The sequence below is a fragment of the Coregonus lavaretus genome (genome assembly GCF_964263955.1).
Source record: "Coregonus lavaretus genome assembly, contig: HAP1_SCAFFOLD_1766, whole genome shotgun sequence".
NCBI lineage: Eukaryota > Metazoa > Chordata > Actinopteri > Salmoniformes > Salmonidae > Coregonus > Coregonus lavaretus.
Genome location: NW_028165125.1, coordinates 1 through 72,089, shown reverse-complemented (window position 1 = coordinate 72,089; position 72,089 = coordinate 1). Strand labels below are relative to the sequence as shown.

The following is a 72,089-nucleotide window of genomic DNA, read 5'->3' as shown; positions in this document are numbered from 1 at the left end:
TCCACGGCCTCCTCCCTACCCTGATCTGTCTCACCCTCTGGCCCCTGTGGAGCCTGCTGATGCCCGCCCTCTGCCACCCTCACCACAGCCCCTGCAGACTGGTAAGAGCTAAACTTCTTGAACAAGTTATTAGAGTGTAGAGGAAGCAAATATACACTCTAAAAAGAAAATGTTCCTGGAGGCACCTTCAGGGGTTCCTCAGATTGCAACACCAGCGAAACCCATAAAGGTGCCTCCAGGAACCTTTTCCCTGAGGAACCTTTTAGGGTTTTAAGGATACTGTAGGAACCGTTTATGTCCCGGCATTCTATTATGAATAATATAAATAATAATACTATTAACAATAGTAATAATACAAATAACATTGAGTGGCACACTTGTAAAGTCACAAATTAATTTGATTGACCTTGAAATTCACAGAAATCCAAATATGCAATCAATAAAGTACAATGCCAAACGTTGACAAACATTCATATTTAATGTGATCTACAGCAAGATAGGAGCCTATACTAATCTGAATCTTGTGAGAAAATACAATAATTATTGTCATCAACTATACAAATCAAAATACCTAATTTTACTGATAGAAATGATATGTTTAGACACATGGAGAATATTTCACAGGTCAATAATAAAACTGATAGGCATGTAGAGACACTAACCAAGCATTAGCACATTGAATAACAGCTTTTCTAAGTGGTTTCTAAATTGTATACAGTGGGGGTCTGAAATTATTGACACCCTTGATAAAGATGTGCAAAAATGACTATAAAATAAATAATTCAAATACTAAGCTACATTGTATGCTCAAAAAAAGGGGAAATTATATATTATTTTATACTAATACAATTGCTCAGAGAAAGAGATTGTTTAAAATGATTGACACCCCTGTTTTCAATACCTTTCAATACTTCACCTTGCGAGGATAAGGGCACTGAGCCTTTTTCTAAAATGTTTTATGAGTTGGAGAACACATTGGGAGGGATCTTAGACCATTCCTGTGATGAGTGTGATAGAAGGAGTCAGGCGCAGGAGGGTAAATCACCAAATACAGAGTTTATTCTGTCGTACACAATTGCGCTGGATAGCGACAAACGAAAACAGGCACAGGGGAAACTATCTACCCTGGCAATACACGGTACGGGATACTCCAACAATATACAGGCACAGGGGAAATATCTACCCTGGCAATACACGGTACGGGATACTCCAACAATATACAGGCACAGGGGAAATATCTACCCCGGCAATACAAGGTGCGAGTAGCTCCACCGAGCTACACTACTCTCACAATAAACAATCACCCACAAGGACAAGGGGGCAGAGGGAACACTTATACACGGACTAATGAGGGGATAAGAACCAGGTGTGTGTAATTGACAAGACAAGACAAATGGAATGATGATATATGGAGCGGCAGTGGCTAGTAAGCCGGTGACGACGAACGCCGAAGCCTGCCTGAACAAGGAAGGGAGGCAGCCTCGGCGGAAGTCGTAACAATTCCTCCATACAGAATCTTTCTAGATCCTTGATATAATTCGATCTGCGCTTATGGACTGCCTTCTTCAATTCAAACCACAGGTTTTCAATGGGTTTCAGGTCTTTGCAAAAATTTAAATGTTGTGGCCAATTACATTTTTTTGTGTGCTTGGGGTTATTGTCTTGCTGGAAGAGCCACTCCTGGCAGAGGCAACCAGGTTTTTGGCTAAAATATCCTGGTACTGGGTATAGTTCATGATGTCGTTGACCTTAACAAGGGCCCAAGGACCAGTGGAAGCAAAAATACCACCACCATATTTTACAGTAGGTATGGGGTTATTTTCTGCTCATGCATGCTCATCTCGACACCAAACCCACAACTGCTGTGAGTGGCCAAAGAGTTCTATTTTCATGTCATCCAACAAATGTAAACTCCTGGAGTTTGCTAAACAGCGTTGGCACTTGGATTGGAAGTGATGCTTTGGTCAGATGACATGAAAATAGAGCTCTTTGGCCAAGCACATCAGTCGTGGGTTTGACGTCGAAATGAGAATACATCCGAAAAAAAACCCACAACAATAAAACATGTAGGTACCTACACAGGAACACCGGCGACCCTGGGACCCCCCATCATACGTTAGCAAAAATATCACAATCCAAGTCTCAAATGTCTCAAGGCTTAAAAATAATTTTTTAACCTGTCTCCTCTCCTTCATCTACACTGATTGAAGTGGATTTAACAGGTGACATCAATAAGGGATCATAGCTTTCACCTGGATTCACCTGGTCAGTCTAGTTATGGAAAGAGCAGCTGTTCCTAATGTTTTGTACATTCAGTGTATATTTCCACACTATGAGGTTGGAATAATACTGTGAAATTGTGAAAATTATGATAATGCGCTTTCAGTGTAAGAGCTGTTTGAAAAGACCGCCTGAAATTTCTGCCTGTTTTGATGGGAGTGAATGCGGTGAATTCGTTCATAGACTATTAAGAAAGAGTTCCAAACCTCTCTGCCAATAACAGCACATTTTCAGTTTTCCCCTCCCCACTCAAACCACTCCCAGACATTCCTAGCAAAATTATTGCTTTAGAAATTGCTCTTGCTAAGAAGAAATGTTTGTTTATTTTTTACCATTTTAATTTCAAACAATCACAGCAAGGTACTTAATTGTGACCCAGAAATGATTTGATATTGATATGGATTGAATTAAATTTAAATTTAATTAAATTATGGTTTGGTTAAATGAACCAGTTTGATTAATTCAGTCCATATTTAAAGCCAAAGTTCAGTATTCTATGAGCCAGGTGAAACTGTAATCCACAGCCACTACAAACTTCAGCTAACTTTAGCCACAGCTAGCTAACAATCAATGGAAGTGATAGCTGCAACCGGTTGATTTCAGTGAATATAAAAAAATCCTCATCATGCTCCTAGCCTACATTGGAAAGTACATAGACTTTTTGTTTATAAAAAAAAAAAAAACCTGGGGCCTCCCGAGTGGTGCAGCGGTCTAAGGCACTGCATCACAGTGCTTGAGGTGTCACTACAGACCCGGGTTCGTTCCTAGGCTATGTCACAACCGGCCGTGACCGGGAGTCCCATAGGGCGGTGCACAATTGGCCCAGCGTCATCCGGGTTAGGGGAGGGTTTGGCCGTGGGGGCTTTACTTGGCTCATTGCGCTCCAGCGACTCTTTATGGTGGGCCGGGTGCCTGCAGGCTGACTTCGGTCATCAGTTGAACGGTGTTTCCTCCGACACATTGGTGCAGCTGGCTTCCGGGTTATGCTGGCGGGTGTTAAGGAGCGCAGTTTGGCGGGTCATGTTTCGGAGGACGCATGACTCGACCTTCGCCTCTCCCGAGCCCGTTGGGGAGTTGCAGCGATAAAACAAGATCGCAATTGGATATCACGAAAAAGGGGGTAAAAAAATAGTATTTTTTATTCTTGTTTTTACTACCTGCCATGTAGACAGTAGACACACATATAATGAAATAGAAATGCAGAATCCAGCAGAGGGGAAACCCATTTTCACAAAATACTTTTATGATGAGACCACTTAACCTTTACAGAAAGCCAGCAAAAGTCTAAATAAACATAGCAGATTTTACCCATTAGGCCTACTGTACAGGCAGCAGTTTTTCAAAATGGCCACCAACCAGCTCAATGGGACCAAATTAGGCCTAGGTCTACTAAGAGTGGTTTAAATGGCAACAACTATTAAATGGCTTAAATAGCTTGAGACCAAAGACCAAATAAAATTAAACAGAAATCAGAACAGTGAATTACAGTCAAATAGCGAATTCATCCATTAGACAGCTGAATCAACACACGTTTTCTGAAAATGTTTTACTTCACCAAAAAAGCCTCTAAAGTAGTTAAAACAGAAAATGTCCTATTATTATGTTTCTTAATCACTGCACCACACAGACCTTAGGCCTAGCTACTTAAAACAAAGTTACAGAATGAAAACCTTGGCAAAAAACCTGAAACCTATAGATCTAGGGGAGACTGGGGCACAAAGTAACACGGGCACAAAGTAACAACTAAATAGTGTATCTGGGTGATTCTGCAACTTCGGGCACTTTGGCCCTGCAAGATTTCAGAAATTAAAGCATATTGAAACACACTTTTACCAGTATTATAATTGTCTTTGATTTGTCTAGAAACAATATCTGATAATGGCTGCGATCGTGCTATTCAAGAATGTATATATTTTTGTCATTTTTCCAAGACAGCCATAGACAAATGTCATTTCCATCATGTCATTAAACATCAATTTTATTTGAAAATGAAATATCATACAATTTATTTATAACACGTTTCTTATACATTTGTACATTAACTTGTATTGATTTTTAAGGTTTTCCTAATATTAATAATTCAACACGACCCCTGAATGTATAAACTTGCCTTTGTGACAGCTGAAAACATTTATTTATCATGAAAAATTAAAATGTCCACCCAACCGTTTTGTGAGATTATGATAACAACCATATGATTTCCCTATCTACAACAAATCAATCAATGTAAATTATACATAGTATACTCATTTACCTCAAAAATATGGGTGTGGTGGAAAAGACAAGGTGTGGTGGAAATAAAATAAAAAACGTATGAAAACAATATTTTATTGCAAACATTTTGAACTAAAACCATTGTTCAACATATAATTAATATAAGACAAAGTAAGATTCCAAAAGTAGCCGATGGGCAGAGCTCAAGCATTTGTGGTATATCCAAAACAGGTGTGGAGGGTCACCTGCTTGTGAGAATCACCAAAGTGAACTGCCTGGATTTCTCTGGTGTATTTACACAGGTAGTTCTCTGCAAAGTCAATATGCACGATGATCTCCTCTTTCCGCAGATTCTCTTTTAATTCTCTCAGTTTGGAGTATTGGTGTTGAATGTTGTACACGTGTTTTCCCAACTTCTCTTTCAATCCTTTGGAGAAGTCCTCCAGTAGAATCTGCAGTGTGCCACACACCTTTTCTTTTACTGTCAAATGTACAGTGAACTTCTCCATGTTTCTCTCTCTCTTCAGCTTTGTTTTTCCACTCAAACCACCATGTCTGCTCACCAGCATCAAAGTCAGATGTTTAAGCTCTTTTGCTTGGCAAAGGGAGCACTCTCTGTACATGCACTCTTTCTTCAGGTTTTGAAAAATGTATGCACTCACTAACTGTAAGTCGCTATGGATAAGAGCGTCTGCTAAATGACTAAAATGTAAAATGTTCTCACAGCACAAAGACTCAATAAGGTTCTCAATGTAGTTTTTCCACCATGAACTGGAGGTTGGCGTGGGTTTTGCAGAGGCATGTGTCCCTATCCTGGACTGTTGGCTTGACAACCCAAAAAGGATGTCTTTTGCAGAATTCATAGTAGGAAATTTGAATATCTGAATATTCCATCTTAAACTTCAGATAAAGGAGTATGAAAAATGAATGCACTCACTAACTGTAAGTAGTTCTGGATAAGAGCGTCTGCTAAATGACTAAAATGTAAATGTAAAATGAATTGTTCCATTCAAGAAGCGCTTCTGCTTTTTCTTCTTGTTCCTCGTTAGTGTCCCTTTTCCCTGTTGTTGCTCTACTGTTGTCATCATGTTCATAGAATCTAGTGATTTTCTCTTCTGTGGCTGTGCTAATTCTGTTACACTGCTTTTTCCTGGAGTATTGAAGACTTGTTGGCCTGTTTTCATTTGCCCTCATTGCTTTTGCTGAAAATCAAAATTCTCTGTTTGCGGCTTTGACTAGGCCATACTTTCTCAGGATGTTGCCTCTGAGCATTTTTGAAGCCACTTGTTTGTCCTTGGCACTGCGCATGTTTTGATACTTTTGCTTTAACTCTGCAATGATGGCATTTTGAAACAATAAAATCCTTCTCAAGTGATTTGATATTGAGATAAAAATGGCTGCATTGGTACTTTAAGAAATAAGTTGACATAATTAGAAATAAGATATTCTCCTCTTTTCTACTGTAGGTACTGTATGTAATTCAAAATTAGTTTATTCTGTTATGCTAGCGATATTCCTTTTTTTTATGCTCTCTCACAATGTGTTCTCCAACTCATAAAACATTTCAGAAAAAGGCTCAGTGCCGTTATCCTTGCAAGGTAAGCTATTGAAAGGTACTAAACAAATGATTACTTGTTAAACAAAATCTCTTTCTCTGAGCAATTGTATTAGTATAAAATAATATAATTTCTACTTTTTCAGGGCATACAACATAGCACAGTATTTGAAATATTTATTTTATACATTTTTGCTAATCTTTATCAAGGGTGTCAATAATTTCAGGCCCCACAGTAACTCTCAATACAAAAATACAAAAAACATACAATAAAATACCATGTAAAAAAGTTCCTTTGAATTATGAACTTCAGAGCTTGTGGTTCTCACTGAAAGCTGTGAAAAAGTGCCTGATGACATCTTCATAAGAAATGCAGCATACACTCTGGTTTCTGAAGGGAAGAGAGAGCATAAGTTACCACAATAGATATAAGAAAAGGTAATTCTATCATGGAAACAGCTACTACTGCTGGTTCTCAGGGTTTCCGTTCATGCATACATTAAATACTTTTATCCGTCGTATACTCTCTGGTCTGATTTGTGGTATAATACCTTTTTTCTTTGCTGTTTAAAGTATTTTAACATATAAAATGAAGTATTTGAAATTGTATTGATCTCGCATACACTTAATTTCTCTCCCTTTCTTTTTACAGACCCAAAAGACTGCTCTCTGTAGTAAAAGTGAGATCTCATCTGTGCCGAGGGACCTACCGGACAACATAGAGGAACTCCACCTGACACATAACCACATTCAGACGCTACAAGATGACTCCCTCTCCCGCTACATCTTCCTTCGCACTCTGAGCTGTGCAGAAAACCGCTTGGAGACAGTGGGGTCAAAGTTCTTTCACAACTCACCTCATCTAGAGAGCCTCAATCTAGCTGCCAATAAACTTCACGTTGGATACCAGCAAACTAGCATGGCGCTGCTCACCCTGTCTGGACTCAGAGTTCTGGATCTGTCAGAAAACCAGCTTACGGATGACATGGCCTCCGTCCTCCTCCAGAATATGACGTCCCTGGAGTACCTCAACCTTTCCAGGAACCTCCTGCAAAGGCTGGACGAAAGCTCCTTCAGCGACCTCCACCAGCTCAGAGAGCTGGACCTGCAGAGGAACATGCTGTTTGAGATCGTTGGGGCCTTCGATCACCTGCACAAGCTCCAGAAACTAAACCTGGCCTTCAACTACCTGCCCTGCCTTGTGGACTTCAACATGACCCAGCTGGTTGTGCTCAACGCCAGTCACAACGTCATTGAGTGGTTCATAGCCAACCAGGACCTCCAGGAAACCTTCCAGCTGGAGACCCTGGATCTCACCGACAACAACCTCCTTTTCTTCCCCTTCCTGCCCACCCAGAGCCGCCTGAGGAACCTCTATCTGTCCCAGAACATGTTGAGCTTCTACGAACACCTGGCAGACACAGCTGGCTACCTAAACTGGACCACCAGTGTCCAGTTCTACAACCTGAGGGGCAACGTGAGCAATGTCACGGCCCAGCTGTGGGACGAGAGCCTGCACGGCGACATCTCCTCTCTAGACCTGCTGGATCTCAGTGGAAATCAGGTGGGCTACTTCCCCCAAGGGTTTATCAGCAAAATGCCTAGCCTGGCCAGACTCAGGATGCAGACAAACTGTCTCAAGGTTTTAAATCTAACACTGGAAAAACTTCCGGGGACGTTGTACGAGTTGGATTTGAGCAACAATAGATTAACGGAGCTCCATGCTGACCAAGGTAGTTTAAGTGAGTTAGGCAACCTGAGCTATCTCAACCTGAGCCAGAATGGCCTGCAGAGTCTACCTCCTAGACTGTTCTCCTCACTCACCAGCATCAGCTCTGTGGATATCAGCTTTAACAGAGTTGGCATATGCTCCCTTGAGAAAGGGGGCGGGAACATGGGTGGGGGTAACCAATCAGACTGTGTCGTTTGGAGAAACATCATCTCTCTGAGACAGCTCCACCTATCAGGGTGCAACCTGGGGAGGCTGCCGTCGTCAGCGTTCGCAGGGACACCTCTAACACACCTGGAGCTGTCTAATAACCCAGAACTCATCATCGGGCACAGCTCGATAGTAGGCCTCAGCAGAACTTTACACCATCTAGGATTGGGAAACACAGGCCTGAGAGACTTTGACTTCTCTCCTTTCCACTACTTGAAGTCTTTGAACATTTCCAGAAACTCTCTTACTCAGCTCCCTGCTTCACTGCTACACCTGGAGCTGAGGCTGCTGGACCTGAGGGACAACAAACTGAACACTCTCCCCTTAGATCAGGCTAACACATTAGCCTTGAAACTACACACTGTTTTTCTCAATGGAAACACTTTCAACTGCTGCCAGTTGGACTGGTACAGGACATTTGAGAGGGCGAAAACAGTCAATATCATTGACCTCTCAGACATTTCATGTCAGGATCTGACAAAAAGGACACACAGAGTGGTGCTTTTAGACCCTGTAATATGTGGTGGGAGTGAGGAGGAGTCTGTGTACTGGTACATCCTGTTGTTTATCGTACCTGTCCTCTGCCTGGTTGGGATTTCTGTCATCTTCCTGCTCACTTTCAGGCCCAGACTGCTTCCCAAGGCCATTAAAAAGAAATGCTGGAGGCCCACGTCATACTGACATTTCAGTCACCTTCCCTGTGTTGTGGAAGAAAGGTCAAATAATTAAGACAATGTGGTACATTCTGTCCAAGTGTGATGTTTTGCACATGGGTCGTTCCATGTCATTTCAGCAAGCCATGACACCCACCATCTCAGATTGTTCTGAAATCGTTTCTGTAGATAGAAACAGATAAGATAAGCATTCCGGAAACATTATTTTGTTGAAATATAATTTGATCTCTGAGAAATTGAGCTAATTGTTGGCACCCAAATTGGCCACTTTAATTTATAGGATTCATTATAATATTCAATAATTATAGTACCAAAGTATTTTCTAACAATGAGTAAGACATGAGAAATCCTCACATCAATCCCACCCCAACAATGAGTATATAGTATCAGTTCTCAATGTTTGACAGGTAGTATGGAGCTGCGGCGCCGAGTATTGTTTCTTCATCCTATGTAATTTGGTGATGTTTTTTGTTTTCCTGTTCAGATAAATTAGTCAATGAAGTTAATTTTGCAGAGATCAAATAATATTTAAACAACATAAAGTTGCAGGAATGCTAATGTTATCTGTTTCTAACAACAGAAACAATTTCAGAACAACCTGAGATTTTGAATTTATTGTGTTAGAGGTTTCATGATGCTTGTATCTAAACCAAAGTAGATAATTTTAAGATTGTTCTATATATCAGTTTTGGTCTCTATAAGCTTCAAAATTATTAGGTCCAAAACCTAGCATGAAAGTGCATCCCTGTAGCTGTGTGGGATAATATAGTCAAAATGTTTGCCTTGGGGTAAGTTGAGCCAATGGCCATGGGGTAAGTTGAGTAAATGGTTGAGCCAATGGCAAGTTGACCAAATTAAAAGTGTTTTCTTCCCAGGCGCAGTGGTGATCCGTCATTCAGGGCAGAGCCCCACCAGTTTTGAGCCCCATCTGTTTTCAATTTTTTTTTTTTTTTAATAAAGAAATATATTTTCTTTGTTGCTGCCTGTTTTGCATGTCATTTTGGCATTAATACGTGTCACATATCAGTTTGCGTGTCACATATAAAGCTGCATACAAACATGGTCTCCTTTTTGCTTTCCAAAATGCAGGTGTTTTAGCCTAGCTCAGTGCTTTCTGTGGTGGAGGGGCAGCCAGCTGAAAATACAGAGCGTAGGGGTTGGTAATCTTCTGTAGTTGCGCCATGATTGGCTCAGTGTTCTGTCACTCACGGGGACACTACGTCACCGCAAAATCTACAGGGAGAGCTAGAAAGTTCAAGCCCCCTTGGGTGCTGTCACGCGTGCTGTAGGTGGGTGCAGTGGTGGAATCAAACGCAGGACACCGAAGTATAGTCCAACAGACTTTAGTAAATCTCCAACAAGGAAATACGACAACTCTTGCCCGAAGGCGAAATTACGCACGAAGGCGAACAAAAACAAAAGCGCACTAAACAGGTGCGTAACACTCCAACGCAGTGGAGGGAAGCTCAACCGAGCGAAAATACTAATTAAGCCCTACACACGACAGACCAAAATCAATAACACACAACACTAGACAAACACAACGAGAAACTTATAGGACACTAATTACGCTAAACGAGAACAGGTGTGACAACAAACAGACAAAAGCAAACGAACATGAAACATACAACGGTGGCAGCTAGTATTCCGGAGACAACGAACGCCGAAGCCTGCCCGAACAAGGGAGAGAGGCAGCCTCGGCCGAAACCGTGACAGGTGCTGCCATAGATTTACATTAGAAGTGCACATCCAAGAAGGCTCAAGGTCATTGGCCACAGATAAAAGGACGTCAAATCACGTTATATCTACCGTAGCTTTGATTGGACTGATCATGTCAACATCATACTTAAAAAATTGTAGCTAGCAAGCTAGACAAGCAGTCATCATCATGAATCACATCAACAATCTACTGGCAAATCATTTTCAATCCTTGTCATATGAAGAGAAATTATAGATAAAACGTATCGGTGCTCATCAGCCATTGGACATACACATTAGACAACAAGTTGGAAATCGCAAATTCAACAATGAGTGGTTTGGAAGGAATCAGTGGCTAACTGCAAGCGTTGCAAAGCAATCACTATTTTGCTTCCCCTGCTATTTGGTGGAGAGGGTGTGTGGTCCAAGTCTGGGTTTAAGGGTCTCTTTTCCAAGCTTAAAAGGATAAACATTCACACGCAACACCATGGGCCAGAAAAGGTTGAATATATTGGCCATGCTGTCAATCCAGCATGACTTCTGCCGCGTTCAAAACAACTGGAAACTCAGAACTGGGAAATCGCAGACTTCAGTGAGTTCAAGACAACTGGAAACTCTGAAAAAAACTAGCTCAGACTGGGAAAACACGTTTTGAACGGTCATCCAACTCGGAATTCCAAGTCAGGAACTCAAGCCTCTTTCTAGAGCTCCGACCTGAAGATCACTGAAGTCATGATTCAACCTTTTTTTTTCAGAGTTCCCATATCTTGATGACAAAGTTTAATGAAAACATTTGCCCACAAGAAGAACAGGAAGGTGGCGCGGCGGTCCAAGTGAGCACAGCACAACGGTGAGTCCAAAAATGTCTTGTATGCTGCTGCATAAATTATGTAATATGCCAGGGAGATATGTATACTGTAGCTAAGAAAGTAATACTAAGTGTATGTTGTGTAGTAAACTGTTAGTAGCCCATGTGCCTCACCCAAATAAGTTGGTCCCTTTCCCCCTCATAACTTAGCCTACTGTTCTGACTTGGTGGACACATGTAGTCTATAGCCTGTTTTAGAGAAATGTCATCAACAAATATTGTAAGAGCTTTCATTGTCTGCTTATATGCCCCCTTATTTATCCTACAGTTCTGACTTGATGTACAGGGAGAATACTGTAAGAACGGCCCACGTTCTGAATTCTGTCGCTGTAAATTTCCAAAGTGCTGAACAAATAGTTATATTGACTACGTCTGTCTTAGCTCGCTCATTAATGTCTTAATCGAAATTACGGATTGCCTCTTATCCGCTCATCGTTCCCTTATGCCATAGTTTGTACATCTCAATTGTCAGTAGAAAGCACATTTGTTTAAGCAAGTCAGTCATGTCAGCCATGTTTTTTAAAGGCAGTAAATGAGGCTGAATTAACTGTTTCGCTGCCAGACAAGGCTCCGCTGATAGCCAGGTGTAGCAGTGGTAAGGATTCACTCCATGGTGCTGAAAAGAAAGCTCTGCTGTTGGGACAGCTTTATGTAGGCCCTAACAGTTTGTGGGCACCGTTTGTCACCATTATAGTGCAATTAATGTATTGTTTAGTGTTGTGTTCTTTTGTGTAGTGGCTTTGCTGGCATGCATTAAAAAAAACATGCTAAAATCGCCACTGCCCAGGCATAATGCAAGGCATTATCGCTGGGCTATGAGGTAACAACAGGGCCTATGTTATAGTGTAAAAAAAAGTACAAAATGTTTGTTAGATGTTAAGCCTGTGTTAAAAGATGCTTAAAATGATTAAAAGACAAAAAAGCAATTGTGATTGTGTTGAATTGTGTTTGGGAAATAAAGATAGACATGTTTTAAAAAGGTAGTGGTAATATTTTGTTCGGTACTGTGACGAGTACTGAGGATACGAAAGGCAGGATGCAGAAGCAGGAATTAACAAGGTAAAGGTTTACTTAACAATGACAACGAGCATACCAACGCGTACATAAACGACACGACTCTAACAATTACACACAACAATGAACAAACAGTCCAGGGCTAAATAGGGGTGGTGATGAGATGATGAGGTGCAGGTGCGCTGGAGGTGATTAGGGTGCGTTGGGTTTCCATTCCTGTGTTTGCCGAAGTGATGCGCTCAGACCGGTGGCTCAGTAGACCGGCGAATCAGAGCGCCGGAGGGGAGCAATGGGAGGAGACGTGACAGGTACAGACATTTGTAGGTGGCTTAACTTACCCTGTCCAGCGGCTCAACTTACCCACATTTTTTTGGACAAGCTATGTTTTCAAAGCTGTGATGTTAACATGAGTTCTGATTAAGTTACCCCTCTCTCCCCTACATGTGGTGATTTCTCACATTGACAAAACATAAAACAAACATACTGTATCCTGTTAAAATAAACCAGATGTGATAAATAACTCTGTTTATTATCTATGCATAGTCACTTTAACTCTACCTACATGTACATATTACCTCAATTACCTCAACTAACCTGTGCCCCCGCACAACGACTCTATACCGCTACCCCCTGTATATAGCCTCACTACTGTTATTTTGCTGCTGCTCTTTAATTATTTGTTATTTCTTTTTATTTCTTTTATTTTTTACTTAACACATATTTTTCTTAAAACTGCATTGTTGGTTAAGGGCTTGTAAGTAAGCATTTCACTGTAAGGTCTACATCTGTTGTATTTGGCGCATGTGACAAATACAATTTTATTTTATTTGATAACTGCGTGCTATACATTTTTCGGAAGCCAGTCAAGATTTCCCATAAATGTGCTGGACCTTTTTGCATCATTATAATCTGATGGTGCTATGTGTACTTGGTTTACACCATCCCTGCCTCTAGGGGCCTGTTGTGTGCGCTTATTGTGTTTGTATGTGTGTGCAGATGCAAACTGTCTTGTGATGCAAACTGTTGCTAAAAGCAGCTGAGGAAACATGACATTTCCTGTTTTGTTGAGATGTGCAGCAACTGCCCAGTTGTGTCTCAGAAAGGAGTTGGCCTCGAGTCGGATTTGTGAGGCACAGCTACAACTTTGGCCACGGGGACCGCATTTAAGTTGATTTCCAGTATTCCACCAATATGGCTTTGAAAGGTAAAATGTTAGTATGAAAGTGTGTTGGACTACGGCACAACTTTATCCTTCACATTTTCTATGTTGTCAGGTCAGTCCTATGTACTGAACTATTAGCAGCTAAAGGTTATAGATTTCCAAAAAGTATTGTGCTTTCACCGTGTTTAAAAATGACAATCACTATTTTCCATACAAATCAACTCTGCCTAAAGTGAAGCACCAATCAACATACAACACCTGACGGGCCACATTTCACGATTGGAACACGGGCCAAAATAATAATAAAAAACACTTCTAAGTAAGAAACAGCACCTTTATCTTCATGTTCTTCACTTCAGCTCTAGTCTACTGTGTGCTAGTGTACCTGTAGCTCTCTTCACGACAACAGACACAGGTTGGTTCCTTGAAACGGGCGTTTATTGCCTTGCACGTCTTTTTCTTCGATGCATCCACGTCACACCGTGAGAACTATATATTTGATGAACACAGTAACGTTGATAAATTATACAGTACTGAAACAAAATAATACAAATGGCGCTCGGCGCGACAATACAAATGGCGCTTGGCGCGACAATACAAATGGCACTTACATTTTAGTCATTTAGCAGACGCTCTTATCCAGAGCGACTTACAGTTAGTGAATACATATATTTTTTTTTTCATACTGCCCCCCCGTGGGAAATGAACCCACAACCCTGGCGTTGCAAACGCCATGCGATATCAACTGAGCTACATCCCTGCCGGCCATTCCCTCCCCTACCCTGGACGACGCTGGGCCAATTGTGCGTCGCCCATGAGTCTCCCGGTCGCGGCCGGCTGCGACAGAGCCTGGATTCGAACCAGGATCTCTAGTGGCACAGTTAGCACTGCAATGCAGTGCCTTAGACCACTGTGCCACCCAGGAGACACTTGGCGCCAATATAAACAAAGTTCTACAGGTTGAACAAAATACCTCGTTGGCTGCTTGTCCTGAAAAGAGGTTCTTGAATCCTTAAAGTCCCTTTACTGTCTTTCTTGGCCTCTGCCATCAACAATTATAACTCAGACTAAGATCTGCTTAAGTTAGATTGCACACAGTCAATTAAAAAATTCCGTAGCAGGATGGAACATAAACACACAAACAATGGCCTAACGTTAATTTTACCTGTTACATCACATTTAAATTCTTACCTATACATCAATAAATCATTTAATTTTTTACTACATCAAATAAACCATGAATTATGTATTAATCATGCATCGTGAACACAGCATCTATGTAACACCACTTACAGTACCTTTAACCTCATCTGGGCATGATGTGATGCAAAGTGGGTCTTCCATAGCTCTAGGTTGAAAATGACAAAGGTTAAGACAACGGGATACTAATATCCCATAGCTCTTTGCAACAATGGGACCAGCTATGCTAGTTAGCAACAGTTAGCAATGGTTAGTAGTTAGCAATGGCGCTGGTCCCAGATTTGTGACGACGTTGATTTAACCTGTATGTTAAATCGATTTAGCTGCTGCCTGTCCTCCATTGCAGATGGAATCTACTCCTCCAGTCCAGTGTCCCTCCTGTGCTGGTCCTCATAAGTGAATCTATGAGTGTGGAAATAACAGATTACAAATGGATTGAATTAAATGTAAATTGAATTAAATTATGGTTTGGTTAAATGAACCAGTTTGATTAATTCAGTCCAAATTTAAAGCCAAAGTTCAGTATTCTATGAGCCAGGTGAAACTGTAATCCACAGCCACTACAAACTTTAGCCACAGCTAGCTAACAATCAATGGAAGTGATAGCTGCAACCGGTTGATTTCAGTGAATATAAAAAAATAATCCTCATGCTCCTAGCCTACATTGAAAAGTACATAGACTTTTTGTTTATAAAACAATTAACAACCTGAGGCCTCCCGAGTGGCGCAGCGGTCTAAGGCACTGCATCACAGTGCTTGAGGCGTCACTACAGACCCGGGTTCGTTCCTAGGCTATGACCGGGAGTCCCATAGGGCGGCGCACAATTGGCCCATCATTGGCACAATTTACTTGGCTCATCGCACTCCAGCAACTCCTTGTGGCGGGCCGGGGGCCTACAGATGGTTTGGCGAGTCATGTTTCGGATGACTTGACCTTCACCTCTCCCAAGCCCGTTTGGGAGTTGCAGCGAAAAGACAAGATCGCAATTGGATATCATGAAAAAGGGGGTACAAAAATAGTATTTTTTATTCTTATTTTTACTACCTGCCATGTAGACAGTAGACACCCATATAATGATATATAAATGCAGAATCCAGCAGAGGGGAAACTAATTTTCACAAAATACTTTTATGATGAGACCACTTAACCTTTACAGAAAGCCAGCAAAAGTCTAAATAAACATAGCAGATTTTACCCATTAGGCCTACTGTACAGGCAGCAGTTTTTCAAAATGGCCACCAACCAGCTCAATGGGACCAAATTAGGCCTAGGTCTACTAAGAGTGGTTTAAATGGCAACAACTATTAAATGGCTTAAATAGCTTGAGACCAAAGACCAAATAAAATTAAACAGAAATCAGAACAGTGAATTACAGTCAAATAGCGAATTCATCCTTTAGACAGCTGAATCAACACACGTTTTCTGAAAATGCTTTACTTCACCAAAAAACCCTCTAAAGTAGTTAAAACAGAAAATGTCCTATTATTATGTTTCTTAATCACTGCACCACACAGACCTTAGGCCTAGCTACTTAAAACAAAGTTACAGAATGAAAACCTTGGCAAAAAACCTGAAACCTATAGATCTAGGGGAGACTGGGGCACAAAGTAACACGGGCACAAAGTAACAACTAAATAGTGTATCTGGGTGATTCTGCAACTTCGGGCACTTTGGCCCTGCAAGATTTCAGAAATTAAAGCATATTGAAACACACTTTTACCAGTATTATAATTGTCTTTGATTTGTCTAGAAACAATATCTGATAATGGCTGCGATCGTGCTATTCAAGAATGTATATATTTTTGTCATTTTTCCAAGACAGCCATAGACAAATGTCATTTCCATCATGTCATTAAACATCAATTTTATTTGAAAATGAAATATCATACAATTTATTTATAACACATTTCTTATACATTTGTACATGAACTTGTATTGATTTTTAAGGTTTTCCTAATATTAATAATTCAACACGACCCCTGAATGTATAAACTTGCCTTTGTGACAGCTGAAAACATTTATTTATCATGAAAAATAAAAATGTCCACCCAACCGTTTTGTGAGATTATGATAACAACCATATGATTTCCCTGTCTACAACAAATCAATCAATGTAAATTATACATAGTATACTCATTTACCTCAAAAATATGGGTGTGATGGAAAAGACAAGGTGTGGTGGAAATAAAATAAAAAACGTATGAAAACAATATTTTATTGCAAACATTTTTGAACAACAACCATTGTTCAACATTTAATTAATATAAGACAAAGTAAGATTCCAAAAGTAGCCGATGGGCAGAGCTCAAGGAAGTAGGCCAGTGTTTTTGAGAGATGGGCCCAGATAGCAGAGGGGTCAAGCCATGAGAGATGGGCCCAGATAGCAGAGGGGTCAAGCCATGAGAGATGGGCCCAAATAGCAGAGGGGTCAAGCCATGAGAGATGGGCCCAGATAGCAGAGGGGTCATGCCATGAGAGATGGGCCCAGATAGCAGAGGGGTCATGCCATGAGAGATGGGCCCAAATAGCAGAGGGGTCAAGCCATGAGAGATGGGCCCAGATAGCAGAGGGGTCATGCCATGAGAGATGGGCCCAGATAGCAGAGGGGTCATGCCATGAGAGATGGGCCCAGATAGCAGAGGGGTCATGCCATGAGAGATGGGCCCAGATAGCAGAGGGGTCATGCCATGAGAGATGGGCCCAGATAGCAGAGGGGTCATGCCATGAGAGATGGGCCCAAATAGCAGAGGGGTCAAGCCATGAGAGATGGGCCCAAATAGCAGAGGGGTCAAGCCACATAGAAGAGCTCAGTGAGCAAAGTCAAACTGTATCATTTGTGGTATATCCAACACCGGTGTGGAGGGTCACCTGCTTGTGAGAATCACCAAAGTGAACTGCCTGGATTTCACTGGTGTATTTACACAGGTAGTTCTCTGCAAAGTCAAAATGCACGATGATCTCCTCTTTCCGCAGACTCTCTTTTAATTCTCTCAGTTTGGAGTATTGGTGTCGAATGTTGTACACGTGTTTCCCCAACTTCTCTTTCAATCCTTTGGAGAAGTCCTCCAGTAGAATCTGCAGTGTGCCACCCACCTTTTCTTTTACTGTCAAATGTACAGTGAACTTCTCCATGTTTCTCTCTCTCTTCAGCTTTGTTTTTCCACTCAAACCACCATGTCTGCTCACCAGCATCAAAGTCAGATGTTTAAGCTCTTTTGCCTGGCAAAGGGAGCACTCTCTGTACATGCACTCTTTCTTCAGGTTTTGAAAAATGTATGCACTCACTAACTGTAAGTCGCTATGGATAAGAGCGTCTGCTAAATGGCTAAAATGTAAAATGTTCTCACAGCACAAAGACTCAATAAGGTTCTCAATGTAGTTTGTCCACCATGAACTGGAGGTTGGCGTGGGTTTTGCAGAGGCATGTGTCCCTATCCTGGACTGTTGGCTTGACAACCCAAAAAGGACGTCTTTTGCAGAATTCATAGTAGGACATTTGAATATCTGAATATTCCCTCTTAAACTTTAGATAAAGGTTCTGAATTGTTCCTTTTAAGAAGCGCTTCTGCTTTTTCTTCTTGTTCCTCGTTAGTGTCCTTTTTCCCTGTTGTTGCTCTACTGTTGTCATCATGTTCATAGAATCTAGTGATTTTTTCTTCTGTGGTACTTTTGCTTTAACTCTGCAATGATGGCATTTTGAAACAATAAAATCCTTCTCAAGTTCTTAAGAGTTCCCTTCATTTGCTGTTTTGTCTTTGTCTTTGGGGAATCTTAATGCTCTTCTCTGTGTCACGGAGGCTCTCCGCACTGCTAAAGCTAACTCTCTCTCCTCTGCTCTTGTCCTTCAACTGAGACTGCTCTTCTCTGTGTCACGGAGGCTCTCCGCACTGCTAAAGCTAACTCTCTCTCCTCTGCTCTTGTCCTTCTAGACCTGTCTGCTGCCTTTGATACTGTGAACCATCAGATCCTCCTCTCCACCCTCTCCGAGCTGGGCATCTCCGGCGCGGCTCACTCCTGGATTGCGTCCTACCTGACCGGTCGCTCCTACCAAGTGGCGTGGCGAGAAGCTGTCTCCGCACCACGTGCTCTCACCACTGGTGTCCCCCAGGGCTCAGTTCTAGGCCCTCTCCTTTTCTCCCTATACACCAAGTCACTTGGCTCTGTCATATCCTCACATGGCCTCTCCTATCATTGCTACGCTGACGATACACAACTAATCTTCTCCTTTCCCCCTTCTGATAACCAGGTGGCGAATCGCATCTCTGCATGTCTGGCAGACATATCAGTATGGATGACGGATCACCACCTCAAGCTGAACCCTGGCAAGACGGAGCTGCTCTTCCTCCCGGGGAAGGACTGCCCGTTCCATGATCTCGCCATCACGGTTGACAACTCCGCTGTGTCCTCCTCCCAGAGTGCGAAGAGCCTAGGCGTGACCCTGGACAACACCCTGTCGTTCTCCGCCAACATCAAGGCGGTGACCCGCTCCTGCAGGTTCATGCTCTACAACATTCGGAGAGTACGACCCTGCCTTACACAGGAAGCGGCACAGGTCCTAATCCAGGCACTTGTCATCTCCCGTCTGGACTACTGCAACTCGCTGTTGGCTGGCCTCCCTGCCTGTGCCATTAAACCCCTACAACTCATCCAGAATGCCGTAGCCCGTCTGGTGTTCAACCTTCCCAAGTTCTCTCACGTCACCCCCCTCCTCCGCACACTCCACTGGCTTCCAGTTGAAGCTCGCATCCGCTACAAGACCATGGTGCTTGCCTATGGAGCAGTGAGGGGAACGGCACCTCTGTACCTTCGGGCTCTGATCAGTCCCTACACCCAAACGAGGGCATTGCGTTCATCCACCTCTGGCCTGCTGGCTCCCCTTCCTCTGCGGAAGCATAGTTCCCGCTCAGCCCAGTCAAAACTGTTCGCTGCTCTGGCACCCCAATGGTGGAACAAGCTCCCTCACGACGCCAGGACAGCGGAGTCACTCACCACCTTCCGGAGACATTTGAAACCCCACCTCTTTAAGGAATACCTGGGATAGGATAAAGTAATCCTTCTACCGCCCCCCCCCCAAAAAAAAAATTTGTAAAGTGATTATCCCACTGGCTATAGGGTGAACGCACCAATTGGTGAGTCGCTCTGGATAAGAGCGTCTGCTAAATGACGTAAATGTGCCCTTGAGCAAGGCACTTAACCCTAATTGCTCCTGTAAGTCGCTCTGGATAAGAGCGTCTGCTAAATGACTAAAATGTAAAAAAATGTAATAAAACAGGGAGGCCCTCGGATCAATTTCCCAAAAAGGAAGTCGAGGTCTCAACTTACTGTTGCGAGTTAGAATAGTAGAATATACAAGGTGCAATTTTGAAATTTGGTTGTGCATCAGCAGTTTTTATTTTGTTATGTCAGTCACTGATAATCAGTCAATTAGCCCATGTCAGCTAAAATTGTTTAGATTGCTAAATTAGTTTAGAGGCCAGCTATCTAAACTTGTTATCATGGTCAATTACTGGCCAGGGGGACCCCATTGATTTTGTCAGTCTCACTCAGATATCATATAAAAAATGGCAAACATTTCCATAGTCGCGGGAAGTAGGGGTGCTGAGGGAGCTAAAAGTATCTTATATAAAATGTCTTAATTTTGGCTACGCATGAAAAAAGACACGACCGGGCTGATGGAAACAGGAAATGACGGTACAATTTTATAAATGTAGACAGACAATTTGTTCGTTTGACATGATGGGATCTTTTTGTGTCAGTGGTTGTATTTGATTAACATTTCATTAAAAAGTATGAATTTCAGCAAACAAAGTAAGGCACACAACTACAGAGGACAAACATAGGTACAAGGCAGGTGTTTCATAAATTACATTTTTTAAAGTATTGACCTTGGGCGAATCGATGTAGGTGGATCTGAATTCCACAAAGCCTGGTCTCTGCTCAACTCCGTTGGTGGAGTTAATCAGAAACTCCCTTCACCATGGAGTTGAGTTTAGTCAGCTACCTTAGCTCTGGTATTTAAAGAGTGTTTGTGTGTGTGTGTATCAATGCAGGACCCTCAGGGTTACTGGCAGGCAGGCAGTACTGGGTGCCGGTCAGGATGGCTGTTTGGAGCTGTAGAGTGCAGAGCAACCGTGATGTGGAGTACAGGCTTAACCAGAGCGTAACCAGATTACCACTGTGGTTATGCTGTGGCTGTAGGTCATGGTGGTTGGAACCATAGAGATAGATAGAGGACTCTAGTGCCCAAAATCATATTTTAGCATGGGCAGTGCCATTGAGAACTTTCACCATTTAGTCAACTGTGTGGTACTTCTTATGGGTTAGGGAAGGATCACATAATTCCATTCAGGTCACCAAGAGGGATTAGCCAATTAATTATATTTGTGAGCAAATATTCCACAAATGCAGGTGGTAGTAAATCTCCAACCTGGACTTTATACCTGTTAAAAAAACACACTCTATGTGGCGGTATGCACCCTTTCAGTTTGTTTGCCAACTCATAGAAGTAGTAAAAAAAGAAAATGGACTACTTCAAAATGGAGATGGCCTCAATGGCGCTGCCTCAAGGCCCCAGGGTTCTGGTCTGGAAGCATGCTTTCCACTGTGCCCAGAGGACAGCATCGGTATTGCAGTACGGCCCAGAAAGACAATTCCCATAGACAACCTCATAAAGAAGTCAAATTTGAAAATTCCTAATTAGACCTTTGTTTATAAAACATCCATTGAATTATTCAAATAATGGCGCTGAGGCCGATTTCTTTTCCATCACTTACAGCCGAAGATATTAAAATGTTGTATTCATGCTGTGACGTCATGAGCTCAGCTGGCCAGGGGCCAAGTGCTGGTTTGTTTGTTTAACTGTCCATGTGCTTGGCACGCTCTGGCAGAGTTCATGGAGCATGTTCGTGCGATACTGCTGTCCAGTTCTGTCCTGCTAGTGTTGCGGCGTATTAATCCCAGTAAAAGCAGATATAGAAAGATGTCAGCAACCATGAAACGGCGTATGTGAACATGAGTAGATTATGTTGAAAACAACGGGCGTCCATATTGGATGCTGTCTGTAGTTCATATATACCTCAGTGTGCTGCCCCTGCTCACACAGACACAATAATGGGACAGATACAATAATGCAATGTCTATCTAAGTCTATGGTTGGAACAGAGAGAGTAAGAGAAACCCAGCTGGCAGGGAGGGAAGGCCTTTGAGAAGCCTGGAGCACACTCTCTCTGCACACTTTGGGCTGCTCTCCACTCCGGGGGGTTATCTACTGAGCTGACTGAGCATAGGTTTGTTCATTAAAAAGAAATATAAAATGGCCATCTCCTGATGAAAGAGGAAGTGTGCTTTCACAACTCACAGGGTGAATTCCAAAGTAATCTATGATGTAGTCTCTACGTATACTCTACTGCACTCAGTCTCATTGTAAACAAGTATTGATGTAAGTCGCTCTGGATAAGAGCGTCTGCTAAATGACGTAAATGTAAATGTAAATGATGCAATGCCACGGAAATCAAACTCAAAACAACAGAAGGCCTATGTGGAAGCTTAGACATTCCTCAATGCCACTTTATTCAATCAAATTGTGAAAAGTAGCAGGCCTAATACAGATACTGGGTAACAGCCCAGCCACAAGGGGCCCTTGCCCTTAGACCAGGGGTGTCAAACGTCCGGCCCGCGGGCCGGATCAGGCCCGCAAACGGGTTTAATCCGGCCCGCGAGATGATTAAAAAATAATAATATTAAAAATATATATAAAAATGTTTTGGTAAAGCATAAAAATGCGCTGCAATTTTTCAATAAAATAAACTGCTGTTCCAATTGCGTCCACTGGATGGCGCAATAGCAATTGTGTTAAGCAAGCAAACTGTTTATACCGGGGCAGAGCAAGTAGGTCAAGCACGTGCAGCCAATGAGATACTTTGTTTTGCCCGCGATATTTATTACGGCTTCTACTTTTAACATTATGTGCTTTGGCACCCTCTTTGCCCCAATATGTCTCTGTCAAAAAAGAGAAAAGTGGACGCAGAGTGCAGAGTGTTCCAAGAAAAATGGTCATCCTATTTATTCACGGAATTGAATGGGAAAGCTGTATGTTTGGTGTGTTCAGAGCATGTTGCAGTGCTGAAAGAATATAACCTTCGTCGCCACTATGTGAGTCTTCATGCCGACAAATATGACAACTTTCAAGGACAGCGGAGATGAGAGAAGGTGAATGAACTGTTGGCGGGTCTGAAGAAACAGCAGTCTGTGTTTACTCACAGCCGAGACATCAGTGACGCTGCAGTGAAAGCTAGCTACCTCATTGCTAATGAAATCGCAGTGGCTTCAAAACCATTTAGTGAGGGTGAATTTGTAAAAACATGCATGATGAAGGCAGCGGAGATTGTGTGCCCTGAAAAGCGGCAGGCTTTTGCAAATATCAGCCTGACAAGAAACACAGTTGCAGACAGGATTTCCGATCTTTCAGTGGATTTGGACAGCCAGTTGAAGCAAAAAGTAAAGTCATTTATTGCGTTTTCGGTTGCAATTGATGAAAGCACGGACATTACATTTCTGCCTGAGAAATGACACCCTGATATAGTTCTGTGATCTGTGATATACTTACATTTACATTTTAGTCATTTAGCAGACGCTCTTATCCAGAGCGACTTACAGTCAGTGAATACATATTTTTTTATACTGGCCCCCCGTGGGAATCGAACCCACAACCCTGGCATTGCAAATGCCATGCTCTATCAACTGAGCTACATCCCTGCCGGCCATTCCCTCCCCTACCCTGGACGACGCTGGGCCAATTGTGCGCCGCCCATGAGTCTCCCGGTCACGGCCGGCTGCGACAGAGCCTGGATTCGAACCAGGATCTCTAGTGGCACAGTTTACACTGCGATGCAGTGCCTTAGACCACTGCGCCACTCAGGAGACATGTGTGAATCACATACTTATGTGAATCACTGAGGCATTGTGTGTTTGTGTGTTCTTTGTCCTCAGAACTTTCAAATAACTTGAGGTGTTTTATGATTAATAGTGATGTTGTGCTTTTGGACACTGTCCTCAGGCTCCAGCTTAATGTTTATATGTTTTTATGTTGATGTGCTATTGTTTTTAATTGTTTTTATTTTATTTGTATATTTAACCTATTCTTGACTCTGTGGTTCTTGCACTTGTTTGGGGAACAGGATTTCATTATTTTTATCTACATTTCTGCCTGAGAAATGACACCCTGATATAGTTCTGTGATCTGTGAAACAGTTCTGTTAATCACTGAGGCATTGTGTGTTTGTGTGTTCTTTGTCCTCAGAACTTTCAAATAACTTGAGGTGTTTTATGATTAATAGTGATGTTGTGCTTTTGGACACTGTCCTCAGGCTCCAGCTTTATGTTTATATGTTTTTATGTTGATGTGCTATTGTTTTTAATTGATTTTATTTTATTTGTATATTTAACCTATTCTTGACTCTGTGGTTCTTGCACTTGTTTGGGGAACAGGATTTCATTATTTGTATCTACATTTCTGCCTGAGAAATGACACCCTGATATAGTTCTGTGATCTGTGAAACAGTTCTGTTAATCACTGAGGCATTGTGTGTTTGTGTGTTCTTTGTCCTCAGAACTTTCAAATAACTTGAGGTGTTTTATGATTAATAGTGATGTTGTGCTTTTGGACACTGTCCTCAGGCTCCAGCTTTATGTTTATATGTTTTTATGTTGATGTGCTATTGTTTTTAATTGTTTTTATTTTATTTGTATATTTAACATATTCTTGACTCTGTGGTTCTTGCACTTGTTTGGGGAACAGGATTTCATTATTTTTATCTACATTTCTGCCTGAGAAATGACACCCTGATATAGTTCTGTGATCTGTGAAACAGTTCTGTTAATCACTGAGGCATTGTGTGTTTGTGTGTTCTTTTTCTTTAGAATTTTCAAATAAACTTGACGTGTTTTATGATTAATAGTAATGTTGTGCTTGTACTATTTTGGACACACTGTCCTCAGGCTCCAGCTTTATGTTGTATGTTGATCGTATTAAAACAAAGAAAACAATCTGAAGTTGTTGTTTTTAAGTTATATATATACCATGATTTTTCCGGTCCGGCCCACTTGGGAATAGATTTTCCTCCATGTGGCCCCTGAGCTAAAATGAGTTTGACACCCCTGCCTTAGACCAACAAAGCTACAGTACAAGTACACTATATATACAGAAGTATGTGAACAACCCTTCAAATGAGTGGATTCGGCTATTTCAGGTGTATAAAATCGAGCACACAGCCATGCAATCTCCATTGACAAACATTGGTAGTAGAATGGCCTTACTGAAGAGCTCAGTGACTTTCAATGTGGCACCGTCATAGGATGCCACCTTTCCAACAAGTCAGTTCCTCACATTTCTGCCCTGCTAGAGCTTCCCTGGTTAACTGTAAGTGCTGTTATTGTGAAGTGGAAACATCTAGGAACAACAACGGCTCATCCGTGAAGTGGTAGTCCACACATGCTCTCAGAACGGGACTGCCGAGTGCAGAAGCGCGTAGCGCTTAAAACTTGTCTGTCCTCGGTTTCAACACTCACTACCGAGTTCCAAACTTCCTCTGGAAGCAATGTCAGCACAATAACTGTTTGTCGGGAGCTTCATAAAATGGGTTTCCATGGCCGAGCAGCCAACAATAAGCCTAAGATCACCATGCACAATTTTATTTATTTTATTTTATTTCACCTTTATTTAACCAGGTAAACCAGTTGAGAACAAGTTCTCATTTACAACTGCGACCTGGCCAAGATAAAGCAAAGCTTTAAAAAAAACAACAACACAGAGTTACATATGGGGTAAAACAAAACAAAGTCAAAAATCCAACAGAAATATATATATATACAGTGTGTGCAAATGTAGCAAGTTATGGAGGTAAGGCAATAAATAGGCTATAGTGCAAAATAATTACAATTAGTATTAACACTGGAATGATAGATGTGCAAGAGATGATGTGCAAATAGAGATACTGGGGTACAAATGAGCAAAATAAATAACAATATAGGGATGAGGTAGTTGGGCGGGCTAATTTCAGATGGGCTGTGTACAGGTGCAGTGATCGGTAAGGTGCTCTGACAACTGATGCTTAAAGTTAGTGAGGGAGATAAGTGTCTCCAGCTTCAGAGATTTTTGCAATTTGTTCCAGTCATTGGCAGCAGAGAACTGGAAGGAATTGCGGCCAAAGGAGGTGTTGGCTTTGGGGATGACCAGTGAGATATACCTGCTGGAGCGCAGACTACGGGTGGGTGTTGCTATGGTGACCAATGAGCTAAGATAAGGCGGGGATTTGCCTAGCAGTGATTTATAGATGGCCTGGAGCCAGTGGGTTTGGCGACGAATATGTAGTGAGGACCAGCCAACAAGAGCGTACAGGTCACAGTGGTGGGTATTATATGGGGCTTTGGAGACAAAACGGATGGCACTGTGATAGACTACATCCAATTTGCTGAGTAGAGTGTTGGAGGCTATTTTGTAAATGACATCGCCGAAGTCAAGGATCGGTAGGATAGTCAGTTTTACGAGGGCATGTTTGGCAGCATGAGTGAAGGAGGCTTTGTTGTGAAATAGGAAACCGATTCTAGATTTAACTTTGGATTGGAGATTCTTAATGTGAGTCTGGAAGGAGAGTTTACAGTCTAACCAGACACCTAGATATTTGTAGTTGTCCACATACTCTAGGTCAGACCCGTCGAGAGTAGTGATTCTTGTCGGGTGGGCGGGTGCAAGCAGCGTTCGGTTGAAGAGCATGCATTTAGTTTTACTAGTGTTTAAGAGCAGTAGGAGGCTATTGAAGGAGTGTTGTATGGCATTGAAGCTCGTTTGGAGGTTTGTTAACACAGTGTCCAATGAAGGGCCAGATGTATACAAAATGGTGTTGTCTGCGTAGAGGTGGATCTGAGAGTCACCAGCAGCAAGAGTGACGTCATTGATATACACAGAGAAAAGAGTCGGCCCAAGAATTGAACCCTGTGGCACCCCCATAGAGACTGCCATAGGTCCAGACAACAGGCCCTCCGATTTGACACATTGAACTCTATCTGAGAAGTAGTTGGTGAACCAGGCGAGGCAGTCATTTGAGAAACCAAGGCTATTTAGTCTGCCAATAAGAATGCGGTGGTTGACAGAGTCGAAAGCCTTGGCCAGGTCAATGAAAACGGCTGCACAGTACTGTCTATTATCGATCGCGGTTATAATATCGTTTAGGACCTTGAGCATGGCTGAAGTGCACCCATGACCAGCTCGGAAACCGGATTGCATAGCGGAGAAGGTACGGTGGGATTCGAAATGGTCGGTGATCTGTTTGTTGACTTGGCTTTCAAAAACTTTTGAAAGGCAGGGCAGGATGGATATGGGTCTGTAACAGTTTGGATCTAGAGTGTCACCCCCTTTGAAGAGGGGGATGACCGCGGCAGCTTTCCAATCTCTGGGGATCTCAGACATTACGAAAGAGAGGTTGAACAGGGGGGGGGGGGGGGGGGGGGGGGCATGGGCAAGTTGCAGCGGAGGGTGCAGAGCTGGTGGCCAGGGTAGTGGTAGCCAGGTGGAACGCATGGCCAGCCGTAGCAAAATGCTTGTTGAAATTCTCGATTATTGTAGATTTATCGGTGGTGATAGTGTTTCCTAGCCTCAGTGCAGTGGGCAGCTGGGAGGAAGTGCTCTTATTTTCCATGGACTTTACAGTGTCCCAAAACTTTTTGGAGTTAGTGCTACAGGAAGCAAATTTCTGTTTGAAAAAGTTAGCCTTTGCTTTCCTAACTGCTTGTGTATATTGGTTCCTAACTTCCCTGAAAAGTTGCATATCGCGGGGGCTATTTGATGCTAATGCAGTACGCCACAGGATGTTTTTGTGCTGGTCAAGGGCAGTCAAGTCTGAGGAGAACCAGGGGCTATATATGTTCTTAGTTCTGTATTTTTTGAATGGGGCATGTTTATTTAAGATTGAGAGGAAATTACTTTTAAAGAACAACCAGGCATCCTCTACTGACGGAATGAGATCTATATCCATCCAGGATACCTGGGCCAGGTCAATTAGGGAAGGCCTGCTCGCTGAAGTGTTTTTGGGAGCGTTTGACAGTGATGAGGGGTGGTCGTTTGACCGCGGACCCGTTACGGACGCAGGCAATAAGGCAGTGATCGCTGAGATCCTGGTTGAAGACAGCGGAGGTGTATTTAGAGGGTAAGTTAGTCAGGATGATATCTATGAGGGTACCCATGTTTACGGATTTAGGGTTGTACCTGGTAGGTTCGTTGATAATTTGTGTGAGATTGAGGGCATCTAGTTTAGATTGTAGGATGGCCGGGGTGTTAAGCATATCCCAGTTTAGGTCACCAAGCAGTACGAACTCTGAGGATAGATGGGGGGCAATTAATTCACATATGGTGTCCAGGGCACAGCTGGGGGCTGAGGGGGGTCTGTAGCAAGCGGCAACAGTGAGAGATTTATTTCTGGAAAGGTGAATTTTTAGAAGTAGAAGCTCAAACTGTTTGGGCACAGACCTGGATAGTATGATAGAGCTCTGCAGGCTATCTCTACAGTAGATTGCAACTCCACCCCCTTTGGCAGTTCTATCTAGACGGAAAATGTTATAGTTGGGGATGGACATTTCAGAATTTTTGGTGGCCTTCCTAAGCCAGGATTCAGACACTGCTAGAACATCAGGGTTGGCGGAGTGTGCTAACGCAGTGAATAACTCAAACTTAGGAAGGAGGCTTCTGATATTTACGTGCAGAAAACCAAGACTTTTACGGTTACAGAAGTCAACAAATGATAGCTCCTGGGGAGTAGGAGTGATACTGGGGGCTGCAGGGCCTGGGTTAGCCTCTACATCACCAGAGGAGGACTAGAATAAGGATACGACTAAAGGTTTTAAGAACTGGTCTTCTAGTGCGTTGGGTACATAGAATAAAGGAGGCAGTTCTCCGGGCGTTGTAGAAAAGATTCAGGGCATTATGTACAGAAAATGATATGGAAGGATATGAGTACAGTTCAGGTAACCCTAAGCGTTGGGTAACAATGAAAGAGATAGCGTCACTGGAGGCACCGATTGAGCCGGTCTCGGCGTGTATGGGGGGTGGAACAAAGGAACTATTTGAGGCAGTTTGAGAGGGACTAGGGGTTCTACAGTGAAATTGTATAATAAGAACTAACCCAAACAGCAATAGGCAAGGCATAATTGACATGGGAGAGAGGCATAAAGCAGTCACAGGTGTTAATAGAGAGAGCTAAGACAACAACTGGAAATAGCGATAACGTTTGGGCTAAGGCTAAACAGAATAAACAGGACAGGGTACCGTGTAAAGGAACAGTCCAGCAGGCATCAGCTGTGCAGCTGAGTGATCATAAGGTCCAGTGAACAGCAATATGTGAGTCCGAGAGCAGTTCAAATTGGTGCTTCAGCACAGCTAGCAGGGAGCACAGTTGTAGTTTGCGTGTGCTAGCGGGCCGGGGCTGGCAGATGGATCTTCGTGGTCGTCGCAACGGGAAGCCTGTTGAAACCACATCAGACTATTTCGTCGGCAGACCAGTCGTGTTGGATCGGCGGGGCTCAGTGTCAACACTAGGAGGTCCCGTCCGGTTGACAGAGAGGTAGATAGCCGGGAGATGGGCCTGAGGCTAGCTCAAGGCTAACTGGTGCTTGCTATAGGGCAATGGTAATCAGCCAACAACAGGTTGCAGCTAGCTAGCTGGTTGCGATGATCCGGCGCTAGGGTCCAGTGATTCCGGCAGAAAGTCCAATAAGCTCTGGGTCGATAGCACGCTGGGTCGATAGCACGCTGTGCAGACTGGCCGACGAATTGTCCAGGCTAGAGCTAGAGCTGGCTGGTGGATAGTGTAGGCCACGGACAGTGGTGAAGACGCTAACGGTGACTAATAGTAAGTAGCCATTCAGTTGCAGCTACACTATTTTCAGCTTACGGTTCTTGATGAAAGTTATAAAGAAATAATAGAATCCTTTCCACGTTGGGTGAGGCGGGTTGCAGGAAAGTATATTTAGTTAAAGAATGAAAAGTAAAAATTTAGAAATATATACAAAATAGACAAAAAAACAAGAAACGGGATATTTACACAGGGACAATGAATAAAAGCGACCGCACTGCTACGCCATCTTGGGTACAATGCCAAGCGTCGGCTGGAGTGGGGTAAAGCTCGCCGCCATTGGACTCTGGAGCAGTTGAAATTAGTTCTCTGGAGTGATGAATCACGCTTCACCATCTGGCAGTCCGACGGACGGATCTGGGTTTGGCGGATGCCAGGAGAACGCTACCTGCCCCAATGCATAGTGCCAACTGTATAGTTTGGTGGAGGAGGAATAATTGTCTGGGGCTGTTTTTCATGGTTCGGGCTAGGCCCCTTAGTTCCAGTGAAGGGAAATCTTAACGCTACAGCATACACTGACATTCTGGACGATTCTGTTCTTCCAACTTTGTGGCAACTGTTTGGGGAAGGCCCTTTCCTGTTTCAGCATTACAATGCCCCTGTGCACAAAGCGAGGTCCATACAGAAATGGTTTGTCGAGATCGGTGTGGAAGAACTTGACTGGCCTGCACAGAGCCCTGACCTCAACCCCATCGAACACCTTTGGGATGAATTGGAACGCCGACTGCGAGCCAGGCCTAATCGCCCAACATCAGTGCCCAACCTCGCTAATGCTCTTGTGGCTGAATGGAAGCAAGTCCCAGCGGCAATGTTCCAACATCTAGTGGCTGTTATAGCAGCAAAGGGGGGACCAACTCCATATTAATGCAAATGATTTTGGAATGAGATGTTTGACGAGCAGGTGTCCACATACATTTGGTAATGTAGTGTACCATCTTTAATTTTGGAAATATGTTCCCAAGTATTCCCAAGCAGAATAGAGAGACACGTGAACGTGACGTACACGTCGATCCAGAGCATCCCAAACATGCTCAATGGGTGACGTCTGGTGAGTATGCAGGCCATGGAAGAACTGGGACATTTTCAGCTTCCAGGAATTGTGTACAGAGCCTTGCAACATGGGGCTGTGCATTATCAATTTGAAACGTGAGGTGATGGCAGCGGATGAATGGCACGACAATGGGCCTCAGGATCTCATCATGGTATCTCTGTGCATTCAAATTGCCATCGATAAAATGCAACTGTGTTCGTTGTCCGTACCTTATGCCTGCCCATACCATAACCCCACTGCCACCATGGGACACTCTGTTCACAACATTGACATCAGCAAACCGCTCGCCCACACAGCACTATACACACTGTCTGCCATCTGCCCGGTACAGTTGAAACCGGGATTCTCCAGCGTGTCAGTGGCCATCGAAGGTGAGCATCTGCCCACTGAAGTCGGTTACAACACCGAATTGCAGCCAGGTCAAGACCCTGATGAGGACGACGAGCATGCAGATGAGCTTCCCTGAGACGGTTCCTGAGTTTGTGCAGAAATTATTCGGTTGTGCAAACCCACAGTTTCATCAGCTGTCCAGGTGGCTGGTCTCAGACGATCCCGCAGGTGAAGAAGCCGGATGTGGAGGTCCTGGGTGGGCAATGTTACACGTGGTCTGCAGTTGTGATACCAGTTGGACAAAAACTGCAAATTTTAGAGTGGCCTTTTATTGTCCCCAGCACAAGGTGCACCTGTGTAATGATCATGCTGTTTATTCATCTTATTGATATGCCACATCTGTCAGGTGGATAGATTATCTTGGCAAATGAGAAATGCTCACTAACAGGGATGTAAACAAATTTGTGCACAACATTTGAGAGAAATAAGCTTTTTGTGCATATGGAAAATGTATGGGATCTTTTATTTCAGCTCATGAAATATGGGACCAACACTTTACATGATGCGTTTTTTTTTTGTTCAGTGTAGTTGATGATCCCTGATCTTAAAGCTGTGATGCTTTTGGGAAACCCAGCCCAGGAGGGTTGCTTTGTGGGTTTCTATCTGGCGGAAACTGTGTGCGTGGGGCCCTGGTTTGCGTACATGGTTACACATTCATAGTTTTGGGAAGGAACTGCACTGCTCTGGGCCTCTGCATGTGAGCATGAGTAATGGGCAGCAACACTGGAAGTGGAAAGGTTTCTGAGCTCCACTTCCTCTTAACCTTCTCCTCTCTGAACTCAATCACAGGCTGGTGGATTGCAACCAAAGAGAACAGTTCTACTAGTGTACAATAGTGTTTGCTTCAACCATGGGGTTTAATAGGCTGCATCCCAAATGGAACCCAATTCCATATTAGGTGAACTACTTTTGTCCAGGGCCCTAAGGGCTCTGGTCAAAAGTAGTGCACTCTATATGGGGTAGGGTACCATTTGAGACGCAAGCATTGTATTGGTGTAAGTGGACCTTAAAGTTAAACAAATTAAATGAATCCTGACAATATACCGGTATCTATATTTTTTGTTCATAATTAATCATGTGCCAAGGCCAAGCAGGATGAACCTTGATTATGTACTGACCTTTATATAGTGCCTAAAGATGCATATAATCTTAAATTAAGATAACTTCATTATCCCCATGGGGAAATGTAGGTTGCAGCTCTGTGCATACATAACACAATCGAAGATAGACTAAGGACATATACAGACAATAAATACAGGTAGAAAAAGTGCAATTCGTGAGCAATCAATGTTTCATCTGTACACAACATAACACTATATAAACTACAATGTTAGCTGTAGTCCTACATGTGGATTTAAACATTGAGAAAGCCTTACTGCCGCTGGGACAAAAGATCATTTGGCCCTATTTATTTTGTGCCCAGTTGGATGTGTTGTAATAAGTTGTGCAGAACGCTAATGAATATCCATGGAGAACAAGTTCTTGACAGCTTTGTTATGGTCTCATTTGAATTTCCTTGACTCCTCATGTCCTCTTTCCTCACTTCCTTCTCCAAACGCATTGGAGCAGAAGGCCCAAGGGGAGGAACCTCTAACCTTCCCCTCTAGTGCGTTTTGAGGAGGCGAGGAGAGGACATGGGGTATAATTGAGATTGACCCTTGGTCCTCACCATAGGGTCATCACAGAGCAGTCACAACAAGCTTGTCCTGTAGTGGTTACAAAAAGGACTAACTCCCTTAATGTGACATGTTAATATGAATAAAAACAAGAGACGGTCAAGCAAAATGTTATTACTTTAATACCATACTGCATATATTCTTTACAATTCTATGATTACAGTAAAAAAACAAAAAACAATAAGCAGCAATAAGCCATTATATAATTTAACCTCCCCAATGAACTAGTTTGTTTGTGTTTGTGTGTCACAGAAGGTTGGTGGCACCTTAATTGGGAAGAACAGGCTTGTGGTAATGACTGGAGCGGTATCAGTGGAATGGTATCAAATACATCAAACACATGGTTTCTATGTGTTTGAGGCCATTCCATTTGCTACCTTCCGTCCCTCATTATGAGCCGTTCTCCCCTCAGCAGCCTCCATTGGTGTGTGTGTGCGTGCGTGCATAGGAGTTGTGGGGGGGGGGGGGGGGGGGGGGGGGCATCTGGTTGGTTACACACTACATGTAAGTACTGAAAAAATGAAGACCACCTCTTGCTTTCCATTAAGGCACTGTTGCCCATCAAAGTAAACATAAAGCCTAGCCACATGCCGCAGAGCACTGAGGACAGCCCATATTAAACTGACTAATTAACCATATTGTATAATCAAATCAGAAGCAGTAAGAGAATACCTGAGGCTCCTTGAGAGTTGCTACTACTGAATGAATGAAATAAAAAGGCTTACCTAAAGTCGATGTGCTTTCCTAAAATAATGTTGCTGACAGTGAAAATGTTGGTCCCTAATTCTCAGATAATGTAAATAAAATATAGATTAGGGGTCAATATTAAGAAATAGGATTGTTTGAAATGGTTTCTTATTAACAAATACTTTACTGGATAGCTACAGTTATGGCATTTATAACAGGGTCTTACAGGGTTAACTGTACTGTTTAACCCACCCCTACATCAGAGAGCGATACATCTCTCCAGATACCTCAGTCAGATTGAGACAGTATCAGAGGCACATGCCTCTCCTAGCCGTGCCAGACAATCCTTAATGAAATTTAAGACCTTCCCCATTCTAACTGCACACTGTAATCTAATGGAATTTTCCTGGAACTTTATAGCCCTGATTCTGTCATGGTTAAGGTTCCACTGAGGAAGTCTGTCAGTTTCACATAAGGCACTGTGTAACTGTCAAAAGGCAACCAGTAGCTACAATTCAAGATGATCATATGATTATGATCTACAAAATAATACTTAAAAATAAAAGAATCTTAACTTTCAGTCGTCCTATGCAAATTAAGTGCTTTTCTGTCTTGTTAAAAATATTAAAAAAGACATGCCTAGCATTTCACCCATATTACAAACTGGACTATAATTGGCAGTGAGTAGAAAGAAATCACATCAAAAAGCACTTTAAGATCACCATCTGAATTGTATTGTAAACAAAAAGGTTTGGTTGTACATATGGAAGGTTGTGGAGAAAGTCTGGCACATATTGAATTAAGATTGCATTGAGAGAAAAACAGGCATCGAAGCGGCTTGTATAAACATAGTTAGTTGCATACTGTACATGGCACGGCAGGGATAGGGTCAGTTCCAATTCAATCCATCCAATTCCTTTGACGAACTGAAATTAAATTCACAATGTTTTTAACTGACTTACAATTCTCCTGATTAATTGAATTGACAGAATGAGCATGGAGCAGACCCCATCCCGTGGTCGACAGTATAAATAGGAGCTCCCAGCTCTACTACTCTGGGCTTGCTTGTTGCTTTCCTCTGGATCCTGGTGCCTGTATTAACAAAGCGTCTCAGAGTATGACTGCTGATCTAGGATCAGGTAATCATATCCCACCTGTCCATATAGTTATAATCTAAACTGTAAAAATGATCCTAGGACCTACTCTGAGATGCATTATGAATATTGGCCCCGCAGTCTGGACTCTCTGGAGTCTCTCCCACATACAGACAGCACTCCGCTCTGATCAGTTCAACAGCTCCAGATAGGTGATGGGCACTTTACCCTTCTGGGCACCCCGCTCACCCATCAGCCAATCAGAGTCCATGCCTGGGACACTGCTCACCATGATGACCTGGACCAGGACGTATACAAGACAGAACACGCTCCCTCTCAGTCAGGCAGTCCAATAGTAGCAATGCAATAAACACATCTCATCAGCAAGAACCTCAGATGTTGAAGTCGGAACAAACAATTGCATGAGATAAGGTGGGACGGAAAGAAAGAAGGAGAGATGGAGGAAGAGAAAGCTAAAAGGCAAAGAGCGAGCAAGAAAAACCAGAGAGATGGAAAGGCATGCCCAAAACCAGAGCCCATTAAAGCTTTGAGAAGTGCTCAACCCCAGTCCCATGTTACCCACCTCATCAGCGAGCAGGGAGAGTTCACTGCTGCCGGCAGCATCGTAGTCGTAGAGAACGCGGGCTTTGCGGCTGCCGCTGGAGCTCCGGAGCTCACTGAAGCCTGACAAGCCCCGGCCAGGAGAGGGGCTGGGCATGGAGGCAGACAAGGGGATGGTGGGTACTGAGATACTTGCCCCACCAGAACTACTAGACGACTGGTTGTTGTTGGAGGAGAACGTAGACGGGAAGCTGGGGAAAGAAGAGGAGTAGCACTGGTAAAAAAAAAAAACCTAACCACACTTTAGAAATATATGTAATGCTGTGCCAACAAAACTGTAGTAGAATAAACTACACACACTTAGATGGAGATGATTTGTCAAGAGTAGGTAAACATACCTCCCCAGTTGCTTCTGGAGGTCTACCATGTACTGGTAAGACTGGGCATAGTATGTAGTCTGGGCCTCTACAAAGTCAGTCAGACAGCGGAGGTGGTGTGCCTATTGTAAAGAGAGAAAAAGCGTGATAGAGAAGGAGACAGAGAGAAAGGGGAGAAAGAGAGGCATGTCTACCAACAGGAAAACTCTCCTCTACAAACAGGTATTTATGAATGTAACCAAAGATGCATGCTGGTACAGTAGTTGAACCTTTGGGTTAGACAGAATCTAGGTCATGCTGGCGTCATAGGGTCATGGAGGGTTGTGTGCAGGGACAGGCAGAGGCTGTCTGAAATAGCACCCTATTCCTTTTAGGGTACCCTATTCCGCTAGGAAGCGCACAATAAAAGGAATAGGATGCCATTTCAGACAAACTCAGATTGAGGTCATGCGGGGTCACAGGGTCGTGGGGTTGTCGTGGTGTCAGAGGTCAGGGTACGTACATGGGTGCTGCTGACCCCCTCCAGGAGCAGCCTGGTGATCTCCGCCTGTCTGTCAAACTCACTCTGGGTCATCCTCAGGTCCTGCTCTGCCTGGGGGGAAAACAACACACACTGTCATCACAGACGCACAGAAACACTTGTCTGCCACAGGAAAACAACACACCTTTCAGGGATGAAAAAAGGTAAACCAGCTTAATATAAGTATGTTTTGGAGCAACTGATTGTGCATCATGAACCCGTTTGTGAAGAAGACCGCGAAAGGAAGTTTAGGCCATTTATTTCAACCCCAAGTGAAACCAGGACAACCTTTGTTTTTCATTATGCTGTGTGGTGCCTCTGTGTAGTTCAGGAACAGGAGTTATCAGGCAGAGAGAGGACAATTGGCATATTCTTCTGGCTCATTTCACTCTAGCAGTTGCATGCAGAGGAAAAGCCCCATAAACATTGACTGATGGCCACTGGGACATTGACAATGGTGTTGGACCTCTCTGTTCCTTCCAGCTTTACATTATTATTCCAGAGAGAGAGAGAGAGCGAGAGAGATGGCAGAGAGAGTAGAGAGAGTAGAGAGAGTAGAGAGAGTAGAGAGAGAGAGAGAGAGAGAGAGAGAGAGAGAGAGAGAGAGAGAGAGAGAGAGAGAGAGAGAGAGAGAGAGAGAGAGAGAGAGAGAGAGAGAGAGAGAGAGAGAGAGAGAGAGAGAGAGAGAGAGAGAGAGAGAGAGAGAGAGAGAGAGAGAGAGAGACTGATTGACACAAACAGCTGCTGACCATGACGCCAGCAGGAGGCGTTCTGGTCCTCAGTTCCAACATGGCTGCTGAACATTCCACTCACCTCGGTCACTTCCTATGGCCACATCTGTTCGTTAGCGCGTTGTGAAACAGTGACAGAGTCATTCTATTAGAGCTACAGCTGCTGCGACACCACAGCCAACACAACATAGCCTACTATCTCTAGCCTGTCAACAGCCAACACAACATAGCCTACTATCTCTAGCCTGTCAACAGCCAACACAACATAGCCTACTATCTCTAGCCTGTCAACAGCCAACACAACATAGCCTACTATCTCTAGCCTGTCAACAGCCAACACAACATAGCCTACTATCCCATCACAGCACAATAGTCTGACTACCACACACAATAGTCTGACTACACCACACAATAGTGCATGTCAGTTCACTAGCATTCACAGATCCACAGACTGATACACAAGCTGTACTACAACCACATGACACAGTTTCACAACAAACGCCAAGCGGCCTTCTCTTGCTGTTGTCGACATCCTTTAGGGAAACAGCAGACAGCTGTCCCAACAAATTGACTCAGGCCTCCTACAGTACATAATTTAGATACACACAGTATGCTAGGCTAAATGCAGCTTTAGTTTAGCTGGTTACCTTAAAAAAAAGAGCCAATCTGGGATTGGTACAACATTTCTCCAGGCCCATCTTTTTACAAAAAATTGGCGGGGTGACTGACCACTTTGCTGATGTTTGAATCCCAGATTGCCCTGTTAATGCGGATCACGAGGATATGTTTTTTAACCATCACTGCTACTTGTTGTTTCACAACGTCACACTTCGTAGTTTGGTAATGTGCTGCGTCTGTTGTAACAGTCAACAGCTCAATCCTCTGAAGGACATGGTCACTCAGTCAGTCATGATGACATCAGATCATATCAGTTAGACTGGTAACAACAAAGCTTGCAGGGAAACCAAGGCCACAGCTAAGGTATAGTGCTAACTAGATAATGAAGGGTGGATCACAAGAGAAGGCAGACCTACACAGTCACCATGTGATGAGGTCACACCACTTTACATGGGCCTTTTACCTTAGATACTGTAGTGTAATAAGCCTGTTTCAAGCTGTTATGTAGTACAGTATTTGACATCCAGTTCTATTGTATAATAGGCTAAGTGTTGTCAGTAAAGTACTTGTTTTCTGAGAAAATAAATGTTGGACACAAAAGACAAAACACCAGCAAATCAGTGCCAAGTGATTTTAATTTTGGAAATCTGTTCCAAAGTATTCCCACGCATAATAGAGATATGTGATCGTATAGAAATGTAAGCAACGTTTGAAATGATTATGTTTTAGTCTAATATATCTGTTTGGGCTTCTAGCGGTTCATTTGCAGTAGACAAATGATTTGTAATTATGTTCCGGCCCACGGACCATCCCCTCAATGGGGCCTCGGCTGAATCTAGTTGATGATCCCTGAATTAGAGTATGCATGTACCTGGCCTGGTAGAGACTAGTTAGCATTAGCCTAGAAACTATTCCACTACAGTTTCAATGATACAGGCCATGCATTCACATTAATGAAAAGGCAACCAGCCTTCAGCCACCCATGTGACATGCAGGAGACTGAACATGTAGCAAGAAAGAGAAGACGTACACAGAGGAGAGGACTTACAGGGCTAGATAGTAGGACAGGAGGAGGAGAGCTACAGGAAAACAGGATGGTGGACGAGAGAGCGAGGAGCTCCAGAGAAATAGAAATTAGGAACTGGCCCTTCTCATAGCGAGCCATGTGACAGTGTGTCATGGAGGGGGGGAAGGTTCAGCCAATGTTGTGTAACCAAGGCCACAGCGTTGTGCATCAGTCTAGTGACGTGTGTGTCAGGAGACTTAGCAGACTACGCCCAAATACCTTTCACCCGTCCAACATGGTCTCTCTTGACAAGGTTTCTTTGTTGATGTTGTTCTTATTAGTAATTTATTATCTACAAATGAACACTGTGCTATATTACCACCCATTTCAGACTTGAGTGTGTGTGTGTGTGTGTGTGTGTGTGTGTGTGTGTGTCTGTGTATATGTGTGTGTTGAAACAAAAGGGACAGTATATAGTCCACTCACCACTGCTCTAGCGTCGGCGACTCTGGCTTTCTTTAGCCTGGTTTTTGCCGCGTCCAGATCCAAACGCTTCACCTGCAAAAGCTTCCGTTCTTTCTGCACAAAAAACATGGACAACAAAACAAAAAATGACAGATTACTATCAAATCAGCTGCATTATGACATTTGGAATCAAAACAGTTGATCTTGATAGGACTGCCTGCTGCTCGTCATTACATATAGTAATGCCAATAAAACCAGACTAGAGTGTACTGTACGAGGGCTTGCAGAGAAACAGGAAGATAACGTCATGTCATAAATATGACCAATTAGCTTTCACATGGTGGGCAATGGCAGAGAAAAGGGACCTTGACTCTTTTAGATTAAATTACTTCCAACCACCTAGTTTCAATCCAAAAGGTCATGACCCTCAGGGGAATGAATGGGCCCTGGTCAAAAGTAGTGCTGCACTATTTAAGGAATAGGGTGACATTTGGGATGCTGAACGGATCATCCCGTTGATACTCACCAGGATGGTTTTGAAGTCTCCTTCTAGAAAGTTCCTGAACGGCGTGAGGAAGTTGATGGCTGAGCTCTGGATGAACTCTCTCTCCGCTCCTCCAATCTGCTTCTCCGTCTCGCCACATTTAATAAGTGCGTTTCCTGTAGGGACAGGAAGTAGATAAGGTTTAACCAGAAAGTAGAAATTAAAAGTTTGACTACAGCGACGTCCAGGAGGACACAGATGCTGTTCAGATGCTGGACATTTGAGCTGCTTTTTTAAAGATAACGCATAGGAATTCCTTGGCACCTGGCCAATGTGAATGTTGTGTTCAGCTGTATTTTAAATATGTCCAATAAAATTGATTCATTCACAGGCTACATCAATATTAATTATCAGGCTCTCAAAACACTTTTTCAATAGAAAAAAATGAGATGTTCCAAGTCTACAACAATGCTTAAACCATATCAGTGGATCACTTTTGAGGTCTGGGAAAAATCTGAGATTTTCTTTTTTTTTGTGTAGTTACCTTTATTTCAGGTGTGCACCAGCCAGGTTGTGTTTGGCTAGTGGTGTTTCTGTAGCGCACCTGTAATGGGGTTTTCAAAACAAATGGCCACTGGATTGATGCAAATAATCATGATTCTGCCAGGTAGGCATAGGCTACTTTGTAGTTACCCAAAGATGGTTAGGCTACCATTAGCATCGCACACACAGGGCTCAATAGTCAAGTAAATTTGCCAGTGGCAAACTGAAAGCTACTGGCCCGAATGAAATAAATACTGTCCCGGGTCAAGATCTGACAGGAAAGTGAATGATGTGTGCATTATTTCAATAGCAGGTGATCTTATCTTTCATTTGCGGGCTGAGCAAGTAGCCCATTAGGTTATACAGTGGGGGGAAAAAGTATTTAGTCAGCCACCAATTGTGCTGACAAAAGTTCTCCCACTTAAAAAGATGAGAGAGGCCTGTAATTTTCATCATAGGTACACGTCAACTATGACAGACAAAATGAGAAAAAAAAATCCAGAAAATCACATTGTAGGATATTTAATGAATTTATTTGCAAATTATGGTGGAAATTAAGTATTTGGTCAATAACAAAAGTTTCTCGATACTTTGTTATATACCCTTTGTTGGCAATGACACAGGTCAAACGTTTTCTGTAAGTCTTCACAAGATTTTCACACACTGTTGCTGGTATTTTGGCCCATTCCTCCATGCAGATCTCCTCTAGAGCATTGATGTTTTGGGGCTGTCGCTGGGCAACACAGACTTTCAACTCCCTCCAAAGATTTTCTATGGGTTTGAGATCTGGAGACTGGCTAGGCCACTCCAGGACCTTGAAATGCTTCTTACGAAGCCACTCCTTCGTTGCCTGGGCGGTGTGTTTGGGATCATTGTCATGCTGAAAGACCCAGCCACGTTTCATCTTCAATGCCCTTGCTGATGGAAGGAGGTTTTCACTCAAAATCTCACGATACATGGCCCCATTCATTCTTTCCTTTACACAGATCAGTTGTCCTGGTCCCTTTGCAGAAAAACAGCCCCAAAGCATGATGTTTCCACCCCCATGCTTCACAGTAGGTATGGTGTTCTTTGGATGCAACTCAGCATTCTTTGTCCTCCAAACATGACGAGTTGAGTTTTTACCAAAAAGTTATATTTTGGTTTCATCTGACCATATGACATTCTCCCAATCCTCTTCTGGATCATACAAATGCACTCTAGCAAACTTCAGACGGGCCTGGACATGTACTGGCTTAAGCAGGGGGACACGTCTGGCACTGCAGGATTTGAGTCCCTGGCTGCGTAGTGTGTTACTGATGGTAGGCTTTGTTACTTTGGTCCCAGCTCTCTGCAGGTCATTCACTAGGTCCCCCCGTGTGGTTCTGGGATTTTTGCTCACCGTTCTTGTGATCATTTTGACCCCACGGGGTGAGATCTTGCGTGGAGCCCCAGATCGAGGGAGATTATCAGTGGTCTTGTATATCTTCCATTTCCTAATAATTGCTCCCACAGTTGATTTCTTCAAACCAAGCTGCTTGCCTATTGCAGATTCAGTCTTCCCAGCCTGGTGCAGGTCTACAATTTTGTTTCTGGTGTCCTTTGACAGCTCTTTGGTCTTGGCTATAGTGGAGTTTGGAGTGTGACTGTTTGAGGTTGTGGACAGGTGTCTTTTATACTGATAACAAGTTCAAACAGGTGCCATTAATACAGGTAACGAGTGGAGGACAGAGGAGCCTCTTAAAGAAGAAGTTACAGGTCTGTGAGAGCCAGAAATCTTGCCTGTTTGTAGGTGACCAAATACTTATTTTCCACCATAATTTGCAAATAAATTCATTAAAAATCCTACAATGTGATTTTCTGGATTTTTTTCCCTCAATTTGTCTGTCATAGTTGACGTGTACCTATGATGAAAATTACAGGCCTCTCTCATCTTTTTAAGTGGGAGAAATTGCACAATTGGTGGCTGACTAAATACTTTTTTCCCCCACTGTATGTGTGCAGTGCACATGTGATAAATAATCGACATAAACGGACAGCTGTGGGAATCCATATATTTTTAAAATCAATTATATAGACTATAAATAAAAATTGCATTATTACAATATTTTTTTAAACACTTTTTACAAATGTCATCCTAGGACAGTGTTTCATTCCAGGAAGATGTTCTCTCCCATCTGCCTTTGTTCACTCCCCTTGACAGATCTGACAGGGGAGGTGAACACATTTCTGGAATGAAACGCAGCCTAAGGGTAGTATTCACTAGGAACCAAACGGGACAAAAAAAACAGAGGGACTACCTGCATTTGTCCAATAAGAAATGCTTGTTTTGATTTTCCGTTGCACTTATTAATGCACCCCAGGTACAACTCACTCACCATAGGCCGTTCCAGGGCCAAACTCACTCCCCGACTCGATCATGGACTGGCCAAGCATCTCGTGGTTGTTCATCCGCGTGGGGACTTTCTTCTCCAGTTTCTCGTACAGAAATTCCTCTATTCTGACATCTGAAAATTATACGATAAATTAAATTAGAGAGAAAGGAGAGTCACGAGGAAGCAGGACTAAGGAGTAACCTTGTGCTGCATAACCGGACTGCCAGATAACAGGGATATCACACAGGCATATCCAGTTTGCGATCTAGTCTAGTAAATCTTCAACAACATTTCTGGGGTTCAAAAGAGCCTTATAGTAGGCTAACTGAGCTAGCACAGACCTACATAAGACATTACACTGACTACACTATACGCAAGTAAATTCTGACACTAGGCTAACCAACCACCTTTGATGGAGCCAACTGCTTTATCTACTAAACCAGCAACTATAGGACTAGCTGTTGAGTACAATCATAATAAACTAGGCCTAACAGCAAGCAGAAGCAGGTGTGCTTTGGTTGTGAGTGTGCCTGGAGATAAGGTGTGTGTGTGTGTGTGTGTGTGCGCATGCATGCGTCTGGCCCTAGCAGCAGACTGAGCTATGCAGCACCATGGTGTAAACTCAGAGGAGGGTCCACAGCTGAGTTTACAGTCGCATAGACACCCAACTGTTGTTTAACAGTCAATACTCATAAGTACACATGGTGTGGTTCTTTGAAGAATATGGCTGCGTTTACACAGGCAGCCCAATTCAGATATTCTTTCTAATAATTGGCCTATTGACCAATCACACATCAGATCTTTTAAAATAACAATTCGTTTTTTTAAATGATCGGAATTGGGCTGCCTGTGTAAATGCAGCCTATGTAGCCTATGTAGCCTAGGCTTAGAATGTAAAGGATTATGACCGTCCAATTGTGGCACAAAATCTGGATAAAATGTAGCCTATAGGCTATGAAGGGAAAGTGGCTAACCAGTTACTGCTTCTTTACTGAGGAGGAACTAGGCTCAAAAACCAACCGTTATTCTTACAACCGGTTTCATGGGAATCTGTCAAAGGCTACATTAGCCTAGATTTTTACTTCCATGTAGGAAAAAATTTAGCTTATGTTTTGGTATTCAAAGAGAAATTATCATGTTAAAGTAAACACCAGCACTGTCTACTCTTTTCTGCTTTGTTAACATCCAGAGTAGGCTAATTTTGCATCAGTTGAATCCCTTTAAGAGTTGAATTTGTACTGCAGCAGCTGCTGGTCAAGTTTCATGAATACCTTGGCTCTCATTGTGTCTATGGCACAGTCATACCTAATATATTTGTGTAACATCTAGGGCAAGCCTGTTTCTACAGCTGACTGAAGCCAAGACAACACATAATCCACAGAGCCTACAGTATTAGACACCTTACTAGACCATGACAGCATCCACATGTAATGCTTCTTCATTTTTTAAATACTATTTCAGGCCATTTAACAGTTACTTTTTAAATGGGGCTGAATCAACGACTGTATATGAATGGACAAAGCCATCGACCACGTGACACCATTCATTCCTATGTGAAGAATCAATAGCGCATTGAAGCGCTAAATGATCCTTATATTATATAATTAGTATACATTATATCCTCTGTATGAGATTTTAAAATAAATTGGTTCAAGGACATACATCTGGTGTATTAGAAGCAATTAGGATTATTGGTACCATGATTGTCTTAAATTATAATACAAAGATTACCATTTTTCTATTCACTATAATGGGGTATCCTGTTTTCTGCTAACAATGCAGTACCGCGGTCGGCCTTGAACTTCCGTGGCGTCAATGAAAGGGGTCAGTCGTTCTCCCCTGGGCTGAATATGGGAAACACTGTCATAGATTCAGCAGTTCCAGCAGCGGTTCCCAAACTAGGGATATGAAAATGGGGTCGCGGGAAAAGTTTTTTTAAATGTTAGAATATCGTCTTTGTCTCTCAAAATCATTGTAATGTGGTTAACCTTAATCTAAATGAAAATTATTCTAATCTAAAAGTTAGAATTAAACCAGAGAGCGCCCTTAGATCGTGGGAAAAGGCTGCACTTGACCGTTGCACTTGAATCATTCGGTGAATGGCTAGGCCCGCTATGCTATGAAACCACACACTATTACAGAGACTGATATTACCGGACGCAATTGATATGGTGAAAACAATGTGTGGGGAGGCAAAGGCACAGAAACTCACATCAATACCTTTGTCAGATAACACTGTGAAACTAAGGATTTATGCTATTGCTAGCAATCAAGAGGAAACTGACTGAATGACTCAAAAATTCCCCACCTTATGCTCTCCAAATGGACATTAGCTGTGCGGGCCGAGATGACCATGTGTTGACTTTTGTTCGCTACATGTCGGGGGATGCTATTCACGAGGACATAATGTTCTGTTTCACGATTCCTGAGCATGAAACAGCACATGGGATGTTCAGTGTGCTGTGTGGCTAAACTGACGAAAAACAGATTCCATGGGACTGAATGGTGGGCTTTTGCACAGATGGGGCTCCATCTATCCCGGGATGGCGGGTAGGCCTCTGCACTCTAGTTATGAATGTGTCTCCCTCTGTCATATGGACGCACTGTATCAAATCAAATGTTATTGGTCACATACACGTGTTTAGCAGATATTATTGTGGGTGTAGCGAAATGCTTGTGTTTCTAGCTCCGACAGTGCAGTAATATCTAACAATTTCACAACATATACCCAATACATACAAATTTAAGTAAAGCAATGGAATTAAGAATATATATATATAAATATATGGACGAGCAATGTCAGAGCGGCATAGACTAAGATACAGTAGAATAGTATAGAATACAGTATATCAGGGTTCCCCAATTAGATTTCCAAAAGGGCCACATTTGGTCAGGCATGCCAAGCCGAGGGCCAACATGTTTGTTTTATGTTTTATCAGTTTTCACTTCTATTGTGATTTTATAATTATTAGTAGTGGTGTTAGGAGTCACATAAGAGAAAAATGAAAAATACTAAATTAGTCCAAAACCAACTATTTAATTATGAAATGCCCCTGGAGCATATTCTGTGCAAACAGTCAGCAAACACATTCACACACACACACACACACACACACACACACACACAGCGCCCACTTCTGTCTGGAACACCCATGCTTTGGATATTTGCGTTCAGGCGGTCTTTCTAAGAGAAGAGACAGAAGGACAAACACAGACAGACAGATTTTTTGTTAGGTACTTTTCAAATGTGTTATCAGAATATGCCACATTAGTTTTTAAACTTTTAAAATATGTGAACCAAATAATATCAAGCTGTTAACAACCAAAAGTGTTTGATATTAATGTGACAATATAATTAATTAGCTTTTATTTGTGTATTTTTTTTTTTATTGCTGTGTATTAAGTTTTAAATTTTACTAACTAGTTGGATGCCATTTACTTTTATTTAAGCTGTGTAGCAGATTTAGTAGGAAACATGCTATTAAATATGAAATGGTTATTTCATTGTAATAATTATTATACCACAAGAAGATTAGCAAAAAAATAATTGGATCTGGTTCACTCACCAATCAGTGAGAGCGACGGGATGAGGCAACCTTTCTGATGTCAGGCTTGTATTCTGTTGTGGCAATCCTGAGGCACTGTCCAAGATGTGAATCTGAGAGTCTGTTTCTGTCCTGGCTCTTGATAGCATTCATTGAAGAAAATGCTGATTCACAGATGTATGTTGAGGGGAACATCGTGAGTAAGAGCATTGCAATATCTCTGGTGTTTTTAAAACGAGCTTGGGGAACCACGTTGATCCAAAAGTCACTCACCAGTGCATCCTTGTGTTGGGAACATCTGATTTGCTCAAAGCTCATCTCCAAGATCTATGGAAGGCACCAGCTTTTTGGCCTCTGCAGTCCACTGGCCGTCAGCTGACACAGAAAATGGCTGTCTTACGAAGAGAAGGATGTCAGCTGAGAGTTTAGGGGAGCTTTCAAATCTTTCCTTGAAGTTTTCTGCCAGCCTGGACACAAAATCCTTCATTGCTGGATCTTCCTGCATTTTATTCTTCTCATAATGCTCATGCAGACGTGGAAAGTGAATGTCTCTCTCCAGGAGGTGCAGCTTTGACCGGAAAGCTTCAATTGCCTCATACATGTCAGCAACAGTGTGGTTCTTGCCTTGTAGTCGCAGGTTAAGGTGATTTAGATGAGACATGATGTCACACAAAAAAGTAACATCTGATATCACCTTGTTGTCAGTTAAAAAGCTCAAAAAGTTGCTGGCTTTTTGGCTCTGCCGGCTGGATAAAAATGACACAAGTTCATCACGCAGGTCACACACCTCTCCAACACACGGCCTTTGCTCAGCCAGCGAACGTCATTGTGGAGCAAAAGATCCTTGTGTTCAGCTGATATTTCCTCGAGTAATGCTCTAAAAAGGCGATGCTGCAGACTAGAGCTCTCATGGACAAAGTTAACTAGTCGAGTCACAGTATCCATGGTCTCTTTCATTTTTCCACACAGTTTTGCGCACAAAACTGACTTGTGAATAATGCAGTGAAATGCCAGGAGTGCTGGGTTAACGGCAGAAAGCCTGCTTACCAAGCCCTGGCGGTGTCCCACCATTGACAGAGCCCCGTCGGTAACAACAGAGACAATTTTACTCACATCTAAGCCATTCCTTTCGAAGAACTGTGTCAGCTCGGTGAATATTATTTCCCCGGTTGTACGCCCGGGTAGAGAAATCAAACACAGCAGCTCCTCCCGGAATGTCTTCCCATCAAAAAATGTTGCGAACACAGACAGCTGTTCCATGTCGGTTCGGTCACAAGACGAGTCTATTGCCAGTGAGAATGCTTCGGTTTTCCTAAAATCTGTGAGTAGACTGGAAAAACACTCCTCCGCTAAAACTTCCGACTCTTCTGGTTGCCGTGTTAGCCGACAGCGGCACTTGCTTCAACAGCTCAACAACTTCTTTTTTTTTATTGGTTCCTCTTGGTTTAAAACTTAGTTAGCCATGTCGATTGCACATTGTTTAATTAACTCTGCATCGGCGAATGGCTTCTTAGCTCTTGCAAGCTTCCAAGAAACGTGTAATGAGGCAGCTGTTGCGCTCTCTTGTGCCGATGTTTTACACATAGTTAAAACCGAGTGCTTGTATGACGTTAACATGCTTGCAATTTTTTGTTTGCGCTGGTCAGATTTTTCTAGGTAGTTTGCATTAAAACTGGCAGCATGAATAGAGTTAAAATGCCGCTTCAGATTGTCCGCTTTGATTACAGCTACAGTCTGCATGCATATTAAGCATGTGGGCTTAGCACTGTTGTGGTCCGGTAAAAAAAAGCAATACCTCTCAGTCCAGTCAGTTTTGAACTGACGGTTCTCCTGGTCTACCTTGCGTATCTTGGCGAATGCCATGATGGTTTGACTGGATTTAATAATTTTTTGTGAGGAAGTGGTCAGTCCTTTTGATGAAAGAGGGTTAACTGGCGAGCGGCTGCGGCTACTGTGTGTGTGTGACACTACACTAGGTAGCTAGTCGAGTGGAGACGAGTACGCAAAGCGCGCGAAGCACGTCTTACGTATGCACGCGGTAAAGGCCACAGGTCAAGGTGTGGGATAATTTCAAAATAAAGCAGAGCCGTGGATATTAAATTCATGTTTATTATAACAAGTGAATGCCAATGCTGTCAGTGTGGGCCAGACATTTGGCTCTTGCGGGCCGGATCTGGCCCGCGGGCCGCTTATTGGGGTTGGCTGCAGTATATACATATGAGAAGAGTAATGAAAGATATTTAAAATTATTTAAAGTGGCCAGTGGTTTCTAATCTATGTACAGTGAGGGAAAAAAGTATTTGATCCCCTGCTGATTTTGTACGTTTGCCCTCTGACAAAGAAATGATCAGTCTATAATTTTAATGGTAGGTTTTTTTGAACAGTGAGAGACAAAAAAAATCCAGAAAAACGCATGTCAAAAATGTGATGAATTGATTTGCATTTTAATGAGGGAAATAAGTATTTGACCCCTCTGCAAAACATGACTTAGTACTTGGTGGCAAAACCCTTGTTGGCAATCACAGAGGTCAGACGTTTCTTGTAGTTGGCCACCAGGTTTGCACACATCTCAGGAGGGATTTTGTTCCACTCCTCTCTGCAGATCTTCTCCAAGTCATTAAGGTTGAGGCTGACGTTTGGAAACTCAAACCTTCAGCTCCCTCCACAAATATTCTATGGGATTAAGGTCTGGAGACTGGCTAGGCCACTCCAGGACCTTAATGTACCTCTTCTTGAGCAACTCCTTTGTTGCCTTGGCCGTCTGTTTTGGGTCATTGTCATGCTGGAATACCCATCCACGACCCATTTTCAATGCCCTGGCTGAGGGAAGGAGGTTCTCACCCAAGATTTGACGGTACATGGCCCCGTCCATCGTCCCGTTGATGCGGTGAAGTTGTCCTGTCCCCTTAGCAGAAAAACACCCCCAAAGCATAATGTTTCCACCTCCATGTTTGACAGTGCGGATGGTGTTCTTGGGGTCATAGGCAGCATTCCTCCTCCTCCATACACAGCGAGTTGAGTTGATGCCAAAGAGCTCGATTTTGGTCTCATCTGACCACAACACTTTCACCCAGTTCTCCTCTGAATCATTCAGATGTTCATTGGCAAACTTCAGACGGCCGTGTATATGCGCTTTCTTGAGCAGGGGGACCTTGCGGGCGCTGCAGGGTTTCAGTCCTTCACGGCGTAGTGTGTTACCAATTGTTTTCTTGATGACTATGGTCCTAGCTGCCTTGAGATTATTGACAAGATCCTCCCGTGTAGTTCTGGGCTGATTCCTCACTGTTCTCATGATCATTGCAACTCCACGAGGTGAGATCTTGCATGGAGCCCCAGGCCGAGGGAGATTGACAGTTCTTTTGCGTTTCTTCCATTTGAGAATAATCGCACCAACTGTTGTCACCTTCTCACCAAGTTACTTGGCGATGGTCTTGTGGCCCATTCCAGCCTTGTGTAGGTCTACAATCTTGTCCCTGACATCCTTGGAGAGCTCTTTGGTTTTGGCCATGGTGGAGAGTTTGGAATCTGATTGATTGATTGCTTCTGTGGACAGGTGTCTTTTTTACAGGTAACAAGCTGAGATTAGGAGCACTCCCTTTAAGAGTGTGCTCCTAATCTCAGCTCGTTACCTGTATAAAAAGACACCTGGGAGCCAGAAATCTTTCTGATTGAGAGGGGGACAAATACTTATTTCCCTCATTAAAATGCAAATCAATTTATAAAATGTTTGACATGCGTTTTTCTGGATTTTTTTGTTGTTATTCTGTCTCTCACTGTTCAAATAAACCTACCATTAAAATTATAGACTGATAATTTCTTTGTCAGTGGGCAAACGTACAAAATCAGCAAGGGATTTTCCCTCACTGTATATAGGCAGCAGCCTCTAATGTGCTAGTGAAGGCTATTTAATAGAATAGAAGCTGTTTTTCAGTCTCTCTGTCCCAGCTTTGATGCACCTGTACTGACCTCGTCTTCTGGATGATAGCGGGGCGAACAGGCAGTGGCTCGGGTGGTTGTTGTCCTTGATAATTTTTTTGGCCTTCCTGTGACATCGGGTGCTGTAGGTGTCCTGGAGGGCTGGTAGTTTGCCCCCGGTGATGCGTTGGGCAGACAGCACCACCCTCTGGAGAGCCCTGCGGTTGCGGGCGGTGCAGTTGCCGTACCAGGCGGTGAGACAGCCCGACAGGATGCTCTCAATTGTACATCGGTAAAAGTTTGTGAGGGTTTCAGGTACCAAGCCAAATTTCTTCAGCCTCCTGAGGTTGAAGAGGCTCTGTTGCGCCTTCTTCACCACACTGTCAGTGTGGGTGGACCATTTCAGTTCGTCAGTGATGTGTACACCGAGGCACTTGAAGCTTTCCACCTTCTCCACTGAGGTCCTGTTGATGTGGATAGGGGGGTTGTTCCCTCTGCTGTCTCCTGAAGTCCACGATCATCTCCTTTGTTTTGTTGACATTGAGTGAGAGGTTATTTTCCTGACACCACACTCCCAGAGCCCTCACCTCCTCCCTGTAGGCTGTCTCGTCATTGTTGGTAATCAAGCCTAGTACTGTTGTGTCGTCTGCAAACCTGATGATTGAGTTGGAGGCGTGCTTGGCCACGCAGTCATGGGTGAAAAGGAAGTACAGGAGGTGGCTGAGTACGCACCCTTGTGGGGCCCCAGTGTTGAGGATCAGCGAAGTGGAGGTGTTGTTTCCTACCTACACCACCTGGGGGCGGCCCGTCAGGAAGTCCAGGACCAAGTTGCTCAGGGCGGGGTTCAGACCCAGGGCCTCGAGCTTAATGATGAGCTTGGAAGGTACTATGGTGTTGAATGCTGAGCTATAGTCAATGAACAGCATTCTTACATAGGTATACCTCTTGTCCAGATGGGATAGGGCAGTGTACAGTGTGATGGCGATTGCATCGTCTGTGGATCTATTGGGGCGGTAAGAAAATTGAAGTGGGTCTAGGGTGGCAGGTAAGGTAGAGGTGATATGATCCTTGACTCGTCTCTTAAAGCACTTCATGATGACAGAAGTGAGTGCTACGCGGCGATAGTCATTTAGTTCAGGTACCTTTTTTTTTCTTGGGTACAGGGACAATGGTGGCCATCTTGAAGCATGTGGGGACAGCAGACTGGGAAAGGGAAAAAAACGTCCGTAAACACACCAGCCAGCTGGTCTGCGCATGCTCTGAGGACGCGGCTAGGGATGCCATCTGGGCCGGCAGCCTTAAATGTCTTACTCATGTCGGCCACAGAGAAGGAGAGCCCACAGTCCTTGGTAACGGGCCGCGTCGGTGGCACTGTATTATCCTCAAAGCGGGCGAAGGCGGCGTTTAGCGTGTCCGGAAGCAAGACGTCGGTGTCCGCGACGTGACTGGTTTTCCTTTTCTAGTCCGTGATTGTCTGTAGACCCTGCCACATACAGTGGGGAGAACAAGTATTTGATACACTGCCGATTTTGCAGGTTTTCCTACTTACAAAGCATGTAGATGTCTGTCATTTTTATCATAGGTACACTTCAACTGTGAGAGACGGAATCTAAAACAAAAATCCAGAAAATCACATTGTATGATTTTTAAGTAATTAATTTGCATTTTATTGCATGACATAAGTATTTGATCACCTACCAACCAGTAAGAATTCCGGCTCTCACAGACCTGTTAGTTTTTCTTTAAGAAGCCCTCCTGTTCTCCACTCATTACCTGTATTAACTGCACCGGTCCACACACTCAATCAAAAAACTCCAACCTCTCCATAATGGCCAAGACAAGAGAGCTGTGTAAGGACATCAGGGATAAAATTGTAGACCTGCACAAGGCTGGGATGGGCTACAGGACAATAGGCAAGCAGCTTGGTGAGAAGGCAACAACTGTTGGCGCCATTATTAGAAAATGGAAGAAGATCAAGATGACGGTCAATCACCCTCGGTCTGGGGCTCCATGCAAGATCTCACCTCGTGGGGCATCAATCTCACCTCGTGGGGGATCAGCCCAGAACTACACGGCAGGACCTGTTCAATGACCTGAAGAGAGCTGGGACCACAGTCTCAAAGAAAACCATTAGTAACACACTATGCCGTCATGGATTAAAATCCTGCAGCGCACGCAAGGTCCTCCTGCTCAAGCCAGCGCATGTCCAGGCCCGTCTGAAGTTTGCCAATGACCATCTGGATGATCCAGAGGAGGAATGGGAGAAGGTCATGTGGTCTGATGAGACAAAAATAGAGCTTTTTGGTCTAAACTCCACTCGCCGTGTTTGGAGGAAGAAGAAGGATGAGTACAACCCCAAGAACACCATCCCAACCGTGAAGCATGGAGGTGGAAACATCATTCTTTGGGGATGCTTTTCTGAAAAGGGGACAGGACGACTGCACCGTATTGAGGGGAGGATGGATGGGGCCATGTATCGCGAGATCTTGGCCAACAACCTCCTTCCCTCAGTAAGAGCATTGAAGATGGGTCGTGGCTGGGTCTTCCAGCATGACAAAGACCCGAAACACACAGCCAGGGCAACTAAGGAGTGGCTCCGTAAGAAGCATCTCAAGGTCCTGGAGTGGCCTAGCCAGTCTCCAGCGACAGCCCCGAAACCTGAAGGATCTGGAGAAGGTCTGTATGGAGGAGTGGGCCAAAATCCCTGCTGCAGTGTGTGCAAACCTGGTCAAGACCTACAGGAAACGTATGATCCTACAGGAAACGTATGATCTCTGTAATTGCAAACAAAGGTTTCTGTACCAAATATTAAGTTCTTCTTTTCTGATGTATCAAATACTTATGTCATGCAATAAAATGCAAATGAATTACTTAAAAATCATACAATGGGATTTTCTGGATTTTTGTTTTAGATTCCGTCTCTCACAGTTGAAGTGTACCTATGATAAAAATTACAGACCTCTACATGCTTTGTAAGTAGGAAAACATGCAAAATCGGCAGTGTATCAAATACTTGTTCTCCCCACTGTATGTCTTGTGTCTGAGCCGTTGAATTGAGACTCCACTTTGTCCCCATACTGACATTTTGCCTGTTTGATTGCCTTGCGGAGGGAATAACTACACTGTTTGTATTCTGCCATATTCCCAGTCACCTTGCCATGGTTAAATGCGGTGGTTTGCGCTTTCAGTTTTGCACGAATGCTGCCACCTATCCACGGTTTCTGGTTAGGGTAGGTTTTAATAGTCACAGTGGGTACAACATCTCCTATACACTTCCTGATAAACTCAGTCACCGTATCAGTATATACTTTGATATTATTCTCTGAAGCTACCCGGAACATATCCCAGTCCGCGTGATCAAAACAATCTTGAAGCGTGGATTTCGATTGTTCAGACCAGTGTTGAATAGTCCTTAAAACAGGAAGTACCCGTGCTGAGTTTTTGCCTATAGGAAGGGAGGAGAAAAATTAAGTCGGTCAGATTTGTAGAAAGAAGGGCGGGGGAGGGCCTTGTATGCATCCCGGAAGTTGGAGTAGCAGTGGTCGAGTGTTTTAGCAGCGCAAGTACTACATTCGATGTGTTGATAGAACTTCGGCAACCTTTTCCTCAAATTTGCTTTGTTAAAATCCCCAGCTACAATAAATGCAGCCTCAGGATATGTGGTTTCCAGTTTGCATAGAATCGAGTGAAGTTCTTTGAGGGCCGTCATGGTATCGGCTTGAGGGGGGGATAAACACGGCCGTGACTATAACCGAAGAAAATTATCTTGGGAGATAATACGGTTGGTATTTTATTGTGAGGTATTCTAGGTCGGGTGAACAAAACGACTTGAGTTCCTGTATGTTATCACAATTACACCATGAGTCGTTAATCATAAAACATACACCTCTGCCCTTCTGCTTCCCGGAGAGATATTTATTCCTGTCTGCGCAATGAACTGAGAACCCAACTAGCTGGACCGACTTGGACAGTATATCCCGAGAGAGCCATGTTTCCGTGAAACAGAGTATGTTACAATCCCTGATGTCTCTCTGGAAAGAAACCCTCTCCCTGAGCTCGTCAACTTTATTATCCAGAGACTGAACATTAGCAAGTAATTTACTAAGTCGGACTAGAAGGCAGCTCCGAGTACCTCTCCTCTGTCGTTGTTTTGGGTAGGCCTCTGGAATCAGTTCAATTGCCCTGGGGGGGTGCGAACAAAGGATCCGCTTCGGGAAAGTCGTATTCCTGGTCGTAATGCTGGTAGTGCTGGTGAGTTACCGCCGCTCTGATATCCAATAGTTCTTCCCGGCTGTATGTAATAACAAACAATTTCCTGGGCTAATAACATATGAAATAATACATAAAAAAACAAAATGCTGCAAAGTTTCCTTAGACCTAGAAGCAAGGCAGCCCTCTCTGTCAGCGCCATTTAATTTATGATACACCCACTGAGCTATAATGGAAACCTGAGAGCATTGGTGACAAAAGAGCTGAGCGCAGAACTCGGAGATACGCAGCAGGTAACTTAGATTGTAAACTACATCGCGCACACCTGTTTGCAAAACTATGTGATACGTGATCAGAGCATGACAATGTTCTATTTCACACAGAGGCTTGGTGGTTATCGAGGGGGAGTGTTGGAAAGATTTTTCGAATTGAGAGAGGAACGGTTGTCATTCGCAATGGATGTAAAAAACAGACTTTGTTGACTTTCTGTGTACTGAAAATAAAAATGTGACTCCTTGCCTATGTAACAGACATATTTAGGAAACTCAACAAACTGAACACAAGCATGCAGGGGAAATAAAAAACATTATTCAGATGAGTGACCGAATTAGTGAAATCCGTTTGACTGGGATCCTGGCTCAGTTGACATGCCGGTAAGTGAAATCGAACATGCAAACAACGCATTCACAGGTCACTATGGAGGAGTTTTGGTTCCTGACACAAAGGGAATACTGTGCCATCTCCCTCCGAGCATTAAAACTCATGTTACGCTGATTCAGTGCTCTCGTCTGCATTAATAACAAATATCGATCCAGGTTGGATGTGACAGGAGAGATGAGGTGCGCACTGTCTAACACGCCCCCTGAATTTGAGAAGCACGGATGCGACATGCATCAAGCACACCCATCTCATTAGTGGTGGTGAAATAAGAAATTATGTCAGACTAATTTGCAATTGACTGCCATAGCCCCAATTAAAAAAGCAAACATTGGCTGTTAATTACATTATTATAATTTTTTTTACCTGGACAAAAGGAACACGTATGTGAGAATGCTGTTCATTGACTACAGCTCAGCGTTCAACACCATAGTGCCCTCCAAGCTCATCACTAAACTAAGGACCCTGGGATTAAACACCTCCCTCTGCAACTGGAACCTGGACTTCCGGACGGCTGCCCCCAGGTGGTGAGGGTAGGCAACAACACATCCACAACGCTGACAATCAACACGGGGGCCCCTTAGGGGTGCGTGCTTAGTACCCTCCTGTACGCCCTGTTCACTTATGACTGTGTGGCCGCGCAGGACTCCAACACCATCATTGAGTTTGCGACAACACGGTGGTAGGCTTGATCGCCGACAACGAGACAGTCTACAGGGAGACAACAACCTCTCCCTCAACGTCAGCAGGACAAAGGAGCTGATCGTGGACTACAGGAAACGGAAGGCTGAGCACGCCCCCATTCACATCAACGCGGCTGTATTGGAGCGGGTTGAGAGTTTCAAGTTCCTCTGTGTCCACATCACTAAGGACCAATCATGGTCATGAAGAGGGCACAGCAATGCCTCTTCAGGAGGCTGAAAAGATTTGGCATGGGCCCTCATATCCTCAAAAAGTTCTACAGCTGCACCATTGAGAGCATCTTGACTGGCTGCATCACCTCTTGGTATGGCAACTGCTTGGCATCTGACCGCAAGGCGCTACAGAGGGTAGTGCGTACTGCCCAGTACATCACTAGAGCCGAGTTCCCTGCCATCCAGGAGATCTATACCAGGTGGTGTCAGAGGAAGGCCCTAAAAATTGGCACCCAAGTCATTGACTGTTCTCTCTGCTTACTGCACAGCAAGCGGTACCGGAGCGCCAAGTCTGGGACCAAAAGGCTCCTGAACCGCACGGAAAGCCGTAAGACTGCTGAAGTTAATCAAATGGCTACCTGGACTATTTGCATAGACCCCTTTTTTATTTTTTTGCACTGACATTCTTGCACTTGCTCTATGCACACTGGAATCTACCCACACACTCACACATACTACACTGACACTAACACACACTACGTACGCTCACACACACATTTTCACATACGCTGCTGCTACTCTATTTATTATCTATCCTGATTGCCTAGTCACTTTTACCCCTACCTACATGCACATATTACCTCAATTACCTCGTAACCCTGCACATTGACTCGGTACCGGTACTCCTTGTATATAGACTATTGTTATTTTATTGTGTTACAATTTCTTTTTTTTCGTACTTTTTAACTTTGAATTGTTGGGAAAAGGTTTCACAGTAAAGTCTGCACCTGTTGTATTTGGCGCATGTGACAAATCAGTGAGTGCAGTCTTACTTGGGTTTGGTTGTAGTAGAACCTCTGTCTGCTTCATGATTCTCTCTGTGTTTTGCTTGGTGCATTCTGCTCTGCACAGAAGGTTCTCCAGGTGAGCATCCAACTCAGTCTTCTCAGCTTGCCCAAGTTTTTCTTCTGTAAACTGAATATGAAATGAAAGGGTGAATCTCTAGTGGCTACAAACTGACAAAAGTCAGTTGTTAAACTAGGCTACCTGTAGCTCAATGAAAGTGAAGCTTTTATTTGACATAAGTACTTGGCACTGTCTATTTACCTCTTCCAAGTTGACTTAGCTTGCCTGACTAGCTAACCCAATCATAGCTCTAATCCAGGACATTATGTGAGGCTGAAGCCTTCTTGCGGTACTGATGAACCAAGTCTGGAACCAACAGGACCCTGAACAGCTTCTACCCCCAAGCCATAAGACTGCTAAATAGTTACCCAAACAGCTACCCGGTTTTTAAACTCATCACATACAGTGCATTCGGAAAGTATTCAAACCCCTTCGCTTTTTCCACATTTTGATATGTTACAGCCTTATTCTAAAATGGATGTTTTTATTTGTTTATGTCCCTCATCAATCTACACACAATACCCTATAGTGACAAAGCGAAAACAGGTTTTTAGAAATGTTTACAAATGTATATAAAATATAAAAACTTTTTTCATAAGTATTCAGACCCTTTGCTATGAGACTCGAAATTGAGCTCAGGAGCATCCTGTTTCCATTGATCATCCTTGACATGTTTCTACAACTTGATTGTAGTCCACCTGTGGTAAATTCAATTGATTGGACATTTATTTGGAAAATCACACACCTGTCTATCAGGTCCCACAGTTGACAGTGTATGTCAGAACAAAAACCAAGCCATGAGGTTGAAGGAATTGTCCGTAGAGCTCCGAGACAGGATTGTGTCGAAGCACAGATCTGGGGAAGGGTACTAAAAAATGTCTGCAGCATTAAAGGTCCAAGAACACAGTGGCCTCAATCACTCTTAAATGGAAGAAGCTTGGAACCAACAAGACTCTTCCTAGAGCTGGCTTCCCGGCCAAACTGAGCAATCGGGGGAGAAGGGCCTTGGTCAGGGAGGTGACCAAGAACCCAATGGTCACTGACAGAGCTTCAGAGTCCCTCTGTGGAGATGGGAGAACCTTCCAGAAGGACAACCATCTCTGCAGCACTCCACCAATCAGGCCTTTATGGTAGTGGCCAGACAGAAGCCACTCCTCAATAAAAGGCACATGACAGCCCGCTTGGAGTTTGCCAAAAGGCACCTAAAGGACTCTCAGACCATGAGAAACAAGATTCTCTGGTCTGATGAAACCAAGACTGAACTCTTTGGCCTGAATGCCAAGCGTCACATCTGAATGAAACCTGACACCATCCCTACGGTGAAGCATGGTGGTGGCAGCTAAGGCCAGACTTGAACATCTCTGGAGAGACCTGAAAATAGCTGTGTAGCGACGCTCCCCATCCAACTTGACAGAGCTTGAGAGGATCTGCAGAGAAGAATGGGAGACACTCCCCAAATACAGGTGTGCCAAGCTTGTAGCGTCATACCAAAGACTTGAGGCTGTAATCGCTGCCAAAGGTGCTTCAACAAAGTACTGAGTAAAGAGTATGAATACTTATGTAAATGCACACATTGCAGTTTCTCTAGAGATAAATCAGATCAAGCCCGAACTGTGCGATATAGTAGGGAGTTGTAGTTTCCAACAGGCTAATATTCTACATAGTTTAGCGCAGAAAACCTGGTAATTAACTAGAATGACCAAAATACATTGACCGCCTACTTGTCCATCTGTGTTTAATTTAGCCTGCTACATAAAAGAGGCAGAAGAATGCGCAACCAAGAAGAGAGGAGAGCAGTTGCTTTGTGAGGTAGCCTACCTGAAAGTACATGATCTAACTGATTGATAGTTGGTATTCAAGTTGGTATGCTGTCATAAAAGTATGCCTTATTCACTTTGATGAACTACTAAAACAGTGATTTTGTCAGACAGGATAGGCAGTAGCTCTATAGAGTACCACAGTAGGAGTCATAATACCCATAAAACCTAGCGGTCAAAAAAGGAAATGGTTCCAATCATTTCCCCACCATTCATCTGGGATTTTAGAAACACTTAAAATAAGGGCTGTGTTTTCGTGTAGGCTTACCCTGGCGTGACGTTTTGATAACCGTGTAAATCTCTCTAGGACAAGGTATATATATATATTTACCCACCCAAAATTAAATGCTAATTAGCTGCTAATGTGGCTATTATAAAGAACTACAAATGCCATGATGATCTGGACGAGACTGCCGAATCGAGGCAAAGGTAAAAATCTCTGGATTAACTATCTAATGTTAGCAAAATTCAGTAATGAATAAATTGCCTACATTTCTTTAAATTGACAATTCTGTTAACTGTCTTGTGCAAGTTTTAAATTGACACAATACCTGTTAGCAAAGGTGTCAGCTAGAGATGATGTGCAGGAGCTTGCAGGGATTTGTAGTCCTGCATGATGTCTACTTTTTCAAATCAGAGAGTAAATAGACCCTAATATATTGATTTACATGGTTATCAAAACGTCACGCCAGGGTAAGCCTACACGAAACACAGCCCTTATTTTAAGTGTTTCTAAAATTCCCTATGGGAAAAATGAATGGTAGAAAATCAATTGGAAGCATTTCCCTGTTTGACCGCTAGGTTTTATGGGTATTATGACACCTCCACTGTGGGGCTCTATAGAGATGAGATGATGACTTGGAATGAAATAGTAAAGTCATCAAAGAAAACAAATGTAATATACACAACAACTGAAATATTTTATTAAAGTTATGTTAAGTGATAAGCAGTAATGGGCAGTCACTACCATCATGGGCAATGTATTAATTGTTTTATTCTGTGTTGCTAAAGCATTCATCCCCGCATAGTACATTTAATGTTTAAAATAATCGAGAATCCCCGATTTTGTTTAGTGACTGGCTTCAATATACTTTCGTTAGTCACCAAAGTAAAAATGTTGCTAGAGTGATACGCCTTTCTCTTTATGTGCTAAGTATACTGAACAAAATGGAAAGATGCAGGGCTCAACCCGCACGTAACGCCCTGGACCAGAGTTTACCCAATCACAGCATAGTTTACTCCATTCCAAGCTAGACCGGATGTGCTGAGTTTACTATTCTAAACTTTTGGTCAAACAAAACATGTATTTGTTAGTTGGCTGTTAAAGTGTATCAAATAAAGTAAGTAATGTAGAAGTAGAGACTTTAACATGAAACATCATTTGCTTTATTTAGCCAAATATGAGAAACATTCCAAACTAGCTAACAATAGCATATAACCATAGCAGCAGGCCTGAAACAGCAGCAGAGTTTCCAAAGTTGATGCGTCGCTCTCAACATTGTTAGCTAGCTACAATGTGAAGATCGCAACAGATCTGAAGTCAGAAAATAACAACAAATGTGTAAACTTACTTGAACCGCACGACTGAATAAAGTACCGGCGTCAGCTGCTAACCTTTTGACGTTGAAATCCATGTTTAGTTGTAGATTACACTTTGTGCTCAAAAAGCTAGCAAATTACTTATCCATACAGCGGAATGGTAAACAAATTAATATTTTCCTAGCTAGCTGTTTCCCGTGGTTTGATTTAGTCAAGAAGCAGCTGAGACTGTTTCGTTTTAGGGAGTTTTCCGACTGTCGATGTGTGGCGTTCGTTGACAGAGTAGGCGGGGCTGCCTAGCTGGCAGTGTTGTCAGAGTTTATTAAAAACCTTTTGTCACCACTAGGGGTCAGACTTGCCTCAGATTTCAGCTGTTGCCTTCACTCTTCGGCCATATTAAATTTGAACCTAAAAAACATGCTTAATTGGAACATATCCATTGAAAGCGCTTTTTAGTCCAGGACTAGCCTTATTCTTGCGCTTGGAAACCAGCGCTATGTGTTCAGGGCTAAGCTTTTGCACTGATTTTACTTCTTAATATTGTTCTGAGGGTCTTGATGTTGTGGAGGCACTTTTCAATGCATGGGGTATACATTTACATTTTAGTCATTTAGGAGACGCTCTTATCCTGCGCGACTTACAGTAGTGAGTGCATATATTTTCATACTTTTTCATATACAGTCAGTGACATGCATTGTGCTATAGCCTAGCCATTCTAATTTGAGCAGTCAGAGATTATTTCTCTGGTGCTGTCACGACTAGCGCTTGAAGTGAAATGTAGAAGGTGCCAGTGGTTTGTTTACTAGTTCATATTTTACAGCTGCTGGATGGTAGGCTACTTCATTACCAAACAATTAGGGGGGCAGGCCGGTTGGTCGGCACCAGCTCACTACTTCAACTACTGCTCAAGACCATTGCAGTGGTCACTTTCAGTCATAGTGTTCAAAATGACACATACTGTAGATAGGATATCAGTCTACAATCTCCTGCACTGTGAAGCAGAGAGTGGCCATGCAATGCAGAGTGTGATCTGTTTCTCATTAGTGTGAGTCTGGTCTGGGCTGTAGTCGGCTGTTTTGTTTCCCCTTTCATCTTTTACAGTGTTTGGTGGTGGAATCTGAAGCCTAGCCTACACACATACCTCTGGGCAGAGTCTCTTCTATATATGGGCGGGGTCTCCTCTCTCTGACACGCTGGCACAGCAGAGGCCTTCTGCCACACAGCTGATAAAGCCTGGAGACCATCACTACAGTATGTCTGTCGCCAGGGAGACAGGAAAGGGAAACTCCCCCATGTCAGATGTTACAACTTGAGATCAGTTGACTTTGTAGGGAACTCAGAGCTTGAAATGTAATCTGAACACTTTGTGTAGACTGACTGAACACAATGCATCAGATGAACGATATATTTCTCTCTCTCTCTCTCTCTCTCTCTCTCTCTCTCTCTCTCTCTCTCTCTCTCTCTCTCATCTCTCTCTCTCTCTCTCTCTCATCTCTCTCTCTCTCATTCAATTTAAGGGCTTTATTGGCATGGGAAACGTGTGTTAACATTGCCAAAGCAAGTGAAGTAGATAGTAAACAAAAGTGAAATAAACAATAAATATTAACAGTAAACATTACACTCAGAAGTTTCAAAAGAATAAAGACATTTCAAATGTCATATTATGTATATATACAGTGTTGTAACAATGTGCAAATAGTTAAAGTACAAATGGGAAAATAAATAAACATAAATATGGGTTGTATTTACAATGGTGTTTGTTCTTCACTGGTTGCCCTTTTCTTGTGGCAACAGGTCACAAATCTTGCAGCTGTGATGGCACACTGTGGTTTTTCACCCAGTAGATAAGGGAGTTTATCAAAATTGGGTTTGTTTTCAAATTCTTTGTGGATCGCTGTAATCTGAGGGAAATATGTGTCTCTAATATGGTCATACATTTGGCAGGAGGTTAGGAAGTGCAGCTCAGTTTCCACCTCATTTTGTGGGAAGTGTGCACATAGCCTGTCTTCTCTTGAGAGCCAGGTCTGCCTATGGCGGCCTTTCTCAATAGCAAGGCTATGCTCACTGAGTCTGTACATAGTCAAAGCTTTCCTTAAGTTTGGGTCAGTCACAGTGGTCAGGTATTCTGCCACTGTGTACTCTCTGTTTAGGGCCAAAAAGCATTATAGTTTGCTCTGTTTTTTTGTTTGTTCTTTCCAATGTGTCAAGTAATTCTCTTTTTGTTTTCTCATGATTTGGTTGGGTCTAATTGTGTTGTTGTTGTTGTTGTTGTCCTGGGGCTGTGTGGGGTCTGTTTGTGTTTGTGAACAGAGCCCCAGGACAAGCTTACTTAGGGGACTCTTCTCCAAGTTCATCTCTCTGTAGGTGATGGCTTTGTTATGGAAGGTTTGGGAATCGCTTCCTTTTAAGTGGTTATAGAATTTAACGGCTCTTTTCTGGATTTTGATAATTAGCGGGTATTGGCCTAATTCTGCTCTGCATGCATTATTTGGTGTTTTATGTTGTACACGGAGGATGTTTTTGCAGAATTCTGCATGCAGAGTTTCAATTTGGTGTTTGTCCCATTTTGTGAATTCTTGGTTGGTAAGCGGACCCCAGACCTCAGAACCATAAAGGGCAATGGGTTCTATAACTGATTCAAGTATTTTTAGCCAGATCCTAATTGGTATGTCAAATTTTATGTTCCTTTTGATGGCATAGAAGGCCCTTCTTGCCTTGTCTCTCAGATCGTTCACAGCTTTGTGGAAGTTACCTGATGCGATGATGTTTAGGCCGAGGTATGTATAGTTTTTTGTGTGCTCTAGGGCAACGGTGTCTAGATGGAATTTGTATTTGTGGTCCTGGCAACTGGACCTTTTTTGGAACACCATTATTTTTGTCTTACTGAGATTTACTGTCAGGGCCCAGGTCTGACAGAATCTGTGCAGAAGATCTAGGTGCTGCTGTAGGCCCTCCTTGGTTGGTGACAGAAGCACCAGATCATCAGCAAACAGAAGACATTTGACTTCAGATTCTAGTAGGGTGAGGCCGGGTGCTGCAGACTGTTCTAGTGCCCTCGCCAATTCGTTGATATATATGTTGAAGAGGGTGGGGCTTAAACTGCATCCCTGTCTCACCCCACGGCCCTGTGGAAAGAAATGTGTGTGTTTTTTGCCAATTTTAACCGCACACTTGTTGTTTGTGTACATGGATTTTATAATGTCGTATGTTTTTCCCCCAACCCCACTTTCCATCAATTTGTATAGCAGACCCTCATGCCAAATTGAGTCAAAAACTTTTTTGAAATCAACAAAGCATGAGAAGACTTTGCCTTTGTTTTGTTTTGTTTGTTTGTCAATTAGGGTGTGCAGGGTGAATACGTGGTCTGTCGTACGGTAATTTGGTAAAAAGCCAATTTGACATTTGCTCAGTACATTGTTTTCATTGAGGAAATGAACTAGTCTGCTGTCAATGATAATGCAGAGGATTTTCCCAAGGTTGCTGTTGACGCATATCCCACGGTAGTTATTGGGGTCAAATTTGTCTCCACTTTTGTGGATTGGGGTGATCAGTCCTTGGTTCCAAATATTGGGGAAGATGACAGAGCTAAGGATGATGTTAAAGAGTTTAAGTATAGCTAATTGAAATTTGTGGTCTGTATATTTTATCATTTCATTGAGGATACCATCAACACCACAGGACTTTTCGGGTTGGAGGGTTTGTATTTTGTCCTTTAGTTCATTCAATGTAATTGGAGAATCCAGTGGGTTCTGGTAGTCTTTAATAGTTGATTCGAAGATTTGCATTTGATCATGTATATTTTTTTTGCTGTTTGTTCTCTGTTATAGGGCCAAAAAGATTGGAGAAGTGGTTTACCCATACATCTCCGTTTTGGATAGATAGCTCTTCGTGTTGTTGTTTGTTTAGTGTTTTCCAATTTTCCCAGAAGTGGTTAGAGTCTATGGATTCTTCAATTACATTGAGCTGATTTCTGACATGCTGTTCCTTCTTTTTCCGTAGTGTATTTCTGTATTCTCTCACGTCATTGTAGAAATGCTGCAAAACAGTGCACGGACCAGATAAAATAAAATAAAAAAATAAGACACCTTGAAGGTCTGGATACAATTATCTCCGATACAGCCGGTTACCTGCTGTGGTGCCTGCTGTGTAAGGGGAAGTAGGTGAGAGGGATCAAATTACTTCCCCTCATTACTCATAGACACACATTGATACACTGATGTTCCTCCTGTTGGAAGGGCTGTGTTGTGTTGCCTCAGTTTACTGATGACTAGCAGTGAGTTTACCATAACACACCTAGTGAACATACAAAACAATACCAGAGAAAAATATAAAGATGAAGTAGCCTAAAAATAGAATGTGCTGTCACTATTTTGTCATTACACATAGGTATTGAGTCTCCTATGGTTATCCAACTCTTATACAGATTTCAATTTATACATTGTTAAAGGCTGAACTCTTGTAATGTAGGCCTACGCAGTTTAAGCAAACTTAATAAGCCATTAACAGGTTGTAGTTTTGAATGCTGATCTGACTAACCATGGCCTCCGGTTAGAGAGAGCAATGCTGCTGTTTTAAATTATGCCAGCCATATAAATAAGTAATAGTCGATGTTAGCAAAGTCACTATCTATGATTTTACAAGTGCATATAATGTAATTCAGTCACACTGCCCTAAATTATAACGTCTAGTAGTCAACTTTCACCACATCTTATAGCCAGGCTATGAAACCAATGAAAGGATTTACACTGCATTACATCTTATATTCCTGTTTTCATAACCGCACTCCATGTCAAAGATATTAAGATATTGGCTTCATTTTTGCATAGAGTATATTCAAAATCGTCAGAGGAGAAATTGAGAACATGGTAATATGGAAGTCAGCAGTTTTAAGAAAACAGACTAACTCCTTTGAGGGAGGGATAAGTTGCAGTCCCTTCAGTTGTTTCAGCACGGTAAATCTTTGTGTCTCTGTTATTTCACTTCAACAGAACCCGTGCCAGAGAGAGAGAGAGAGAGATAGAGAGAGTATTGAAACCTGCTGAAATTCATTTCCTCTTTCGCAAAATACGTTTCTGTTCTTCAAATTATTGCAAGCCCTCAGTTTCTCTAACCGGAGCAGAGGTTATTTAAACTCAAACACCACCCAAAACCGTTGAGACAGTATTTCAGAGCTGTAGCTAAGGTGAAGTAAACAACTGCATTATGTGATAAGTTAATAATTTCCTATACATGCAAACACTGCAACACACAAATGCTATTTGCAATTTTCCTCATTTAGTTTATATGATGTGTTTATTCATTTTACATACTCAGTTACTTCAAAAATGGTTCACAATTATCCTTCCTCTTTTAATCCTAATGTATACATGACAAGAATATTCCATATTTCATATACTCATCCTTTTGCAACATACTGCAGCTTTGACAGAGCAACAAGGCTCAAGTTACTTCCATCAAATGTTGCTTTAGAATGTAACTTTCATAAACTGCTTTGTCAAAGTACAACTGTTTTATAAAATGGCCTTACAAAGCAGTTGTAAAATAAATTACATCACCAATACATAATTCATATTCCCTAATAATATGTTGGACTGGTTATGTTAAATCAGCCTTAGGAAGACACTAATTTAGTAATATACATTTGCATAACTGCCTTTAAAGCGATGTGCCAAATTTAGGCTTGCTGTGAGTCTACAACTCTCTTAGCCAGTCCCAGCAGCATAGGATATCTGAGGGTCCTGTTCTTCCAAGACTCTGGGATTCCCTGAAGACCAGTCTGGAAAGACAAGGCAGGAGGAACAGATAAAGACTACAGTATATAAAATGCTGAGCCTTCAGAGCAGACACAAAGCAATCCATCCGAGGTCAAACTCATTACCCAGGCTGAAACTATGGACAGGGGATCCAGATAGACCAATACAAATTTCAATAAAAGTGTTTTTATTGCTTACTCATTATATAGGCTACAACTTATAGTCGACGTTTATAAATTGGATGAAGGTTTACTTATAGAACAAATAACTTGAATGATTAGATTTGAATATCCGACTGTGTGGAATGTCTTACAATCGAATGGCCATGTAACAACTATGTAAATACGAGCTACTTGAAATACTAGCTAGCTACTTCTGATTAATAAAAGTTCTATATTTTGATAATATTTGCATGGGCCATACAGTATAACTGACTGTAAGTTGCTCTGGATAAGAACGCCTGCTAAATGACCAAAATGTAAATGTAGGGTTTCGCTCCAACCTGTGCTCCAAAACAGGCCCCTATGAATGAGGCCCTACTGGCGGTGCATCCCCCGCAGCGCATGGTTCCCCTGACTGCCTCCTCCAGCTGGCTCAGTGTCAGGACCCCGTGTAGCGCTCCCTGGAATGCACCTGGCAAGGCTGGGGATAGGAACCACAGACACAGATAAGGACCAAGAGGGAGATACAGAGAAGTAATTGTCTTCATACTATTTATTCATGTCATCAATGATTCAATATATTTCGTAAGTTTTCTTGGGCGATGTATGTGGTTATATTTTCCATGTCAATAAATCCTTTTGAATTGAGAAGGGAAGGGGGGAATACACCAACATTAGTTACACACATCCTAACATGTGTTTTAGCTTCAAAGGTGCAGGAGGTCCCGTCTCCCACTTCAGACGGGAGGGAAATAAAAGGACAGGTTCATTAATGATCAAAGACTACAGAGAAAGAAAGCACCTTCTTAGACCAGGGCTAACTAACTAACTAGCTAACGGATGTGCTGACTGGGATGGTGTGGTTACGGTGCCAAGTCGACAGACTGGACCCTGCTGCTGCCACAGCCGTGCTGGCGACACCACCTACCTAGTGTGTGTGTGTGGGACCTACCTCATGTGTTAGTGAACACAGCAGGTATCAGCTCTGGGGAATGCTTGGCTAAGTTGTCCTTCACCTGATAAATATGTGCTGCAATGATGAAAGGCAGAGTGAAATGCAACATTTAACAATTCCAATATGCATTATTTATTACCATACCTTGGGGGAAATTATATTTCCTTCATTAACCTGCCACTCAAGATTTTATGTACATTTACATTTTACAGTCTTGTGTTACCTTTTAGGTTTTGACTTGCTGAGATTCGGCTGTTCCCACCATTGTATTAATAGATAATATACAATATGTATGATCTTGCGCTCATAGGAAATTATTAAAATAAATCAGTTGAGATGTACATCCTATCTCTATCCTTATCACCAAGGCTGCACATCAAATGGCACCCTATTCCCAAAATAGTGCACTACTTTTGACCAGAGCTCTATGAGCCCTGGTCCAAAGGGGGGCAGTACATATGGAATAGGGTGCCATTTGGGATGAAGCCCTAATAATGCATGAGCAGAAAGATGGTGAATGTTTACAAGCGGGAGTGGCATTAGAGTCGTACCAATAACAGCCCTGTCCAGATCCTGAGGGTTGTTTCTGTTTGGGTCGTTGAGCTGGGCCAACACTGAGTCCAGAGCATTGGGGTCAGAACCATTCAGGATGAAATGCTCCAGGAACCTGTCAAGAAATGTATACTGAACAAAAATATAAACGCAACATGCAACAATTTCAAAGATTTTACTGAGTTACAGTTCATATAAGGAAATCAGACAATTGAAATAAATTGATTAGGCCCTAATCTATGACTGGGAATACAGATATGCATCTGTTGGTCACAGATACCTTAAAAAAAGAAGGTAGGGGCGTGGATCAGAAAACCAGTCAGTCTCTGGTGTGACCACCATTTGCCTCATGCAGCTCGACACATCTCCTTCGCATAGAGTTGATGAGGCTGTTGATTGTGGCCTGTGAAATGCTGTCCCACTCCTCTTAAATGGCTGTGCGAAGTTGCTGGATATTGGCGGGAACTGGAACACGCTGTCGTACACATCGATCCAGAGCATCCCAAATGTGCTCAATGGGTGACATGTCTGGTGAGTATGCAGGCCATGGAAGAACTGGGACAATTTCAGCTTCCAGGAATTGTGTACAGATCCTTGCGACATGGTGCCATGCATTATCATGCGGAAAATGAGGTGATGGCAGATGAATGGCACGACGATCTCGTCAGAGTATCTCTGTGCTTTCAAATTGACATTGATAAAATGCAATTGTGTTCATTGTCCATAGCTTATGCCTGCCCATACCATAACCCCACCGCCACCATGCGGCACTCTGTTCACAATGCTGACATCAGCAAACCGCTCACCCACACGATGCCATACACGTGGTCTGTGGTTGTGAGGCCAGATGGACGTACTGCCAAATTGTCTAAAACGATGTTGGAGGCGGTTTATGGAAGATAAATTAACATTAAATTATTTGGCAACAGCTCTGGTGGACATTCCTGCAGTCAGCATGCCAATTGCACACTCCCTCAAAACTTGAGACATCTGTGGCATTGTGTTGTGTGACAAAACTGCAAATTTTAGAGTGGCCTTTTACTGCACAAGGTGCACCTGTGTAATGATCATGCTGTTTAATCAGCTTCTTGATATACCACACCTGTCAGGTGGATGGATTATCTTGGCAAAGGATAAATGCTCACTAACAGGGATGTAAACAAATTTGTACTCAAAATTTGAGAGAAATAAGCTTTTTTGTGCGAATGGAACATTTCTTGGATATTTTATTTCGGCTCAAGAAACATGGGACCAACTCTTTACATGTTGTGTTTATATTTTTTGCTCAGTGTAGATATGGCATAATTTCATAAATTGTACCTACCATAACCATAGTCAATATAGCATTGATTGTGTTATGAAGCATGTTAATGGGTGTGAGTAATGAGATAAATTACACAATTTATGAGGCCTTTATGCATTAAGAGCCATTTTCTGCTCTATAGGTCTACAGTACCTTGCTGCAGCCAGTGTCATTGCCACACACATATCGTTGTTCTGGGTGACACGTATGGCCGTCTCCACCTTCTCCAACATCTCCGGCTTCCCAGCGAACATCGCCACAACGGGAGCCATCTTGGTGACCCCGTCGATCTGACAGTCCACATCACATCCTGAAATGGAGAGCGAAAAAGTAAAATCTTTGCTTCCCTCAATTCCTCACCTTCCTCTCAAAGCTCATTGGAGGAGGAGGTCTAAGGGGAGGGACCTTAGAGCCCATCCTCCAATGCGCCTTGAGAGGGAGGTGAGGAGTTGAGGAATCAAGGACAGAAGGAATCAACGATTTGACGGCTTGTACTTTTTTCAAACAGGTTTTGTCTAAATGTAACTCATAATAAATTAACCCAGGACAGACGTGCTTCCTTTCAGCTGGTGATCTGTATGTTACTGTACCTGTCTCTTCTTTGCCTGCATCCACGTTCCTCATGAAGGCTTTGAGGCTTGCGTGTCTCCAAGGGCCATCGATGGGGAGGACAGCTTTAGGACCTTAACATTTCAATTGAGAGTGAACAGCTTTAGCTGACTGAAAAAAATATACATGTTCATAAACAGCTGAATAACCATACTGTGGAGAATAGTTTAAAAACCCTGGCTTCATGATAGGAAAGTGTCATTGTCCGGAACAGTTTTTTCAGAAGGGGATAAGTTACCAAGGGGGAAAACAGAACTCGGTGTTATCAAAAACTGACAGAACACAGTACCACTCTACCCCTCTACCCCTCTATGGGACCAGATGTCTATAAAATTATTATCATTTTTTTATACTGTTTCTCTTGTCTTTGGTCAGATGATGGGGCACAGAAAAGCAACAGTTTATACACACACAGGAAATGACTGCTGATTGGTTGCCTACCGTTCTTTTGTCTGTATGGGTTATTGAGAGGAAGATCATACACAGTGTCTGGGCCAAAGAACTTGTAGATGCGCTTGGTCAAGTCCTCCACGTTCACATCTAGTGAATACCAACAAACACATAGAGCATATTAATATATACTATATCATTCATGGAGTGAACACGATAAAACAAAGTCGACATGTTCTTTATTTAGCAAGACATTAGGCCATTGGATATTTGTCCTATTGGGGGTCAGTATGCTACCTCCACATTGGCTGAGTGACTCTAGCAGTACGTAGGCCTGGTCTCCGTAGCAACTCTGCTCTCCGGTCTCTCTGCGGTAGAACGGGTTAGCAGACTGAGGGCGGAACTCTGGACACGGTTCCAGATCTGACAGAACCTCCTTCAGTCGCTCTGGGTTGTAAATCCAATGCATGGGCTGGGCTGTTAGGGTGGGGTACATAGAGAATAGAAAGTTACTGGACTGATAGTGTAGCCTTAGTTGTATGTATTGAGTCATTGTTATAGTCTTTAACCCTTATTTCCTGTGGATGTATTATAAAGTATCTACAACCATAAATAGGTGTTTCATCAGCTTGGTTCCACTCCACTTCCCTGTCATAATATTCAGTCTTCAGTATGCGTTATGTATTGTGGTTATTAGAGATAATGATATTGGACACTTTCCAATTCTCGAACGTTTTTACGGCCAGTGGACTGTCCAGATCATTAATTGCCATACTGTATGTGTATGGCTTGTAATATTACATATAGCAAGAGTGCAATGTTAATCAATCCATATGACATTGGTTATATGTACTTTCATTCTAATAGAACATTATTGATTTTATAACACTGTTGTTTAACTTTGTTGAGAAGTCAGTGTAGGGTAACACCCTTTTATACTCTCCATATCATCAGTGGCAGATGTGCAGCTGTGCAGATGTCTCATACTGATTGACACCAAGACATTACATCAGAGCTATGTTTGAGCCAGTGCTGCAGTATCTTATTGGGATATTGCTGTTAATGAAAATATATCAGTCCCATGAAATTACCTGCTGCGTCTGCCACAGCTGCTCCAATGATAGCCCCAATGGCTCTCTCTGCCACAGTCGAAGCCATCTGTGTCATTTAGTCCAATAGAAACAGAATTAGCGGTTAAAATGGCTTATCATGCTTTTCTCTTGAAATATTTTCAGTTTTTCTCAGTTTCTCTTGTACTGGATGACAAAATTTGCATTTTGAATAATTGAAATTGAAAACATTAGTACTACGTACTATACTGGCAAGAAAAATAACAATATTTAACATGGCTGTAATACAAAATATATGAATCAACTAAGAAATGTAACAGACAGTTGACCATACCGGCCTCTGTACTGTACGTCATACATTCCAAACAATATGAGTTCATTAGCACACAAGATGAACCATTTCCTTACCGTGGTTTTCTTATTCTCCCCCAGCATCACACTCATGTTGTTTTGAAAACTTGACTGACGCTGTCTGTCTTCTGACGCTGGAGGACTGCCCAGAAATACTGAGACGGTTATAACACTGCAACCATGACTCATGAAAAAGGCCAGAGTTAAAGGTCTGAGAGAGACCGGTAGGGGGCATATAGTCTGATCAGTTATTGCATGGCTCAGGGCAGTGACCTTATGAATGGATGCCATTAGGTTTAAGATAGGACTGTTTAATAAAATATGTTACTCAGTGAAACCATGGTAACCTTTTTTTAATATGGTGTTTGCTCCCAGGATACTCATGTGGGATACTCATGTGGGATACTCATGTGGGATACTCATGTGGGATACTCCCCCCCCCCCCTCCTCCCTCTATTTCCATGTTTGTATGCTTTCCATTCCACTGCTTTGCCCCTCAGTTGTACACAGCTGATGCCCTCTGGCCGTCTGATCTGATCCCCCTCATCCTAACCCTCTCCTGGGTCACCCAGCCCATTGATTCTTCAGGTCTCTCCTGGCCCTTTCAGACCAGCCACATACTGAGAGTGTTAGGGTTATATCATTCAGACGATCAATAAAGGAGCAAAAACAATGAACAAAACCCATGGTGCCTCTTCTATCACTTAGGGGCTATAATACAAGCTCTCAGATCCATTTAGACCGTATCTTCTCTGTCCAACAGTGTTTTGACAATACACCTCAGCTCAGTAATACTATATTTATATACTTACCATAATACACATATAATAACTTTATCTACAGTGTATATACACATTTTAAATCATGTTTATACCATAAGATTATACTATGGGACAAGGCCTAGGTCAACTCTAACATGAGAAGTGTTTGTTCCTGCAAGAGGCTAATGTTACATTCTGGATGTAGCTTAAATAAAACCGCCTGCCCACCCGACGAATCCGGCGACAGCATCTCAGGATGTGGAGTGAAAGGAGCCATGTGGTGTAAAGATATTATCCATTGTCACCAGATGAAATGTCAGTGTGAGAGAGGGCCGAGGAGAGGGTTTGCATTTATTACAGACATAATAACCGGCTAGGGAGAGAAGAGGATTGTGGGAATGTGGGTTATGTGACAGGGCCTGGGTGCTCAGGAGGACTGAGCTTTAGGGCTTTGATCATCTGGCCGCCCAGTGGGGGTATGCCACTATGCCAAGCCTCCGAAATAGCGGCAGAGAGAGAGAGAGAGGGACAGGAGAGGGCAGAGGAGATAGCTTAACAGTGACCCTGGCCTGAACACATAGTCTCTCTCTCTCTCTCTCTCTCTCTCTCTCTCTCTCTCTCTCTCTCTCTCTCTCTCTCTCTCTCTCTCTCTCTCCTCTCTCCTCTCATCTCTCTCTCTC

General features: G+C 42.9%; 2 protein-coding genes and 1 pseudogene across 4 annotated transcripts in view; 1 reads left to right on the top strand and 2 right to left on the bottom strand.

Moving 5' to 3' along the window:
* Window positions 1-8,776, top strand: part of LOC311116252 (transforming growth factor beta activator LRRC33-like) — a 12,072-nt gene extending 3,296 nt beyond the window's left edge. The window contains exons 2-3 of the mRNA XM_084191360.1: window positions 1-101; window positions 6,702-8,776. The exon at window positions 1-101 is cut by the window's left edge and continues 20 nt beyond it. Coding sequence (XP_084047486.1) covers window positions 1-101; window positions 6,702-8,669 — 2,069 coding nt within the window. The 3' untranslated portion in view covers window positions 8,670-8,776. The remainder of the gene's footprint in view (window positions 102-6,701) is intronic.
* Window positions 8,777-32,726: 23,950 nt separating this feature from the next.
* Window positions 32,727-59,790, bottom strand: LOC311116251 (endophilin-B1-like). 2 transcript variants are annotated; one of them, XM_084191358.1, is made up of 9 exons: window positions 59,537-59,790; window positions 56,076-56,217; window positions 42,066-42,194; window positions 39,208-39,341; window positions 38,703-38,795; window positions 35,844-35,933; window positions 35,363-35,463; window positions 34,987-35,215; window positions 32,727-34,701 (listed from the first exon to the last, which is right to left on the bottom strand). In XM_084191358.1, the coding sequence occupies exons 1-9, from the start codon at window positions 59,597-59,599 to the stop codon at window positions 34,594-34,596; spliced, it is 1,089 nt and encodes a 362-aa protein (XP_084047484.1). In that variant the 5' UTR covers window positions 59,600-59,790; the 3' UTR covers window positions 32,727-34,593. The 2 variants fall into 2 exon arrangements, with proteins under 2 accessions (XP_084047484.1, XP_084047485.1); XM_084191359.1 differs by lacking the exons at window positions 56,076-56,217; window positions 59,537-59,790 and adding an exon at window positions 43,794-45,419.
* A 4,990-nt stretch (window positions 59,791-64,780) lies between these two features.
* LOC311116254 (crystallin J1B-like) lies at window positions 64,781-70,795 on the bottom strand (annotated as a pseudogene). The gene is made up of 10 exons: window positions 70,706-70,795; window positions 70,319-70,385; window positions 69,525-69,704; window positions 69,279-69,377; window positions 68,819-68,911; window positions 68,382-68,538; window positions 66,925-67,040; window positions 66,371-66,448; window positions 65,760-65,899; window positions 64,781-65,280 (listed from the first exon to the last, which is right to left on the bottom strand). The product of its transcript is annotated as a crystallin J1B-like (transcript).
* Window positions 70,796-72,089: the final 1,294 nt, after the last annotated feature.

Bases quoted from the DNA above. Each gene is read 5' to 3' on its own strand.
- LOC311116251 (XM_084191358.1), bottom strand. From the start codon at position 59,599: ATGGATTTCAACGTCAAAAGGTTAGCAGCTGACGCCGGTACTTTATTC. The intron at 56,218-59,536 runs GTAAGTTTACAC...TTTCATATTCAG, and splicing joins TATTCAGTCGTGCGGTTCAA to TTTACAGAAGAAAAACTTGG. The intron at 34,702-34,986 runs GTGGGTAACATG...GTCCTGGTCCAG, and splicing joins TCTCCCTGCTCGCTGATGAG to GTCATCATGGTGAGCAGTGT.